General features: G+C 37.1%; 1 protein-coding gene across 1 annotated transcript; it reads right to left on the bottom strand.

Moving 5' to 3' along the window:
* Positions 1-27,411: 27,411 nt before the first annotated feature.
* On the bottom strand, positions 27,412-31,062 carry LOC145066637 (coatomer subunit beta'-2-like; the record flags this gene model as incomplete). The annotated part of the gene is made up of 16 exons (XM_079013922.1): positions 27,412-27,621; positions 27,809-27,886; positions 28,038-28,106; positions 28,204-28,284; positions 28,446-28,586; positions 28,671-28,753; positions 28,798-29,040; positions 29,256-29,318; positions 29,450-29,564; positions 29,716-29,790; positions 29,871-29,936; positions 30,017-30,167; positions 30,265-30,333; positions 30,599-30,747; positions 30,827-30,958; positions 31,045-31,062. Coding segments are annotated over 16 exons (1,743 nt in total), but the record flags the coding sequence as incomplete, so codon positions are not given.
* Positions 31,063-72,089: the final 41,027 nt, after the last annotated feature.

The raw sequence follows: 72,089 nt of genomic DNA, 5'->3' as shown, positions 1-72,089 counted from the left end.
TCTTCCTTTTCATTTTGTTTCACTGAACAGTTGTCCTCCCTTTATTTTGTTTGTATAAGGTTTAATGTGTCTAAGGTGTTATCCTGGTAATGGCTTTCATGGGTGGGTACGGTTTTCATAACTGTTGGCATCACTTTCTGATTTTGAGATTGATTTACTTGAATATAAAATTTTGTCTGTGCGCTAGATTCGCCAATTTACATGTTTTATGCGGCATTGGTGTATCCTTTAGTTTAAATAGGTGGCTTATGTTAATTGTTTTCCCTAATTAACTATTTTGTCCCTTGAATTGCTTGCTACAATTATCTTTTGATTATTGATGTGCAATCGATAATCTTATCCTAAGGGAGGAGGGAATCGTTCCCATTGAACCCACCGAACCCACTGAACCCACTGGCACATCAGCTTTTCTCTTTGATTTTTCTTCATCTTTCCGAATCCACAACATACGAAAATCCTATCTTTTTCAACCCACTCAATTAAAAAAATATACAAAATAATCAAGGTAAAATCTTAATTAGCAATAGAGTTACCGCCGGTACCACTCCCTCTTCGGTGAGTTGTTTAATTGGTTTCACGAACCCACTTCATCCTCTCTCTCTACTTTCTCTCTCTCATTTTCTCTTGTACCATATGTTTTAAGACTGGTACCTTAGTTGTTTAGTATTTTTTTTAATTGAGTGGGTTGAAAAAGATAGGATTTCGGTGTATTGTGGGTTCAGAAAGATGAAGAAAAATCAAAGAGAAAAGCTGATGTGACAGTGGATTCAGTAGCAACAACTCCCTCCTCCCTAATGCACAAATTTTTAACATTACGTTGGTTATCTTTCTTAACTACAAATATCTTATAAGTTGATAATTGGGGCATTGGTTATCTGCATCACAGATCACATTTTAGCTTGTGTTCTTTAATGAAGGTGATTTTTTCTGTTATTACCTTTTCAATATAATTATGTTCGACATACAACATAACCTGCGTAATTGAAATATTGATATATCTTGACATTTTTAAGGGTTTTTACCACATGTAAATTTGAGCAGCATAATCAATAATAGCATGGTTTTTTAAATGTGCATGCTCCACTTGTAGGTTGTAATGTCACAAACATATGATATTCTAAACAATAAAGAGGTCAATGCTATAAATAATATAATTATAACTAAAAAAGTATGTTGCATTGTGTTGAATTTATATGTTGCATTTACATGTATATTTTAATTAGAAATCAAAAGTTAACTAAAAATTATACTGTATTAGGCTATTTAACCCAAACTAAAAGTATATTTTTATTTTTAACCAAAAAGTACAACATATTTTTATTTTTATTTTTAAAACGGCAACAATTATTTATTTTTTAACCAAAATAATATGTTGATTCAAAGTAGGTTGTTGTTTTGAACAAAAAAAAAATACATGGTCAAGTTAGTTAGCTTTTTTTTAATAAAGAAAAGGCCTAAAACAACCGTTTACAAATTATTGTACGTTCAAAAGTTGTTGAATATTTTTTATGAGTTTTTTCTTGTTTTAATGTAATTTATTGCATCTTAGATTCATTTTAATCTTAGATTCATTTTAATGTCATTTTATTTTTTTTGTACTTTCAATTTTATGGTGGAGGAGGTGTGGGATGACCAGTTTGGTGGCAAGAAAGATGATCTTTGGCTAGAAACAATTTGACAAAATAAATTATTTTATTGATAAAAACTAATCATCAAACAAAAACTATTTACATCATCCCCTTTATTTATATAACTAGTTTATAACATGTGTAAACTACAGTTACAAAATTAATTAAACTTTTATAATAAAAATTTATAATTATTAATCAATTATTTTAAATAAATTATTAATTAAGAGATATATATCAAATTTTTAAAGTTATTATAACTTCAAATTTAACATATAATTTGAAAATGTAAATTTAAATTTTGAAATGAATTGCCTAATATATCTACATGACAAATGACATAATATTAATGAGGAGTTGTATTAGAATAACACTTGGCAAAAAAAGATTAAAACTGTTCATTTATTAGAAAAAAGATGTGCCAATAAACAAGTAATAGTAAAGTCTGACCAACAATTTAACGACAGTAAAGTGCACACCTCAAATGTTGTGTATAAAGAAGTGTTACACGGTTAATAATCCACAATTAATCAATCATATGTTTATGTATATTTGTAAAGAATCTCAATTTTTCGTTTTTAGTCTTATTGGTTTCGTTTCTGCTAACATGACTATTATGGATAATTGTTTATGTAACATCCATAAAATTTCATAAAAATTTAAACTTTTTCGTCATCACTACACTCTCGGGTCGAAGGCACCAATGTCGGCCCTTTGGATTGATATCCTGGTTTATTGTATGCTTGCTATGTGGTTGTGATCTGTTATATCGGTATCTTGGTAGATAGGATGTGATATGGTATAGTGATCCGCTAGACTTGTATGACTTCATGTATATGCTAGCTATGTTTCATTACGCTATATGTGATTATGTGATGGTTGGTTGTGTTGAGACGGTCATGCTGTGTGCAGAAGGCCAACAGACCAAGGGCGACCCGAATAGACTAGATGCCTATAAGGTGAACCAATTAGGCCGAAGGCCCGGAGAATGGTCCAGACAGGCTAAAGGCCCGGTGGGGCGATCTAGACATGCTGAAGGTTATGTATGCATGTTGTTGCTATAATATTTATGATTATTTGTTTTGGTGGTATTTTGGGGGAACCGCACTAAGCGTTGGGCTTACAGTTTTGGGTTATGTTTCAGGTACCTCGGATGATCGTGGGAAGGCAAATGCTTGATCGTGCACCTCCTCATATTATGTTTTATGATTTTGGGAAAAACTCTGATGTTAAACATGTTTGAAAACAATAATGTAAACAATTATGATTATGGTTGGTCTAAAAAAGTTTAAATTTTTATGAAATTTTATGGATGTTATAGTTTAAATGTAATAAATTATTTGCATAAAAGAGTGTGTGTGTATATATATATATATATATATATATATATATATATATATATATATATATATATATATGCACACACATACACACAAGAACAACAACAAACCGGAGCATCGCCGAAAAAATCATGAAAGTCGGAGTCTTGCTGGAGAAGATGATCGGAGCATCGCCGGAGTTGTCTAATACACCAGAAACCGAGTAAATCTACGATTGAAGGTTATAAGGATATTTTTTAAACGGTTTAAACAAGTTTAAGAGGAAAATATGGACAAATTAAAAAATAGATCAGCCTTAAAAATTTTAAGTTATTATCCATTGTTCGATATATCCAGTAATATGGGATTGGGAGGAGAAATTTTCATCTTTAGGCTTCAATTTATGGATTTGTTGTTAATATGAATGAAGATGGTAATTTATGATGTTTAACATAGAAGAGTTAATCTTGACAATCATGCTAAATGGGCCTATAGTAATAGAGACTTAGACACATCATAATTCGCATCGACAATATTTTGAATGGGTTGCTAAATGTTATGGACTAATGAAAGACACCGATGTCTTCTGATGGGCTGGTTCTTTTATTTTTATACATTTTCTTTATAGTGAGCTCATCTAACAAGATTCTTTTAATGTGGGCTTCAAAATTTTATCTAAAGATGAGAGTTTGTGAATTGTGATATTTTATTAAGATTTAAATTCGTCGATTGATGCGGTTGCAAATAAGGAACTTTGGTTTAGAGGTGTGTTATGGCTTTGGGCCTTTATTTATTTCTGCTCTGCTTGGTATTTGGTATACCGATTGTTTTCTAAATTTATTACTTAAATTATTATTCACAAACAAAAAAAAAAAATACATAAATCGATAAAATATTAATTATCATTAACTTTTAATAAAATGACAATCATACCTTTTTGTTGCATTTAACTTCATCTTTTTGTTGCATTTAATTCAATGATAGGTTAACTAATAATGAGAGGTATTTTGGTATAATAATATTTATTTTTAGAAATATGTTATTATATTGAGACAAACCAAAAATGAAACATGAACTACTAATATGGGACGGATGGAATATAATTTAATATTTGATGAAAAGATAAAAATAATTTATTGTAATTTATAAATTATCTTATAAGTTAGTGTTTTGATAAGTTATATCTGAAATAGGTTATTGATAAACTAATGAGCTAAAAATTAGTTTTTAAACTAATGCACAACGCCCCACACAAAATCTTAGCTATTTTTTTAAATTTACTGTTAGTAAACAGTCTTAGTTGCTTTTTTGAATTTCTTGTTATTTTGGTATTTATCATATATTTAGGTTTTTTATTTGTTTTAGTTTATCCAATAATATAATGTATTTAAGTACTCTTTAGTTTTGTTTTCTAATATATGGCTAAGATGTAGGCATCTTTTCTAAATAATAATAAAAAAAATATTTATATAGTTTAAATCCCTTTTTGGCTTGTTAACAGTACATGTTTCAAGTCAGCTTGGGTTTGGAGCTGGGATTTTGATTTTGAAGTTGCACAGATTTTCCCATATCTTGTCCTCACTACCATGGTCTTCAATCAAATCGTCTCCTCCACCTGTTCAACTTATCACCATCTTCCTCTTATTTCCATCTGTTCCCAATTCCATCCAAACCTTTACAAAAATAGCGACATTGGCGCTAGGGAGAAAAAGACGTTGAACCACCAGTACCATATCCAAACTCTGATAACTCCCAATACCGCAGACACCTGCTCACCACCACCACCACCATCGATTATCACTCTTGTAACCAGTGAGGCGTAAAAATCAATGAAAATGTCGGTCTAATCACCACCACTATCAGACAATTCATTTTTCACCGCCATCTCCACGGGCATGTCTACCTTCTGTTCACACCACTTACTTCATCGATCCTTCTCTTTCTACTATCTGATATCTTATCTTTCATTCTTCTTGCAATACCTCTTCTTTTTTTTTCTACTAACTTTGCTTTCTAGTTTATCCACACACATCAAGGATGGGGGTAAAGAAAAATATCAAATATGATAGGACTAAACAACATATGTCATTGGGATGGAGTATAATTTATTCCTCTTCAAAATCTGCAGATATATTAGTAGTCTGTACCTGGTGTGTATCTTTCTATTCCTCTTTTTTTCACAATTTGTATCTTGCAAATTTTCAATCAATGTGGTAATAGATGTTTCCTTCACATTTGATTAATTTATGTTTCACTCATAACTTATTGGCTTTTAAAAGTTTCAATGTTGAAAAGAATTCTCAATGTTTCTACTTCCAATCTAAGGTACTCCCGTCATCGTCTTCACCGATTATTTGTAACCCTTTGGAGAAAAGAGAAGAAGACCTAAAACGGTAATATTTTACCAATTTTTTTTTGTTTTCTAGTTTCCCGCTCAATATTTTTGTGACACCTGATTTCTAGTTCAGGAGATTCCAGGGCGGGGTGGTTGTGTGTTGTCTGTGGAACGGCCACGTTGATTTAATGAAGATTGTTGATGTTAGGCGTCCATGCGTGGTTGGTGTTTCTCTAAGGCACAGTGGCCTCCCCAGCCCAAAACCCTAGATCTCGGACCTTGGTGTTTCTTCTATCCTTTAACCTCCATTTTCCAAAACCAAAACTTGGCCTCCCTAAGCCTCTTATCTCCTTATTCCTTGTGTGTTTGATGTTTTGGAGCTTTGGAAGAAAGATGCATCCCCTTCAGAGTTTGTGGTGTGATTGTGGTGGTGATTCAGTTTCTTTAGCATCTTTTGGACCTTTGTAAGTGTTCAAGACTCAACTTTTATGCTTCTTACATTATGGATCTAGGGATTTAAGCTTGTTTTGGTTATTTCATGGATTATGGATGGAGTTCTGAGTAAACTTCAAATAAAAGTTTCACCTTTATTGTCCCTTAAGACTCTAAGAGTGTTTTGTGTTACGGATTTGGTATTTAATCTCCATTTAGTGCCATGCTTGGAGTTACAACCTTATTTTCACCATTTTTGACCTAGAATGGTGTGAGTCATGCATTGGGCATGCATATCCATAGAGTTGTGATTTTTTTTTAGTTATAAGAGAGTATAAATGCCTTCTGGGAAGTGTGAGACTTGGACTTAATAGGTTAAGAGCTTAATGAAGGTTTTGTTCAGACGAACCAGGATGCGATCAAGGACTAACCATAGCACGGTAGTCGAGGAAGTACCACTACTGTTTTGTCATAACTAGACCACTGTGTGCCCAATGGTTTGCCACAGCATGGTAGACCATTGACTGTTGAATTTTGATCAAGTTTAGATTTTAATCACTTGTGTTGGGTTTGTCCTTGAGGGGTAAAATGTTCTTTTGTCTATGCAATAAGTTCTATTTAGATCTAGATTTGATGAGGAAGTGTAGATAAAAGCTTTACCTTAAATTTTAAATTGGGGTTATGTTTTGTGTAGTGATTTGAGGAAGACTCGATGCCACTAGCTTGGGTTGTGGATTTCATCTTATCGATTGTTCATGTGAGTTCTCATGAACTTACTTATTATATAGACTATGTGTTATTTGTATGATAACTATAGATATACCTCCTGGAGAGAATCTAGTTATATTAAAAGGATGTATATAGACTATGTGTTATATGTATGCTAACAATAGATATACCTCTTGGAGAGAATCTAGTTATATTAGAAGGATGTTGGGCCATGACATACCTCTCAAAGGGAAGTGGTCAAGACCATGACATACCTCTCGGAGGGAAGTGGTTATTACTAGGTCAACTAGAGACAAAACTATCGGATGGAATCTTGTTAACTACGGTTATGTGTGCTAGCATATGTTATGTGTATAGTTTATGGGGTTACTATGTGATGTATATGTGTATGATGTGGAATGCATATGATCTATATAATGGATAAGTGTTATGATTACTCACTAAGTATTTGGCTTATAGTTGTTACTTTATGTTTTTAGTTGCAGGTTTAGGTTCGAAGAGCAAGGAGCTGGCTTTACTGGGATATCTGGACATTCTTGGAGGGCGTGACATCTACTTTATTAATTCTATGTTACGCTATGATTTTCAAAAACATGACTTAGCTTCTGCATTTTTACTATGATTATGTTGACATGAAATGAAATGATGATTTTATGATTTACTAACAATTATGAATAAAACCTACACTTTGATTTCGAAAAATTATGGTTGGATTTTTGGGATATTAAAAGTTGGTATCAGAGTAATGGTTTGAGAGAATTTAGCATACTCCCTAGTATGTTTAGACTCAAACCACTATGGATTTTCGAAAATAATTTTTTTTATAAACTAAACCAAGTAATGGGATAAATTTTGAAAATATAAGTTGGAAGTATCTCATATGCCTCGAAGAAAAAAATGCAGATTGTCCAGTCATCCGTACTCCATAATTAATCAGTACAAATATATGATATGGTATATGATGATTTATGTGATGTAACAAATTTATATGTTTTAATTGATGATTATATGCAAATGAGTACATGTTTATACGTTAACTATCTAATTAATTCCACTTAGAAAGTTTGTAGTATGTCTGCTAAAATTATGCATGCTAGTGGATAGATTAAGGATCTTTTCAAGGATTGTGTATTAGAATTGCATAACAGAATAGTTGTTGATTACTTGGTGCTGCTTGAAATTTATATTAATATTAATTAACCCTTAAGTGAATGTGTTATGATTGCATGCACCCAGAGTTACATAGTCTCATATTTCTTGGTTCAGCCCTACTGCACAACTCTTATTTGGATCCAACTATTTTAGTGCATGATCTCTCAGTCGAAGGACTGCTTAATTCCGATTGCATGTACTTAGTATTCTTGAAAAAATTAATTGATATTGATAGGGGCTTCTTCTCCTAGAGGGATAGCAGGATGGATCAGGATTCCTAGTGCTCTAGGAAAAGCGTTAGAGTATGCTAATATGTTTTGTACGTGTAGGCAGAAACCTAGAAGTACAACCGTTGTAGTGCAGGATCTCTCTATCAAAGGACTACTAAATTCTAGTTGCATGTAGTTAGTATTCTAGAAATAGTGAATTAATATAGATAGGGGTTTCTTCTCCCAGTAGGATAGCAGGATGGAGTGGGATTCCTAATGATCTAGGTGTGAGAACAAGGAATCTGATTACATAGAGACAAGGCTCGAAAACTCAAACCCTGAGTTAATGCTTAAGATCAATGTCTAATTCTGATTAATAGTTCCAGTCAAGTCTGGCAAGACCAGTCAAGACTGAATATGAGAATCAACAAAGTACTTCAAGTATTAAATATGAGACTATGAATATGATCAAAGTAAAGACAATAAATGAATACAAGGAATGTTTGAAAGAATGATTTGAGAGAAAGGTGTAACCGAAGTAAATGTGAAAACATCTATCTTTGGTGGAACAATATGTCTAATGGTTTTGTCATTGAGTGCTCCTTAAATAGGAGAACAAGTTACATCGTACTAACCAAAAACATACATAGGACCGGATAATATAGTTACTCATGACACTCTAATTATCTAAGTTGACAAAAGAGATTAAGCCCTATGATACGTTACATTAAACTAAATGACAAAAGTAATTAATACTGACGGATAAACTGATTCGGACATAATCTTCATTCCGGAATGCCTTCACCTCGTTCAGAACACCTTCTCTTGAACATAATCACTAATCCAGACACAAGCTTTACATCTAACCACATACTGATTCCATAATATTTTCTCTTCAAAACTGAAACTGACTTCGAAATTTTATTAGGTGATTTCTAGAGGTTCACTTTCAGGTTCTAACAATCTCCCCCTAAGTGACCATAGCAATCAAGTCAGCTCAGTTTGCTTCTTCCTTGATGAAAATATAAGCTCTGAATAACCAATCTCTAACTTCAATATACCACTGCAACTGACTCACAAACTTCGCCTTGACATTTTCCGGTGCTACTAACTTGGATTCACGACTTATGAATTTCTAAAGAGCTTTAGTTGGAACTAGGTGTTTGTCAAGGACTCAGAAGAAGTACTTCTTGTTTGTCTTTCTTTGCTTGTAGATAAAACCTAGCACTGGCTCATCGATGGGCCCTTCAGCTAACAACTCAACTTCCGACAGAACGTAATCAATCTTGGCAAGGTAGTTTTTGGTTCCAAATAGATGTGCCAATTCATAGTCGCATCAGCAAAATTCAGCTACATAATCCTTGAGGAAGCATAAGGCAGCGTGGTAAGCACCCATGTTGATATTGTCAGTTTGATAACTCTAAAAATGTGACGCAATGGTCAAGATGTCGTTTGGATTGATTGCAGGGAAGTCAACATCATTGATGGTGTATTCAGTTGGTTTATTCTGGAAGATTTAGTACTAGAATAACACATAGTTGACTTCATACTTGGTTAGAATCTTCCTTCCACACCCTGAGATTTTCGTTATCCTCTTTCTAGACCACACTTCTTTTTTAGGAAGTGCATGTTTGGAATAGAAGGTCTTGAGTCTTTCACGCTCAGTCCGGATGATTAATTTTGGATCATCTTTAGGGTGGAGAGGGGCAAACTTGGTGTAGTACTTGCTGTAAGGAGAGAGAGGAAGATCAAGTTGGTCTGAATCCTTGTTGGGAATGTCATAGTACATGTAAGGTACTATATCCAAATCATGGACGATTCCTTCACGGCAGAGAGGTAAGAGCCCAAGCATCGGATTAGGATTGTCTTTGAGGGCTTGAATCCGGATGCTTTCCTCGAGTGCTTGATTGATTTCTTCTTGGGACCATCCTGATTTTAGCTTTGGAGGAGGTCCGGAATGATGAGCTTGATGAACTTCTAAATGGACTTTTTACCCTTGTCTTTGTTGAGAACAGAGATGATATGTTGAATCTTTTCATCAATAGTGAATTCTGGAGGAGAGGATTGAAGAGGCTCTTCCGGAATGTCATCCGGTTTCTGGAGTGGAGAACTTTCATCAATAGGAGAAATTCTGGTTGCAGGAATTTGAGGTAACATAGAGGTGGTGGCTCGGAAGGCATTAATCGTTAATTTGGTTTTAGCCTTAGCTTCTTCTATGCTTTTTTGAAGAACATCATATATGGTAGATGGCCAAGAGACTGTTGACCAAATTCTTTTCTCTTCCACGATAGAACTTTAGTTGGGAACTTCCTTTGAGCTTGAAGTCCAACCACTCCATTTGTAACATGCAAATATTCATCACTATCATCATCATCATCTGCAGCAGCAGCATAAGGAGAGCCAGTAAGAACCTGCAGATCATCTCGGAGTGAGAACTCTGAGGCAGGTTTCCAAGATTGGACTCTTGAGTTGGGTCCTTCTCCCCCTCTTGGGAAGTCCCGACAACCGATGCAGGCATAAAAGACTCCTTTAGATCAAAAATTTGTCAAACACCTTTTGAATCTGGTGTTGAGTTGAAGTGTCAGGGCATCATAAGCTTCAACTGTGGGAGCCTGAGCTTTGAGATGATCAAATAATTTTCCAAGAACAGAGAGCATTTCATTGAACTTGTCATTCGGAACATCAACAATGTTCCAACATGCTCTGAGGAGTTTTAGGAGGACCTGTTACATGATGAGATTTATCTCATCCTTCTTCTGGATCTATTTCTCCAGCCTTCGAATTTTTTCTCATGTCGAACATGAGTGTGCTTGATGATTTCATTAGTGGCAGCGACCAAATTGTCATGAACCTTGAGCATGTGTGTAACGGTATCGAGATAGTGATCAACGGAAGCATCATACTTCTATTCAAATTCTTCTATAGAATGATTAAGGAGGAGAGAAACAAGTTGATCCAATTGTGCTTCTCTTTCAGCAAGGGGGGGTCCAGACTTGTTGGATTTGGGCATAGATTAAAGAATGGCGTCGAGCTTTGAATCGAGTCCGAAAACTTTTTCATCAATCTTAGAGTTGAGTCCGGCCACAGAAGTCTATATTGTATCAACCTTCTTCATTGTATCGAAAACATTTGTTTGGATTTCAAGGAGGGCAAACAGATCAATGTAGTTTCCGGCAGATGATCCGATGTCCGTCGTAGAATCTTGAGGCTTTGCTTTATTGGGTTTCGGATTCACTGGTGGTTAGGATGAGTCAGGCTTGGTTGTTGCAGCTGAAGGGTTTTGAGCATTCTAACACTCCTAAGGTGTACATGCAACCCTAAATACCTTGGATCTATGTTTTCTCTATTATACATACAAGGTATTATACATGAAAACGTTGATACTTGGGTAATAGAACAAGACAGATAACATACCTTTTCTTGTAGCTTGTTGCTTGGAGCTTTAAGAGCCTAGCACCAATAGTGTGAATGCCTCAAGTGGAATCACAAATAACCATACTTGGAAACTTGGAAGATGACTATTCAGCTCTCAAAAATTGTCCACACTCTTGTAAAGACTCCAGGTGCCGATTTCTTGAATCAAAGGGCTTCTTATATAGTGTGGTTACATTAGGGTTACACCATGTAAACGCTAATGTGCAGGACTTTCCACATTCCTCATGATCCATGGGTTTTAACCTCCATGGAGTATCCATGGGTCACCACATGGGTTAAGCCCAACATAAGGAATCAAAAATCATTAGCCCACATTATAAGAATGAATGATTTACACAATCAATCCTTATATACTTAATTAGTCTCTTTTCATCACAAAATTAATTCCAAATTAATTCTTGATCAATACTAATTAAATAATATGATTTCATATTAATATATTATAACTTATAATATATTAATAAATCATAATTATCCTCTTCTCAAAAGTCCAAATTGTTCCGGTGAAGTGCAACCCAAATGGACCGTGATAAACCAGGTCAAGTACATATCAAATATAGTTATTGACTTAGACACTAATCCAACAGTCTCCCACTTGGATAAGTCTAATAACTATCATTGCTAGCATGACTCTAACTCGACTAGAAATCGTAGGTTTTAAAAGCCGTTATTGAACTCTGATCTAGTCAATGACGCGTCCATTAGATAAGGGATCATATATTTTTCCAATCTAGATATCATATGGACTGAGACATGTATTATAATCATTCTCTCTGTGCATCTGTTGTTTCCTGATTTCCGATTTATGACGACCGACTAATTGAACAAATCAAATCAGTCTAGGCCTGGTGTCATCACTAAATCATCGAGGGGCAGACAAATATCGCTTTTATCCACATGGGGTAAAAGGAATGGATAAACTTCGACCCGAATGCTTGCTTGTACTTACTCATCAAATTACACACAATGATATGTTTTATAACATCCAAGTTACTGGTGTGTTTACATATGTCAGTGTGCAACCGACTTGCAACTACAACTCACATATCTTCGTTTCAAGAATATAAGATATTATCGTCTCACAATTGCTCGTGATAAAATCCATGAAGTGATTCAGATGAGCGTGGGTTGAATCCAATACTCGAATCTCATTCCAGGATTACTCATGAACACTGCAGCCACCTTTTCCTAGACATGTAAAATGAAACACAATAATAATACTAATCCTATATGGCCCCAAAACTTTTGAGCCATATTTATTACTCATCATTCATTGTATAATGTTTCGAATAATCAACTTAATACTTGAATTAAAACAATAGTTATGCCATGCTCCAAGCATGCACATTATGTTTGTCTAATAAATAGTTATGGCATACACCAAGAATGCACACTATGTTTTTCTATGGTCCTTACTTTGTGAAATAGACCAATTGAAAAACATTTTAATGATGCTCATTTCAAAACTCCAAATCCTTATTGCAAGTGTAAGAATTCCAAATTCTTGTCACCGCTAGAAAGTGTTAGATTCTAAACTATCATGAAATGATTCTTTTGTAATGTCTACGTGTCAAAAGTCACAGGGACTTGACCAATGATATTATAAAATATTCCTTTGGAGACTGTTACAAGACAATTCCATGGAAATGAAGTCTCAAATTCAAAGTACATTCCTTTGAACATCCTTCTTGCATAAAAGTTTCTAACTTTCTTATCTATTCTTCAACTCCTAATATGGAAACATTCCATATTTTCCATATGACAACTCATTATTCCTGTCTATTCATAATAATGTCAATATGGTCCTCCCATTACTATACTTCCAACTGTCCTTAAGCGACCAATCCTTGACGAAACTTAGATTGTCCTTATTAGTTGTTTAACCACTTCAGTCATAACTGGTTTTATTCATTTTTCCCTCTAAATGCCCTAGGCATTTGGAAAATTTAGAACACGAGAATATTATAGCATATGCAATCGATCCTATACCCGAAGCATATGGGACACGATTCATAATGTCTAACATAAAGACATGATACTTGATCAATCTTTTGCTACAATATTTTTTTATTTGCCATGTTCTCATAATTCGAATTATGAAAAGGGATTTCGTAATCATAATCAAATTTTGAGAACGCAATTAACATTTCCATATATAGAATTTCCTTATGTTGAACCATTCCAACATAACATTCATATATATTTGACTAAATTTGATTAAAATCTCAATATAAGCTTTTAGATTTTAAAACGAAGTATAATTTCCTATCCCTTAATTATAGCAAAACAACTTTTCAAACCCTACGACTTTGTGGCTTGAAACTTTTTTTCTATAATTAACATTGCCAACTTGCAACACATTCCATAATAATTATGCTCCTACTAGCATAATAATTATTATATTTATTAGCATAACACTTATGCTCCCACTGGCTTTAACATGTATTTAGAAATCAGTTGGACTTCTAGAAATCGATCCTTATTGACTCTCATTACCAAAGTTCAGATTTCTGATATGAGAATCTTTGATAAGACTTTATCTAGGCTTCCCAAACTCATACACCTTTCCTTAGACAGCTCACATGTGTCTAAATAGTTTTAAGATCTTATAACAATATGTCTCAAATGTTTAGACTTGTTGCCATTCCTCACAATTTGAATTATGAAAAGGGATGTCGTAATCATAATCAAATTTGAGAATGCAAATATCACAACTGCTATCTCCTTAAAATCTACTTAGTGAAAGCGTTTCCTCACCATCATTTTCATGAATCGGAGAGAAACCTTATGACACTTAGATTTTATGGTGTATTTGTTCCTATCCATGTGAATTTGTCATAACCATAATCACAAGGTTAGTAACAAATCCAAACTCATATGGACCGAACTTGTTCAATCTTAATTTCTTGCCACTTGGCAGCACAAAAGCCTACCACCATTGCTTCCAATTTGTTATGCAAACACCTGAGAACTCATAGAACTCAGATGCATAGTCAACTTTAACTGGAATGGGCACAGAAATAAGAATATGTCAACATGATAGGGTATAAACCTCAAGTCGTGTGCTAGTGATAAACAATAGGTTTCTTGATTAGTTCTTGAAACTTTCAAGATCTTTAAGACTCCCACTGCCCTCTTGACATATAAGATTCTCTTGTCATGAATCATTCCTTTACAAATCAAATACTCAAGAGTTGGTACGGATCCTTATAAAGACAAACACTTCACACAATTAGCCTTAGTTGGTCTTTGTTTTATCCAAAATCATCACAACTTACCAATTTCAAATGTAAAAGAGTAGAAAACTTTTACTCTACATTTGATAAGTGTTTTAAACATTTCCTAAGATTATGTCACTCAAGGTTACAGTCTTGGAGTATAACTCTAAGACTTGTTTTGGGAACGAAGTATGACTCATCTTCTTGATTTAAACTATTTCAACAATTCACGATTCCTCTTTTTAGCCATACAAATGCTCTAAGATGTCTTTATAGGATCAATTGTGATATGGTTTTTCCATAAACATTAAGATGGTCATAAAACACGATACTAAAGTACTCTCCCATCTTTTCAGATTGGAGAAAATATTATCTTTCTGCCTAATTTGATTCTTCTCATTCTTTCTGTCATACATTGAACCTTTTCCAATATTTCAGAGTTATATTTAAACTTGTAAGCATAACCATGTTTACCAAACTTTAGTAAATCATGACGAATAGTCTTATCAATCTTTGTGGTGGATCTTGACCAACGCACACCCAATGTACCCGATCCCCTAGTCCTTCACTTGACTCACATATACATGTGAACAAGGAATTAGTCTTAATTTACCAAAGATGAAAATTCTCATTCATCATGCAATACAACTTGCATGATTCCAAGTTTCTGTCCAATTGAAACTTGGGTGATGAGAATCCTTCCTTATTTGGCAAATACTCGACACTACCACAAACGAAAGAATCAAATTCATATTGCTAACATAGAAACATACAAACATCAATTTTCACAAATGCCATTGCAAGGAGATATAATAGAAATAAAACAAAATTTTATTTATTTATAAAAATGCAGAAAAAGTTTTCCTTACAATGCAATTACAAATGAAAACTATGTTACTACATATTTCTAAGCAATCTATCATAACTCTTAAGCAACAAGTCTAAAATACAATCATCAAACCATGTGATTGAAATCCATCTCTTCACGATCAGATTTAGCATGCTCTTACTCTTAAGTTTCCTCTCTTTTCTTCGATTCTACAAAACATCAAGATGCGACCTAGTCACATCATGTATTAAGAATCTCCACATAGGAACTTAATAGTGTTAGACAATAGACTTGCCTGAAGTAGAGTCAAGCTTTGCATTTACCATCCTTGTGGTCTATTAGGCAACTTCGCAACCAATGTCCCTTTTCTTGGCAATGGACTCTTTGGGAATGGTCCATGGGACAATCTCAGACTTAGCCCTTCTCTTTACCATTTGTTCAACCGGGTTAACTATGGCCGATCCCTTTCCATTGGGAAGAGAAAGCTTTTCTTGACTTCCAATATTGCCATTGTCAATGTCCATGGAAGTTTTGGGAGTAGATCTTCCAATCCAATTTGCTTTTACCAGTGCGCCAAATCATTGCTGATTCAACAGCAACAAGCAAATGGGTAAGATCAATAAGGGTCATGTTGTTGTCTCCCATATAGTAGTGCTTAAAGAACCCGCTATATGACTTAGGAAGTGACTGAAGAACCCAGTCAATAGCCAACTTCCTTGAGACTTCGACACCCAACTCTCCCAGCTTGTCAGTATGTAACTTCATCTCCAAGACGTGAGCACATACAGACTTTCCTTCCTGCCAATAAGGCTTTGAGTGACCTAGAACTTGTGGGTTAGGTAGAATTATTAAAGGAGGTGGTGGAAGTGAAGTTCCACTACAGCACAAGGAAGGTATTAATCTTTCGCCTTGGTTGTCTTGTGGAATATCATTCTCATGAGGAAAGCTTGTTCTAAAAGATTTGGGAAGACCATAGTTCTCTAAACTAGACATTTACAAATGGGAGAAGTTCAAGTTTAGTTGATTTTAGTCCTTAATATAACACCCAACATGAAATATTAAGGCTATGACCCAACACAATATTTTACAATTTGGAAGAGGGATGTTGTAATCCAAACTACAAAATATTTGAAGGTAGGTAAATGACGATTTACCAATTTCCATCACAAAAAACGAAAAAGAATTTGAGGTTTTAAGTGAATTGAAATTTCTAGATCCTTTGAGATTCATTGAATAACTCAACGACATGTTTAAGTCTCGATTGTGCCCTTCAAGTTTGTGACTGGGATGTCGAGGATCACAAACAAGGTGTGAATAACCATGCAAATTAGCTTGGTACACCAAATGTTACGACCACCTAGTCAATGTGTCGGTTAACCACACACGCTCCATTGATCTATGATTAACATCAAGCTACCCTTTTCCATGCACTGTCAGTCCAGATTAGTGTGCCCGTTAACTACACACGCTCCACTAACGACTTAACAAGGTGAAAAATGCAATCTCATGGGTTAGCACCATATTCATGTTTTCCTAAGTAACTAAGATTTGGGAATTTATAAGTATTTAGTTACTTTATATTTATCATTATACTTTTAATGAAAGGAAATTAGAGTCCTATCCTACCCGTTCGGCTAACGACCCTCCACCAGTCAAGAAAGCGGTGGATGAGAGTGGACACCCATTCGACTTCGTGAATAAGACCTAGTAACGGTAAGACAGACTTTGTTCTTATATATATATATATATATATATATATATATATATATATATATATATATATATTAAACCTATAATATTATAATAGTAAAAGGGTAGAAATTTAAACTTTAAAATTCTAGGGTTTGGAATTAAATGTTTTAAAAGTTAGACTTTTACATTTACAAATTCCAAAACTTGAGGGCAAGTTTTGAACTATTCCAAAACTTTTGGAATCCATAACTTATGAGTTTAATATAGGTTTAAATGAAAAGACTGTTGAAAATCCATAACTTGAGGACAAGTTATGAAGTTCATAAAACCATTTATGGGAAAAAGACTCTTCAAGTTCACAACCTATGATTTTAATAATCTCTTTAAAAGAAAAACTTTTCATTTTCCATAACTTGAGGACAAGTTATGGAATTCATCAAAGACGTTTAGATCAACTATTGTAACTTACAAACTCAAATAATTTGTCTATGATCTAAATTAAACTGATAAGAACAAGACAATTTAATATCAAACATATTTCATGTAATTAGCCTAACCATATAAACTAATACAAAACATGAAACTTTGACAATTATCTTTTAAATTGGATAAGCATGGTCATTACCACATCAAAAACATGTTTATAAGTTCAAAAACAACTTAGGGTAATGATCCTAGTCCAACTCAAGACAAAAACATCGAAAATCTGCAATCTAGAGCACTAACTCGTCAAGTGCATGAACTAACTCGGCGAGTTGGTCAGTTTATAAGGATGACTCGGCGAGTCTGTCAGTGAACTCCGCGAGTGCACTATCCAGACACGAGAAATTTGATTTTTTAAGCTTTTAGCACAAGTAGCATCAAGTATAATTGAAAACAAGCCTAGGCTCTGATACCACTGAAGGGTTTTCAGCATTCTAACACTCCTAAGGTGGACATGCAACCCTAAATACCTTGGATCTATGTTTTCTCTAATATACATGCATACTTTCAACTTCCAAGGTATTACCCTAACTAGCATACAAAACTTTGATACTTGGGTAAAAAAACAAGATAGATAACATACCTTTTCTTGTAGTTTGTTGCTTGGAGCTTTAAGAGCCTAGCACCAGTAGTGTGAATGCATCAAGTGGAATCACAAATCCCCACTAACACTTGGAAACTTGGAAGAGGACTATTTAGCTCACAAAAACCGGCCACACTCTTGTAATGAATCTAGGTGCCAATTTCTTGAACCAAAGGGCTTCTTATATAGTGTGGTTACATTAGGGTTACACCATGTAAACCCTAATGTGCATGACTTTCCACATTCCTCATGATCCATGGGTTTTAACCTCCATGGAGTATCCATGGGTCACCACATGGGTTAAGACCAACATAAGGAATCAAAAATCATTAGCCCACATTATAAGAATGAATGATTTACACAACTAATCCCTATGTATTTAATTAGTCTCTTTTGATCAAAAAGTTAATTCCAAATTAATTCTTGATCAATACTAATTAAATAATATGATGTCATATTAATATATTATAACTTATAATATATTAATAAATCATAATTATCCACCTCTCAAAAGTCCAAATTGTTTCGGTGAAGTGCAACCCAAATGGACCATGCTAAACCGGGTCAAGTACATACCAAATATAGTTATTGACTTAGACACTAATCCAACGGCAGCAACATCTTTGTTTAGGAGTTGATTCTGTTTTAGCATTAGGATTAATTTCTGATTTATCATCTACATTTATTTCTTCATCTAGAGGCTCTAAGGAGGAAGAAGAGGATCCAAAATTGAAAATTGGTTTGGATGAGCCCTGTCAACATAAGCTACCCATAATAGGTCATTAGCACCTGGTCGTCCTGTACCCTTACCAGGTATCAGACTAGTTATGGCATCTAAGGATGGACGGACAACAACCTCAGAATGCTTGGGGTCCGAAACAGGGGTTTCAGACCGTGCTTGTGAAGAGTAAATAGGGATTTCAAAAGTGACACGCAGGTTTGTTCTAGGGAGGGGCAAGGAACTTGGTTCAATACCAGCGTCACCTTTTTGGGAAGGTGAGGTGGATTATGTGCAGAATCCCCGCATGTGTGGGCTTGTGCTTTTGAAACTTCGAGGGGTACCTCGGAAGAGGGGGTAGGTGGGGTATGTGGATGGCCAGAGTCAGTCGGAATGTCTTTGACTCCTTCCTGTTAGGAGGATGAGCCGAATTTGGTTCTCTTTCTAGCTTTTGGCTTAGATAGGGAAGTTTTGCGATTGGTAGATTTCTTTTTCTTTCCACCTGAGGAAACAGGTTTGCCCACTTCCGGAGTACGCTCAATGGGGACATGGGTAGATTGTGTTGGGTTGTACACAATCGAAGTCTCCAAGTGATGTTTTTAGAGAATGGATCCGGAAGGAAAGAGGGCCAACATGTGTTCTGGTAATCGTCTAATTGGTCCAAAAGAACTTTGGTATGGAATACGATAGTGTATAACAATTTTGAAAGAAACATATACCTCTTTCCATATGACCTTAGGAGGATCGAAGGTGTTGCTCTTGCTGGAGAAGATGTTGTAGACGACGTAAAACCAGTCTTTGCTGAGAGTGTTCGTACCTCCGTGCTTCCTGTCACACCCGAAAACCGAGAACAGCAGAATACGTTCTGTGGTGGAGGACGTCATGTACAGTATCATAACAATGCATAATAGTAAAAACAAGCAACACCATCCACTTCATTAATATAGTAATTGTAATACATGCGTGTTCTGTACAGTTTATAGACACCAAAAAGTATAATCAAAATAAAGAGGAGTCTGGCATGCGCTCTGTCTTCTCAAAAACTACTTCTGCACCTGTCTATTGCCGACCTGAGAATACAAGTTATTTTGAAAACGAGTAGCAGCATAAAGCTGGTGAGTTCATAAGAATTTAGTGGCATTGCTTGTATGAAAATGTTTACAATCGTATAACATGGAATTTATTATTATTTTTGAAAATAGTGTGAATCTCTAGAAAATCCTATATTTTCTAAAAAAAGTAGTCTTCTGCCAAGACTTAGTTACTGGTAAGTTTGATCCTTTGAGCGTGTAAAAGTTTTCCCAATTAGACTCATAATTATATAAATATAATTTAGACTTCATTTGAACAAAGTAAATGGGAAAATAATGTATTATTCTAGCAGTGTTACTGCCGACTGGATGGTAGTTAACCGCAGACTCTAGGTAGCGATATGTATTTAATACACCTCGGGGAGTCTACTTTACCTTAAATTCGTAATTTGTTAGATTAGGGTTCCGAATGTGAATATGTATGTAACCATGCGGATAGGCGATTGAATGTATCATGACCCTCCAGGTCATATGTAGTGTGGTAGCATGTTATCATCCCTGGGCCTAGTTGGCTCGGACTGTAGCTAGCATTCAGGATGTATGAGTATCCGCCTGGTATAGATCTATACACGTAGAGCCCGCTCTCCCTCCAGAACACTAAGGTTACACGGTGAAGGCGCAGTAAAGTGTCGTATGGAGAAACAGTGTATCACATTCTGTATTAGTATGTTCTATGGTATTAGTGTATAGTGTGCTTCAAGCTACAATGCATTTAATGTTCTTTTGTATAGTTTATAGTATTCTTCTTGTGTAGTACTTAACATGTAGAGACTCATAATAGTACTAACCGTGGTAAGTATCATAGTAATGGTAGTGAGGAGTGGTAAGCCTTAGCTGTACCTATTATTGTTAACGACTATGTTGCAGTCATTCTTGGATACTCATAAGTATTGAACTGGGTGAAGGCATTCATACCCAACACAAATACATACAATATATAACTAAGAATTCAATAACAGTCAGACAGATAACAATATACCCTAAGACCCCAATCAAACAAAAACAGGAAATAAGGCGAGCTATCAGTCCTAAGTCCTTCAAGTCTTACTTATATAAATGTATTGGTGTGGATATATTTTAGAAACATAAGAAGTTTAAAAAGTGTTTGAAAATAATTTTTATACCAAATTAACTTGAAAATGAGTATGATAAACATTGAAAACAGTTTTGATGGCAAAACGGTTAAAAGTATAGAAATCCTTTATGATTGTAAGCTACAAATCACATGTGATTCATACTATAAATTTTTGGATTCAACTTGTATCCCCCCCCTATAAAAGGATTTAAAAGCATTTGAAAGGTTAATTAAGGGGTATGAACTCACCTGCAGCGGGTGGAGTGGATGGAATGTCGGGTAGGATGCTAGGTGTCAAGTGAGGATTTGAACACGCCCACGGATCCTATGTAACATATAGTGGCACATGATGGGTCTAATTAGTCATTTTATCACTAATTTAGTAAGTAAAGGCCTTTTAGTGCATGAAAACACTTTGTTACAAGTACAAGGAATTCTAGGGGTTGCTTCTAAAGTGTGTATGGCCTCACTGTGGAGTTTACTCCTCAAATACCTACCTTAGGTGAGTTTATGGTTGAGGGACCAATTCCCCCATGAGTTGACGGCCGTAAACTCATGGGAGGGGTGTATTTGTGTGCTTTAAGGTCTCTTGTGTCATTAGAAAGGGTTCTAAGATCAAATCCAAGGCTTTGTGAAGTGATTAGGGTTCAAAAGGGGTACTCCCTTAGAGTTTGCGGTCCTTGGACCACTCCTTGGGAGTTTACGGTCGTAAACACTAGGGTTTACGGCCGTAAACCCTTGGGCACAACATTTCCTTTGTATTTTGTTGTCCTAGGCTCATTCATACAATTTTCTAGTCCTTTAAACATGCTAAGGAAGGAGTTAGGGACACCAAAACACCCTTTTTGGTGTTTACGGTTTTGGTGTTTACGGTTCATGAATGTTCATGGACCATAAACTCATGTTTACTCCCTTAAAGGCACGATTTTGGGTTTCTAATTTCATGCATGCAAGTTTCTAAGTCATAGATAAGCATTAGAAAGGTTTTGGATGGATTTTGGGGCTTCAAAATCCCCTTATAGGAGTTTACGGTTTTCAGAGGTGTTCCCCAACCTTAAACTCTAGTTTTTAAGGTATTTTGGGTGGTTAAATCCCGAATTTGCATGAACACAAAGCAAAACAACAAGCTAGGAATGATTACTTACGGATTTGGAGCTTCAATGAGGTGTTTCTTGGCCAAAACCCACTTGTAGAGAGAGAGAGACAGAGAGAGTAGAGAGAGAGAAAGCTTCTAGGATTGTAAAATGGTTCAAGTGAAATCCACTCAACCCTTATATAGGGCTTGAGTTGGCGGCCAGGTGGGGATCGACCCCATACCGACGTTAAACGGAATTTTAAATTTTACCCGATTAAATGGTCGTGACCTGGCTTAGTCGTAAACTAAAATTTTTCTCAAATGCTTTTGAGGGTATTACTTTTGTTTTTATTTATTTCATTTCGACACTAAAATAAAATAAAACATTAAATGGTCTGTCTAACCCAAATGTTAACGGAAGTCTTAATAACAATAATAATAATAATAATATTCTATTAACGGAAATGGGTTACAACGACGGAATAAATTTCGGGTTGTCACATCATCCCCCTGTTAGAGGAAATTTTGTCCCGAAATTTAGAATTCAAGCAGCTAAGTTATTACAACACAACTAAGCGAAGAGATGAGGATATTTAAGTCTCATTTGATCCTCGCGCTCCGAAGTGAACTCCGGTCCTCGCTTGGCGTTCCAGCGAACCTTCACAATTGGGATGCGAATTTGTTTCGTTCGTTTGACCTCTCGGTCCATAATCTCCACACGTTCTTCCACGAAGTTAAGGCTCTCATCGATCTCGATCTCATCTAGTGGAATTACGAGAGTGTCATCGAATAGGCACTTTTTCAAGTTCGAGACGTGGAAGGTAAAGTGTATGTTACTAAGTTCGCGGGGTAGATTGAGTTTGTAGGCTATGGGGCCGATTCTGGCGAGAATCTCGAAAGGCCCTATGTACCTTGGATTCAGCTTTCCATGCTTTCCAAAGCGTATCGTGCCTTTCCAGGGTGAGACTTTCAAAAGGACTCGGTCTCCCACCTGGAATTCCAAAGGTTTTCTTCGTTTGTCTGCGTAGCTTTTCTGTCGATCTCTTGCAGCTTTTAATCGTTCGTAAATCTGTACAATCTTCTCGGTCGTTTCTTGAATGATTTCCGGACCCGTGAGAGCGCTGTCAGGAACTCGTCCTTTAGCTAACTGAGTGTCACCCACCTCAGCCCAGCACAGAGGGGATCTGTACTTTCGGCCGTAGAGGGCTTCAAACAGAGTTGCCTTGATGCTCGTGTGATAACTGTTATTGTAAGAAAACTCAACAAGGGGTAAGTGGGTATCCCATGCCTTACCAAAGTCGATCACACAGGCTCGCAGCATATCCTCCAGGGTTTGGATAGTCCTCTCACTTTGTCCGTCGGTCTGCGGATGGTAGGCTGTACTCATGTCCAGCCTCGTCCCTAAGGCTCTTTGTAGTGATTGCCAAAATCTCGAAGTGAACCTACTATCTCTATCGGAGTTTATAGATATAGGGACACCATGTAGTCGTACAATTTCCTTAATGTATGTTCTTGTGAGTTTCTCCATCTTATCTGTCTCTTTGATGGGTAGGAAGTGTGCGGACTTGGTCAATCTGTCGACGATGACCCATATGGTATCAAGTCCACCTGTTGTCTTGGGTAGCTTGGTTATGAAATCCATAGTGATCCGCTCCCACTTCCATTCAGGTATCTCCGGTTGCTGTAATAACCCTGATGGCTTCTGGTATTCGACCTTTACCTTGGCGCAAGTAAGGCATTTACTCACGAAGGTAGCAATCTCTGCTTTCATGTTAGGCCGCCAATAAGAATTTTTAAGGTCCAGATACATCTTATCTGAACCTGGGTGCACGGAAGACCGAGTGTTGTGGGCTTCCTTCATGACCAAGTCTCTGACGCCACCGTATCGCGGCGTCCAGATTCGCTCCATGAGATATAAGGCTCCATCACCCTTGACCTCCAAGTTCTTATCCATTCCACGTAGGGATTCTCCCGCCACATTCTCAGGCTTCAGAGCTTCGAGCTGAGCCTCCTTAATCTGTGCGGATAGATGCGAATGGATAGTCATTGTTAATGACTTGACTCTTCGACCAGAATATTCCTTTCGACTTAGGGCGTCTGCTACTACATTGGCTTTTCCCGGGTGATAACGAATCTCGCAGTCGTAATCATGGAGTAGCTCGACCCACCGTCGTTGTCTCATATTGAGCTCCTTCTGGTTCAGTATGTGTTGGAGGCTTTTGTGGTCAGTGTATATCGTGCTCTTCATACCATACAGATAATGTCTCCAGATCTTTAGAGCAAATACAACCGCTCCTAATTTGAGGTCGTGCGTGGTGTAGTTAACCTCATGTGTCTTCAGCTGTCTCGAGGCAAAGGCGATGACCTTAACTTGTTGCATTAGGACACAACCAAGAACCTGATTAGACGCATCGCAGTATACTACAAAATCTTCTGTCCCCTCGGGGAGGGACAGTATTGCTACGGTGCATAAGGCTCGTTTCAAGGTCTGGAATGCTTTCTCCTGTTTCTCTCCCTAGTCAAAGGTCATGCCCTTCTGGGTCAATGTGGTAAGGGATTTCACGATCCTAGAGAAGTTCTTAATGAATCTGTGGTAGTAGCCAGCGAGGCCTAGAAATTGACGAATTTCTGTAGGCGTCTTCGGTGTTGACCAGTTCTCAATAGCTTTAATCTTGGATGGGTCCATGTGGATTCCTTCTTCGCTAACCACGTGTCCCAGGAATTCGACTCTTTGGATCCATAATTCGCACTTAGAGAACTTCGCATATAACTTCTCCGATCGTAGGGTTTCTAGGACTCGTTGTAGATGATCGCTATGCTCCTCCTTACTCCGAGAGTAGACAAGTATGTCATCAATGAAGACAATGAAAAACTGATCCAAGTAGGGACGGAACACCCTATTCATTAAATCCATGAATACTGCGGGTGCGTTGGTCAGTCCGAAGGGCATCACTACGAACTCGTAGTGTCCGTATTGAGTTTGGAAAGCTGTTTTCGGGACATCCTCCTCAAGCACTCGCAACTAATGATACCCGGACCTTAGATCAATCTTGGAAAAATAACTCGCCCCTTGCAGTTGGTCAACTAAATCGTCTATATGGGGAAGAGGGTAACGATTCTTGACCGTGAGTTTGTTGAGCTCCTTATAATCGATGCACATACGGAACGATCCGTCCTTCTTCTTTAAGAACAAGACCGGTGCTCCCTAAGGTGAGAAGCTTGGTCTTATAAAGCCCTTGCTGAGCTGCTCGTTAAGTTGACTGGACAGTTCTTGCATCTCATCAGGCGCTAGAAGATAGGGCGATTTCGCTACTGGGGTAGCTCCTGGAATTAGATCGATTATGAACTCAACCTGACATTTAGGAGGTAAACCTGGTAGCTCCTTTGGAAAGACGTCGGGGAAGTCACATACAACGGGGAAGTCTTTTAGATCTTTCGTTTACTTGCTCGTGTCGACAACGTGTGCAAGGAATGCGCGATATTCCTTGCGCAAGTACTTCTGGGCTTGAATACTCGAGAAGATGCGAAGGATCGTCCTGGGTTTGTCTCCGTAGATTAATAGGGTTTCGTTATTCGGTAGGTTTAGACGGATTGCCTTGTCAAAGCACAGGATATCAGCACAATGGAGACTCAACCAGTCCATGCCCACAATGGCATCGAAACTCTTGATCGATACTAGTATGAGGTCGATTGGGAATGAATGATCATCTAGCGTGAGAATACAGCCTATGTAGATCTCGCTAGAACTCTCTGTCTTTCTGTTAGCCATTTCTACGACGAATGTTTCTTTTAGTTGTTGTGGCGATTGCTTAAGTAAGTGTTTAAAGTTTTGGTTTATGAAGCTTCTTTGTGCTCCACTATCGAATAAGATACAAGCATAAGAGTTGTTGATAAGGAACGTACACGTGACTACTATGGGATCTGCTACTGCTTCACTGTGGCCAATAGCAAGTAGTTTCCTCGTTCCTCCCGCATTTCCAGCTTTTGGGCAGTTTTTCTTGAAATGCCCTACTTCGCCACAGCCGTAACAGGCCTGGCTAACTCCCGAACCGGGGACCTGAGAAATGGGTTTGGGTTGAGATCTGCAAAACCGGGCGGTATGGCCCTTCCGGTCGCAATTAGTGCAATGCATTTCACGGCAGGGTCCGTTATGATGAAAAGGGCACTTTGGGAACTTGGGCAGGTTTCCAACATAGGTTTTTTCTGGTACAGGGGTAGCAAGAGTGGTGGCAGCATGGACAACCACCATCTGTTGGTTTTTGGAAGAGGATTGAGTTTTCTTTTCCTTTTTCTTGTCCCACCGCTTCCTCTTCACTACTAGAAAAATAGCCTTTTACGACGCTCATTGCGTGTCGTAAAAGGCTCATACGACGCGCAAATGCGCGTCAAGGAAGGCCCTGTCATAAAGAGAGACGACGCACATTTACGACGCTATTTACGACGCGCAATTACGACGCGTGTTTACGACACGCAATGCGTATCAAGGAAGGCCCTGTCATAAAGGAAGACAACACGCATTCGTGTGTCGTAACCTTACGACGCGCGTGTTAATGACACGCAATGCGTATCAAAAAAGCCCCTGTCAAGAAAGGCCATGTCATAAATGAAGATAACACACATTTTTGCATATCATAATTTTAAATGTTTAAAAAAAATATTATTTATAGATTTACTAATTTTCAAATTAAATAATACATTAAAAATCTCATAATACAAAATAAAATACCATAAATAACAAAGATAATTCATTTCACTAATATGTCAAATACAAATAATTATTCCAATAGTGAGTAAATGTTATAAAAAATGAACTCATTTATATACAATTGCATCATCTAGCTTACTATGTGCCAACAACTCTCTATGTGTTTACTTTTTCTTGAGTCTCATTTCCTCCAAAGCTTCTAGCCATGCCGAAATATGATATCTTGAGTCTCGTTTCAAGAACCAACATCACCTTCAATCACCCAATTAAACTTTAATGTTGGTAGACTTAGAGTTCCATAATCAAGTTTACATCTATCACCTTCAATCACCCAATTAAACTCTAGATCTTCTGTTGTTTGAAAGAAATTGGTGTTTGTAATCTATGAAAAAAACGCAAAGACCAAGGTTAACATTTGCTATATAGAAAGCACAACTGGACATATGAATATATAATACGCAACATAAACATTTTCATGAAAATGATATAGACAAATAAGTAAGAGTGATGATATTGATACCTTAATTACGCCATTGGTGAACGGAATTTTAATTGGTTGATAGAAATACTTGACTTCTGAAAACAAATAAACAAAGGATCGCATCATAATTAGCTCAATGAAGTAATTCTTATACATTGTCTCTAACAAAAGATTCATCACGGAAACATTTTTGTTGGAAGTAACTAAACAAAAACCTAAATACTAAGCAAAAAAATTATAGTAATCACCATTTAGAGCAGGATGAGGAGTGCGATTAGGCCATATGAGACCATTTAAGCAGAAATTTAAGTCATTTGGTGTATCTCCAAAGTCACCTCCATATGCCCAGTATTTGCTACCATTTGCATTTTCCTTGAGTAACCCCTGAAACCATATGCAAATATTTAAACCAGTTCCATCAGTAAGTTTCCCCTGCAAAACGAGAGCTGAAAAGAATGTTCAAAGATATACATACAAATACAATCATTCACTAAGTGATACAGAAAACTGAGATAATAACTCAGAGAAGAGGGGGGATGGGATGGGATGGAGAAAGAAAGGAAATAGCCATGTAGATGTATCTACTAACTCACCCGGTAATGAACTTTCACCCTATCACCTTTGTGTGCATGGATTTCACAAGATGCTGGTTTGAACTTGGGAGGTTATTAATAATACCCTCAAGTCTGGGTAGACTCTGGAAAAGGAAAATATAATTTAAATTAAAAATTAAAAATAGCAATGTGGTTTCAATTTGCATAATTTAAAAAGAGAGAGATTATGAACCTTGATAACCAAAAAATAATTTAAATTAAAAATTAAAAATAGCAATGTGGTTTCAATACTACCCTTTTGCAAGTCCCTAGCATTTCTGGTGCCATTTTATCAAGATTCATGCCAATTTCATCAGTTATGACCTACAACAAATTTATGGAAATAGAAACAAATTTCAAATCAAAATGTATACACAACAAAGAAGTTGAAAATATGCAAAAAAAAAAAAATGAGACCCACCTCTCCTCCAGTCAGAGTTGCAAGATCCTGCAAGTTTGACTTTTGGTTCTCTCCAAAACCAGCGGCTTTAATGGCACAGAGCTACACAACAATATACATTGTAAGAATTATAAGAAACAAGTAAACAAACATTTGATGAAACAATTGTATAAACAATTATAAAAAAAATGATACCTTGATACCAGCAAGGAGTTTGTTAAGATTGAGAGTGGCTAATGCCTCACTGTGTAACTAGTGTTTACTTTGACATTGACATCAATTCGTTGAATCAATCTACACTCAACCCAATTATAGAAACATATAAAATCATTTGAACACATTGCAAGTAAAGATCCTCCGAATATTTTCTCAGCTGAAAAAGTTGGTCGGATGCTTTTCTTTTCCTGGTTATATTAAACACCCGAAACATAAATCTTTGAGTAGATTAGTAAATGACAGATGTACCCTTTGGAATGTTATGGGAGAACCTGAAAAGATTTGTTGAAGATCTTGATCTTAGATGTACTTTCCCTAACAGCATATTCACCATCAGATGACCAAACAATCTCTACTTCATTCCATCATCGGTTACTCCATATCCAACTGCTGTAACACCATGGTCAAGATCAGTTCCACAATCCCCAGTAAACACGCCACCTGAATAGAACTGGAAACCCATGCCACTGGCATCAATGGCAACTGATACGGGTTGATTAGCGACTGCCTGTAACAATGCGGATTCATTGTTGGCTGGCACTTTTTCATACCTAGGAATGGTGGCAGCATGGACAGCTTCTTCCTTGGTGTTGCAGGTTCCATCTGCTGCCTGATATGGGTAAGCCACCTTGGTGTTGATGCCTTTGTTTTTAACGATAAACTCAAAGCCATCTTCCATCTCGCCATCATCACATCCTCCGTTTTGTTTTTTTTTTTCTTTTGGGGGGGGGGGGGTTGATTGGTGTTTGTTCCTTTAGGGTTCCGTTTTCAGAATGGTTTCCTGTAATCAAAGATTTCGATATTAGTATGGAATTGAGTTCCAAATATTCCAATTGCACTAAAAGAAATGATCTTACTGTTACCGTTTTCTGTAGAGCGACCATTTAAAGGAGGGGAAGAAGTAAACCCAGTGTAATCACCTGAATTCAAATAACAAAAAATGAGATAAAAAATTATTATTTTTATTTTTAAGATAGCAGCAGAGAATTAGTTTACCGTTTGTTTGTGCTGGAGAATATGCGTTTTTTTAATTTTTCAGCAGATGATTTGCCAGGCCATTGTTCAAGAGGGCGAATAACCAGAGCTCTTGGATTCTCCCTTGGAATAAAAAGAGCATCTGCTTTTGGTGTGCTGGTAGTCTCTTCATCATCACTAAAAAACGAAACCTGTAATTGTAAAAAAAAAAAAAAATTAGATCCATAAAAAACAATAAGGGCAAAATAGTCAATATAACAACAGATATTACCTTTTGCCCATCGTTTTTCGGGTGATACTTTCTAGCACCCCACGAATTTTTTACCAACCAGTACTTCATGCCAAAGCTGTGTATATGATGTATTCACCATCACCACAGACAACAACAAACCTCCCATTTGGGTTGTGCTTCAAGCTCTGTGGAAAAATAGTAAAGTCAAAGTCCATATGGTTGACTATTTTCAATTTAAAGGAAGGTAGGAACAAGCATAACTCACTTGTGGATAAAGATCACATGTTCCCAGTTCTTTAACTGCTAAAGGCAGCCTCTCTCCATCAGAAACCTGAATAAAAAATAGATTTTTATTTTTCCCATTTCATTGTTGACATAACATAAAATGTATATGGGCTTTAAAGTCCAAACCTCATGATCAGCTCCCACACTCTTGATGTTAACAGTTTGAATTTCATTATGTTTAGCCCATATAAATTTTCCACTATTGTCCATGCTGGCTACAGGCTCTTCACGTCCAATTTTCACCATTATGGCTCCTTCATCATAGCCAATAACAATCCTGTAAAAACAGTAATTAAAATAAATCTAGATGAATGAAGAAGCATCAAGATTCAAGACCCACAAAACAAAAAACAAAAAGTGCTATACAAACTTACCGACGTGAACCTTTCATGTATCCAACAACCCAAACCCTTTCAAGTCCATAGTTCAAGGTGTTCTCAAGTCTGAATAAAAAAAAGAGTGGCATAAAGTCAAAAAGTTTACATTTTTAACATATGTATAACGAGGGTATTTTGGTCTTTTGATAGGAAATGAAGAAAGAAATTGAATTCCTTCCATCCATCAAACATGGAATTTGAAGGAATCCAACAAAAATTGAATTCCATCCATTTGGAAACCAAACACACCATGGAATGGAATCTAGCATTCCGATTCTTTCAGAATCTACAAAACAAACACACCCTTAAAGTTAAAAAAACAAGAGCTCACCTGTAAGTGGTTGAATGCCATATACAGACAGTACCATCTTCTGAACCTGTCATTATTATTGGAAGCTCGGGATGGAAACATACATCAGAAACATTGTGTGTGTGACCTTCTAGAGTTTGGACACAGGTTTTAATTTGATAATCCCATACCTATTTCAAATTATTTATAACATAAAATGCAAATTGTAGACACATTTATACACATAGCCAAAAAAAAGGGGGGACAAACCTTAGCAGTGTGATCATCTGATCCAGTAATAAGATAAGGTTTATCACCACTAATAAAGTAATCCACACAGTTCACTCCCTTGAGATGCGCATCCAATGTGAAGCTAGGATAAGGTGAACCAAGATTCCAAATCTAAAATTAAAAACATAGTTTTAGACTGTTGGTTATCACTGTATCAGTTACTGGTAGACAATTAAGCATGTTCTAATTGAGATTACCTTTATAGTGCGATCAGAGGGTCATCTAATTCCTGTACAAACAGAGATATTGTCAGATATTAGATATATGACAACTCATTGGTAACAGAAGAGGCAATTTGTAAATACTAATTAGGGGGACAAGTTCCAGAAGCCATATCTTCAACTGTTTTTTTTTTTTAATATTGCACCTGTAATGTAAACAATCACACATTATATATTTTTTTTCAATCAAGATGTAATCTCTTACCTTTTCTTCACTGAGGGGGACAAGTTCTCCATCAATGTTCATGACCTTCAGAATCAGGCTGTTGAGAAAAGAAAAAAACAGAATCAAAAATATATTTTTTTATGTGAATTGAACCATTTGAAATCTTTTATAAATATTCCCAAAAAATTACCCGTTTTCACACTCCCATTCCCCCATTCCCATTCCACTGTTTTCCTTTTCTTCAATATCAAAAATAACACCACAACCAGAACCAGATGATTTGAACGATTGGGTAAACAGTCAAATGTCACTCCCAATACTTCAGAAGCATCATTTTGCTAAGCTGCATTTCTGAGAAAGTGAGATGAAGTAGGAAAGAAAAAGATTTTAATCATTTTTTAATGTAAAAAACAAAATCTTTTTATAAATGTAACTAACCTCGACAGACAGTTGTTCCTTTTGTTTTTGGATTGCAACTTCTATGCAAGAATCGAACTGATGGCGAAAGTCGTTTACCCTCCAACTGTCTAATTGTGGAGGGTGGCGACATAGAAACACGCCGGCAGCCTAGGCTTCCGACCATGGCGGTAGATGGTGCTTGGCGGGGAAAACAAAAAAGAAGGAGAAGAAAATAATAGGAATCGATAGCTTAGGTTGGAGAAAAGTTTGTCTCGAAGTCCTCTTCCCCCTCTTCCCTCGACGGTGACTCATAAATCCGACAGACCCACACCAAAACCTTGAACAATTCCCTCTCTAGCCGCCAAGACGAACGAACAGAAGATTAGGGTTGTTTTGAGATGCTAATGGTTTGGTTAGAGGGGATGTATGAACTAAATATGAGCAATCGTCCCTAATAGAAGATCTCAATGGGACCCTGATTTCAACAGAAGGCTTTCATCCAAAGGATACCTGATGTCAAAACATGGCCGCCAATTAGGGTTTTTTTTCATGTGGAGGATGTAGTTGGAGGTTTTCATGCAGAGAAAGCCCGAGTTGTGTTGCATGAAGGACTAGGGTTGGAGGCGTTGGAGGTGGGTGAAGATGAAGTCGATCCTTAAGGCTTCTTTCTTGCTAATTCAAATATTAGGGTCGATGGCTGAGAAAGGATCGAACAGGCGGGGGTTTTGATTTTTATGGATTCCATTTCCCCCCTTAGCTAGTAAAACGCGCGTTTCATTAAAATTATAAAGCGACAGCCACAGACGACGCACGTTTAAGATAAAGCACCCTCTATGTTTTCAATTTTTTTCTTTAGACACTAATTCAAGGGCACGCAATAATGCGTGACCTAAATCCTTAAATTTTTTGAAGAGATGGCACTTTTTTAACGTCACTCTCTTTTGCATAACATAAATCTTCGAGTGTCGTTGTTTGCGCGTCGTAAAAGGGTCTTTTTCTTGTAGTGCTTGTTGTCGGGTGTCATGGTTGGTGCAGCTGCAGTTGTTGTCGCTGTTGATGGAGTGGAAGGAATTTCATGATCAATCAACCTGTGGGCCAATTCCTTGGCGCTGTCAAAGGTTGCAGGATGTGAAGATAGAACGTTTCCTCGATACGAGGGCACTAAACCCCAGATGTATCGTTTAATTATCTTGCTTTCAGAGGGGATCATGTTAGGGCACATAGAAAAGGAAAGGCTAGTCCTTAAACAAAAGAGTGAGATGATTTGACATCTTCTACTGGCGATGGGTACCCATTGGGCAAACCCTCAGATCCGCTAGTTGGCGCACAACTTCCTGAAGATGTCGTTCATGAGCCCTCTGACGTTCCCGGAGTTCCCTAACTTCAGCTCGGGATGCCGCTAGCTGTTGCTGCAGAGCCTCATTGGTCCTCCTAGTCCTATCCATAGCTTCTTCTAGTTGGCGGATACGAACAGTGTTTAGGTTAGAGTTGGCATCAACCTCTACAACTCTGCCAATGGCTGCTTGACCTTGCTCGACGTTCCTGGAAATCCTACGGACCATGATGGGCAAGACTCGGTCCGTCGAACCTCCTTCTCTTATGTTGTAGAAGCTTCGGTCTCTGTTGAAAGGTAAAGGCTGACCCTGCTCATCTCCATCGGTTCAAGGTTATTGCCCACATGGGAGTGGGATCCCGAAATTCTGGGTGGGGGTTAGGGATCGGAGCTACTGGGAGCAGGTTGCTGACTTCTAGTTCAGAAGCGGAGTTATCCGGAAAGCCTTCTGCACGGTGATCATCCAAAGGGATCAAGTGATCATCTTCGGAGTCTTCCTCGATCCATCCTCCAATGCCTTGATTTGGATAGTACGGGTCACCGAGATGGTGGAAGCCAACCATGCTATCTACGCAAGAATGGGGAAAGGAAGGTTAATAGACACACTAATCTAGGATACTTATAAGATGATCATTATTAGCCGACCTAATACTTGCATAGTGCATACTAATTACATGTAATCGAAGCAGGATAGACCTTCGAATAAGTGACCCTAACTCTAAATCCACAACCAAACAAGAACAGGAAATGAAGCAAAGGTCACAGATTCTAAGTCTATAGAGCCTTAGTCACATGTAACTGTGGTGTATCCACTTAGCAACTATTGCCCTACTAATAACGACCCTTTTAGTTATCACATATGTAGTTAATAGAATGCAGAATACTCCTATAGTATTCTTGTTCTAACGTTCTTGTGGTAGTGTTGGTAAGTTTTTAGACTTGTTGCAACATCACAATCACTCTTAGGCACATGCTAGTCACTCCTAGGGAAATGTAGTTTATCAGGCTACATCCACCCGGATGTGACTATATGTCTCTAAGCCCAATTGTGCTGTTCAACAATCTTAATACTTTTTTTCTGTTCTAGTATGATACTGATCCTTTGTATTAATGGATGTATAGATACATATACTTAGTTAAATATTTTAGTATTTAAAAGTATATATCCATGGTCAGAGTGTTTTAGTCCCGAAGTGTTTATAGTTTGTATATCTTTTATGGGTTGATATACTTGATTCACTATAAACAATGCTCTGATACCAATCTGTCACACCCCAAAACCGAGAACGGCGGAATACGTTCTCGGGTGGAGGACGTCATGTACAATATCATAACAATGCATAATAGTAAAAACAAGCAACAACATCCACTTCATTAATATAGTAATTGTAATACATGCGTGTTCTGTACAATTTATAGACACCAAAAAGTATAATCAAAATAAAGAGGAGTCTGGCATGCGCTCCGTCTTCTCAAAAACTGCTTCTGCACCTGTCTATTGCCGACCTGAGAATACAAGTTATTTTGAAAACGAGTATCAGCATAAAGCTGGTGAGTTCATAAGAATTTAGTGTCATTGCTTGTATGAAAATGTTTACAATCGTATAACATGAAAGTTATTATTTTTTTTCAAAATAGTGTGAATCTCAAGAAAATCCTATATTTTCTAATAAAAGTAGTCTTCTGCCAAGACTTGGTTACTGGTAAGCTTGATCCTTTGAGCGTGTAAATTTTTTCCCAATTAGACTCATAATTATAAAAATATAATTTGGACTTCATTTGAACAAAGTAAATGGGAAAATAATGTATTATTCTAGCAGTGTTACTGCTAACTGGATGCTAGTTAACCGCAGACTCTAGGTAGCGATATGTATTTAATACACCTCAAGGAGTCTACTTTACCTTAAATTCGTAATTTGTTAGATTAGGGTTCCGAATGTGAATATGTATGTAACCATGCGGATAGGCGATTGAATGTATCATGACCCTCCAGGTCATATGTAGTGTGGTAGCATGTTATCATCCCTGGGCCTAGTTGGCTCGGACTGTAGCTAGCATTCAGGATGTATGAGTATCCGCCTGGTATAGATCTATACACGTAGAGCCCGCTCTCCCTCCAGAACACTAAGGTTACACGGTGAAGGCGCAGTAAAGTGTCGTATGGAGAAACAGTGTATCACATTCTGTATTAGTATGTTCTATGGTATTAGTGTATAGTGTGCTTCAAGCTACAATGCATTTAATGTTCTTTTGTATAGTTTATAGTATTCTTCTTGTGTAGTACTTAACATGTAGAGACTCATAATAGTACTAACCGTGGTAAGTATCATAGTAATGGTAGTGAGGAGTGGTAAGCCTTAGCTATACCTATTATTGTTAACGACTATGTTGCAGTCATTCTTGGATACTCATAAGTATTGAACTGGGTGAAGGCATTCATACCCAACACAAATACATACAATATATAACTAAGAATTCAATAACAGTCAGACAGATAACAATATACCCTAAGACCCCAATCAAACAAAAACAGGAAATAAGGCGAGCTATCAGTCCTAAGTCCTTCAAGTCTTACTTATATAAATGTATTGGTGTGGATATATTTTAGAAACATAAGAAGTTTAAAAAGAGTTTGAAAATAGTTTTTATACCAAATTAACTTGAAAATGAGTTTGATAAACATTGAAAACAGTTTTGATGGCAAAACGGTTAAAAGTATAGAAATCCTTTATGATTGTAAGCTTCAAATCACATGTGATTGATACTATAAATTTTTGGATTCAACTTGTATCCCCCCCCCCCCCAATAAAAGGATTTAAAAGCATTTGAAAGGTTAATTAAGGGGTATGAACTCACCTGCAGCGGGTGGAGTGGATGGAATGTCGGGTAGGATGCTAGGTGTCAAGTGAGGATTTGAACACGCCCACGGATCCTATGTAACATATAGTGGCACATGATGGGTCTAATTAGTCATTTTATCACTAATTTAGTAAGTAAAGGCCTTTTAGTGCATGAAAACACTTTGTTACAAGTACAAGGAATTCTAGGGGTTGCTTCTAAAGTGTGTATGGCCTCACTGTGGAGTTTACTCCTCAAATACCTACCTTAGGTGAGTTTATGGTTGAGGGACCAATTCCCCCATGAGTTGATGGCCGTAAACTCATGGGAGGGGTGTATTTGTGTGCTTTAAGGTCTCTTGTATCATTAGAAAGGGTTCTAAGATCAAATCCAAGGCTTTGTGAAGTGATTAGGGTTCAAAAGGGGTACTCCCTTAGAGTTTGCGGTCCTTGGACCACTCCTTGGGAGTTTACGGTCGTAAACACTAGGGTTTACGGCCGTAAACCCTTGGGCACAACATTTCCTTTGTATTTTGTTGTCCTAGGCTCATTCATACAAGTTTCTAGTCCTTTAAACATGCTAAGGAAGGAGTTAGGGACACCAAAACACCCTTTTTGGTGTTTACGGTTTTGGTGTTTACGGTTCATGAATGTTCATGGACCATAAACTCATGTTTACTCCCTTAAAGGCACGATTTTGGGTTTCTAATTTCATGCATGCAAGTTTCTAAGTCATAGATAAGCATTAGAAAGGTTTTGGATGGATTTTGGGGCTTCAAAACCCCCTTATAGGAGTTTACGGTTTTCAGAGGTGTTCCCCAACCGTAAACTCTAGTTTTTAAGGTATTTTGGGTGGTTAAATCCCGAATTTTCATGAACACAAAGCAAAACAACAAGCTAGGAATGATTACTTACGGATTTGGAGCTTCAATGAGGTGTTTCTTGGCCAAAACCCACTTGTAGATAGAGAGAGAGAGAGAGTAGAGAGAGAAAGCTTCTAGGAGTGTAAAAAGGTTGAAGTGAAATCCACTCAACCCTTATATAGGGCTTGAGTTGGTGGCCAGGTGGGGATCCACCCCATACCGACATTAAACGGAATTTAAAATTTTACCCGATTAAATGGTTGTGACCCGGCTTAGTCGTAAACTAAATTTTTTCTCAAATGCTTTTGAGGGTATTTCTCGTGTTTTTATTTATTTCATTTCGACACTAACATAAAATAAAACATTAATTGGTTTGTCTAACCCAAATGTTAACGGAAATCTTAATAACAATAATAATAATAATAAAAATATTCTATTTAAGGAAATGGGTTACAGCGACAGAATAAATTTCGGGTTGTCACACTTTGTGGATATGCCTCTGATGATGAAGTGCATCAAAACAGTCAAGATACCTGAGACAATTGACTTCTTGAATTGATAGGTTTTGGTCATAAGAACATCCTATGTGCTCATACAAACCCTAATGCTTGGATCTAGGTTTCTCTATTGTACATGCAAGTTATCCAAGACTATAAACCCTAGATCTAGCATATGATAATCAATATAACATATAATTAGGGTTTAGATCATACTTTGATTGTTATGTAGCAATAACAATCTCAAATCCTTCTTGTATTGACTTTAGAAAGCTTAGAGTCACAAATGTCACTCCTCTAATGGTTCACAAACACCAAGAGCAAGAGGATGAAGAAGAGAAGAGAATGAGGCTGCCCAAAACATGTGGAAACCCTAGAAGGAAGCTTGTCCACGGTTTTGGGGCATAAGGGGTCTTTAAATAGTGAGGCTATTAGGGTTATCTAACAAGGAAACCCTAATTCGGATGCTTAAGCCCTAAGCAACCCATGGACTCCTTTCCTTAAAGGCCTTGGACGATTTCTAATGGGTTTCCCCATAGAATTCGTCCACTCACTCACCAAATCACACACGACAATATGTTTTATAACACCAAGTTAATGGTGCGTTTACATATTGTCAATGTGCAACCGACTCGCAAGATACAACTCACACATCTCGGTTTCAAGAATATAAGATGTTATCGTCTCACCAATCACTCGTGATAAAATCCATGAAGTGATCCAAGTGAGCATGGGTTTAATCCAATGCTCAAATCATATTCATAAGCACTCATGAACGTTGCAGCAAAGATTTGCTTATGTCTAATACTCTTTAGACAATCCACACACCAATTCACGACAGTCTTCATTCATACCTACTTCCAACATATGAACGACTGTGGCCCGTTCGAATAATTTGACTGTTCTTAACCAATTAAATTATTCAGGAAGTCAAAACATGCAAAGTGAAACACAAGAATAATACTAATCCCACATGGCCTCAAACCTTTGAGCATAAATAAAACACCTTTTATTTATCACCATATCGATTACTCATTATTTGTTGTTTCGGGTAATCAACTTCTTACTTGAATTATTACAACACTTGTCCCATGCTCTTAGCATGCACACAATGTTTACCTATGGTTCTTACTTTGTGAAATAGATCAAAATTTCCAATACTAACTCCAAATCCTTTTTCATAAGTGAAAGAATATCAAATTTTTGCCACTATGCTAGATTCTAACATTTTATGCAATGATCCTTTCGTAATGTTATAGCACGAAAGTCACAATGACTATTGCCAATGAAATTACAAAGTCCTCTATCGGAGATTGTTACAATACAATTCCTTAGATATGATGTCTCTCACTCAAAGTACATTCCTTTGAACATCCTATTGCATAAAAGTTTCTAATCTAGACATTGATTCTTAATATCCAACTCCCAATATGGAAACGTTTCCATATTTTTCCATATGACAACTCATTCTTAATAGAATCTTTTCTATTCATAATAACATCGATATGGTCCATCCAATACTATACTTCCAACTACTCACAAGTGACCAATTCCTCGACAAACTTTGGATTGTCCTTTGATAGTTGTCTAACTATCTTAGTCAAAACCGATTCTTGTCCTTTTTCCCTCTAAATGCGCTAGACATTTGGAAAATTTTAGAAAGGTCAAATATTATAGCATTTGCAATCGATCCTATACCCGAAGCGTATGGGACACGATGCATAATGTCTTACATAAAGATTTGATACTTTATCAATCTTCTGCCATAATATTTTATGTGCTACGTTCTCAAAATTCGAACTATGAAGAGGAATGCCGTAATCATAATCGAAATTCGAGAACACACCATTGATCCTTGACTAAATTTATTAACATTCCACAACCTAAGCCTTTAGATTTGAAATGAAGCATAATATTCTCTCCCTTAATTATAGCAAAACAACTATTCAACCTTTACAACTTTGCAAAGTATGACTCTTGTTTTCTATAATTAATATTGCTAACTTGCAATACTTTCCTTAATAATCATACAATCATAACATTTATGCTCCCACTATCATGATGATTATTATAAACATAACACTTATGCTCCCACTAGCTTTGACATGTATTCAGAAACAGCTTAACTTTCAGAAAAGCAATACCTATTGAATTTCTTAAGTTCATGTTTCTAATACCTAATGCTTTGATAATCCTTTATCTAAGCTTACACACCTTTCCCTTAGATAGCTCATAAGTGTGTCTAAACAATTCAGACTAATTGCCAAACCTCACAATTCAAATTATGGAAAGGGATACCGTAACCATAATCGAATTCGAGAATACAATTTTTCACAATCACTATCTTTTTAAAATCTTTCTTAGTGAAAGAATTTCCTCACAGTCATTTTCATGAAGGAGGGAATCTTATGACACTTAGATTTTAATGGTGTATGTGTTCCTATCCATGTGAATTTGTCAAAACCAAGGTTGACTTCTCGATTTAACCATTTCTTCAACTCTTGATTCCTCTTCTTATACATACAATTGTACTAAGACTCACTTAGAGGATCAATTGAGATATGGTTCTTAATCATTAAGACCTATCATAAAGCATAAAAGGTACTCTCCCTTCTTATTAGAATGGAGAAACTTTTATCTTTCTTCCTACCTGATTCTTCTTATTCGTTTGGCTATTGATTTAAACTTTTTCAATCAATTCAGAATTACGCTAAATCTTATAAGTATAATCATATTTACTAAACCTTTAGTAAATCATGACGAATATCTTGTTACTCTTATGGTGGACTTGATCAACACACAACTTTGTGTACTCGATCTCCTAGTTCTTCACTTGACACTTTGTCAATGAATTAGTCTAATTTCCAAATATGAAATTTCTCATTCATCGTGCAATCAAGTTGCATGATTCCAAGTTTCTATCCAATTCAAACTTGGGTGATGAGAAACTCTCCCTATTTGGTGAATTCTTGACATTTCCACAAATAATATAATTAAGAATCAAATCCATTATTGCTAATAATAGAAACATTCAAACATCAATTTTTCATATACGCCATTGCAAGGATAAATAAATAATATAAAAATCAAAATTTATTTTATTGCGGAAAAATTTGTCCTTACAACGCATTTCATTGAAAAATTATGCTAATACATCTTTCTTAGCAATCTAATTCTAACTCTAAGTAGTAGCTCAAGAATCTAATCTTCAAGTAATGCGATCGAAATCCATTTCTTCACGGTTAGATTCTGCTCACTTCTTCCTTTAAGCTTCCTCTCTTTTCTTCGATCCTACAAAACATCAATTGTAATCTTATCACATTGTGTATTAAGAATCTAGAATAGGAGCTTAAAAGAGTTAGTCAATGGATTTTACCTAAAGCAGAGCCATACGTTTTGACTCTCCCATCTCTTAGATCTCTTAGGTAAATAGGGCAGCTTCGTCTCCAATGCCCCTTCTCTTGGCAATAAAAGCAAATTGACTCTTTTGGAACAGGACATGGAACTACTTCAGACATTTCCTTTCTCTTATGATCAAACTTTTTGATCATAACATGTATTTCGTTGCCATTGTCTATATCCATAGAGGTCTTGAAGGCAGATTCACCAATCAACTTTGCTTTTCTTTTGCGCCAAACCATTGCTGATTCAGCAGCAATAAGCATATAGGAAGTGACTGAAGAACCCAGTCAACAGCCATCTCCTCACAGACAATGGATCCCAACATTCTTAACCTATCAATGAGTGACTTCATCCCTAGGACGTGTGCACACACTGACTTTCCTTCTTTATGTTTACTTGCCAAAAGGGCTTGAGTGAGCTTGAACTTTTCAAGCCTTCGAACTTGTGGGTTAGGGAGAATAATTGGAGGAGGTGGAGGAAGAGAAGCATGATCTCTTGTTCCTCGATCGAATTGTGGAATATCATTTTCATGCGGAATGCTTGTTCCACGGGATTTGGGAAGACCATAGATGTCGAACTTTGACATCTACAAAACGGGAGAAAAAGAATTCAAGTTAGTTGATTGATTGAGTCCTTAGTAAATCACCAAAATGAGATACTAAGGCTAGGACCCAACACAATACGCTACAACCTAGAAAAGGGATGTCGTAATCTAGTTGCAGAATATTTGAAGGTAAGTGAATGACGATTCACTAATTTCCACCACGAAAAACGAAAAATAAATTTAAGTTTTAAATCTATGAAAACTCCTAGATCCTTTGAGATTCATTGAACATTTCAATGGCATGTTTAAATCTCGATATGCCCCTCTAGTTTGTGACTGGGATGCTGAGGATCACAAAGCGGGTGTGAATAACCATGCAAACTTACATGGTGCCCTCACATGTTACAGTCACCTATTCGATGTGTCGGTAACCCACACACGCTCCACCGAACTATGACAAACATTGAGTCACCCTTTGCTACCTTTGCTTAGAACCATTTAGTGTGCCGGTAAACCACACACGCTCCACTAACGTCTTGGCAAGGGCACAAAGTGTAATTTCATGGAATTGCATCAATTCGCTTTGCCTAAGTAACTAAGATTGGGAATTTGTAAAACATTTAGTTACTTTTGTACTTCATTATACTTATAATGGAAGGTTTTGTCCTATCCTACCCGTTCGGCTAACGACCCTCCATTAGTCAAGAGTGCGGTGGGTAAGAGTGGATACCCATTCAATCGCCATTTTATAGGCAATTTCCTTAAACACCCCTTATAGACCAGCTTCGTGAATGAGGCCTACTAACAGTAAGACTGACTTTTACTCATACATATATATAATGTTAGACTTTTAATGTTATATATAGTATAGGGTGTATTTTACACTTTTAAAATACTAGGTGGTCAAATTTAACAATTATACTTTCAATTCAATTAATTTTTAAACCAAAACTGTATGGATTTATTAAACATCTTTTAATTATACACCTTAATTAATTAATAAAACCATAAGGGTGTGATTTGAACTTTTCAAAACAATACTAGGGTTTTAGAATTTAACATTCCTAAATTAAACCTTTTTAATCAACTTTTAAATTCCAAAACTTGAGGGCAAGTTTTGAAACATTTCATAACATTAGGTTTAGAATTTAAATATACATCAAAATTAAACTTTTAATCAAAATTTAAATTCCAAAACTTGAGGACAAGTTTTGAAACCTTTTCAAAACATTAGGGTTTCAACTATTTAAATTTCAAAACTAAACTTTTTGAGTTTAAATTTAAACTATAAAACCTAAAAGGGAAAAATTGAAACTTTTCATAACACAAGGATCAAATAAAAAATAATATAAATTAAACAATTAATTTTGTCATTATCTATATTTGACCTAATTTCAATTTCTTGCAAAATAAGTTACCCAATTAATACAAATAATTAACTTTAATCATATAAGGAAGTAAATATTTTATTAATTGATAAATATCTTTAATTAGATCAAGAATATACTCATATATATCATAAAATCGGATTTATATTGATCTAATATGATAAAGGCAAGTATCTCAAAGATAAACAGCAAAAATCCCGATATTTGCTCTTTCTGACGCTTGGACTCGCCGAGTACACCAAATGACTCGCCGAGTCGAGCCTACTCGTCGAGTCCACTATGGGACTCGCCGAGTTCATCAGGCAGTTTCACAAAAAACAAAATTTTCAACTTGAACAAACATACAAGGAATCAATACAATAGAAACCAATCAAGTCTCTGATACCACTGATAGGTTTTGGTCATAAGAACATCCTATGTGCTCATACAAACCCTGATGCTTGGATCTAGGTATCTCTATTGTACATGCAAGTTATCCAAGACTATAAACCCTAGATCTAGCATATGATAATCAATATAACATATAATTAGGGTTTAGATCATACCTTGATTGTTATGTAGCAATAACAATCTCAAATCCTTCTTGTATTTACTTTAGAAAGCTTAGAGTCACAAATGTCACTCCTCTAATGGTTCACAAACACCAAGAGCAAGAGGATGAAGAAGAGAAGAGAAGGAGGCTGCCCAAAACATGTGGAAACCCTAGAAGGAAGCTTGTCCACGTTTTTGGGGCATAAGGGGTCTTTAAATAGTGAGGCTATTAGGGTTATCTAACAAGGAAACCCTAATTTGGATGCTTAAGCCCTAAGCAACCCATGGACTCCTTTCCTTAAAGGCCTTGGACGATTTCTAATGGGTTTCCCCATAGAATTCGTCCACTCCTTAATATAAGGCAATCCATAGCCCAAATTGCAATTATCTTATAATTACAATTCCAGTCCCTTAAGTTTAATTAATCTCTTTTAGTCACAAACTTAATTCTTATTAATTCTTGACTAATATTAATTAAACAATATGATTTCTCCTTTAATATATTATTCTCATAATATATTAATAAATCATATTTAATTCTTTCTCTCCATAAATCATCCTATCAAGTTGCTTTGGTGAAGGCAACCCAAAAGGACCATGCACCATCGGGTCAAGTATATAGGGCTTGAGTTGGCGGCCAGGTGGGGATCCACCCTATATCGACGTTAAATGGAATTTAAAATTTTACCCGATTAAATGGTCGTGACCCGGCTTAGTCGTAAACTAAATTTTTTCTCAAATGCTTTTGAGGGTATTACTCGTGGTTTTATTTATTTCATTTCGACACTAAAAAAAAATAAAACATTAATTGGTTTGTCTAACCCAAATCTTAACGGAAATCTTAATAACAATAATAATAATAATAAAAATATTCTATTAACGGAAATGGGTTACAGCGACGGAATAAATTTCGGGTTGTCACACTTCCTGGATATGCCTCTGATGATGAAGTGCATCAAAACAGTCAAGAGACCTGAGACAACTGACTTCTTGAATTCCTTAGCTTTATACTCCTTATCGTAACCAATGTGGTTGAGAAAATGTTGAAATTATTCGGAAGTGGGTTCTTGAACCTTGAAGTCGGAGGGGTTTTCTTTTACTCTGATCGCCTTGAGAAATGTGGATTTGTGGACTAGAGCAATGTAATCACCGGTAATTGTGGTCTCAAAAACGTTATTGTCGATCTTGATCCTTTCAAAAGCTGTATGAAGAAGGTTAAGTGGGAGTGGTGGGTCTGGAAATTTGGTGAGAGGAATGGAGATGGGATGATGAGCAATGAACTACATCATCACTCAAATGGGTTCGTCAAAGTCCATGGGATCAAGTGAAAACAGTTGTGTCGTGTCTCTGAGAAAGGGTTCAGGGGACTGAGACGATAACAATCCTTTAGAAGAAATCGTGTTAGCAATAGTTTTGGGGGCTTTGTGATCGGTTTGAGCGATTTTGGACGGAGATGAAGACGCCGTTGTTGCAGGAAGATGATAGCTCGAAGAACACAAGAACACAGGAAGAAGAAGAAGAGAAATTTGGGGTTTTTTGTGCGCGTAAAGAGAGAAAAGGAGATTTGAAGTGATATATATATATATATATATATATATATATATATATATATATATATATAGGTGATGTAAACGGGTCGGTTTGAAGGGAAATGATGAGATCCGGATATGGAAATGGGTCGCATTAATTGTGTTGCCATTTTTGAGATGAGTTGACCTGTGGTGACGAAAGGTTTCAATGGATTCGAGTGCAAAATACAAACCGTCACACAGTGATGGGATGTTTACTTTATGGAGACGTGCAAAGGTGGAGCGAATTTCGAGGGTAAAAAGATCAGCATCTCCAACAAGTAATTGTTAAAAAAACGTTTCACCTTAAAACCTTTTGGACTTCATCATGTCATTTGATTTCGGAACCTTAGGGTTCCGGAAAGTTTTGAAAACTGTTTCTTAATCTGAGAAGTCTAGGATTAAATTTTGTGATTTATTCCAGAATGAAACATATGAGCTTAAAATGGTCCGGAGTGATTTTTGAAAATTTTAGAGTCGAGAGTCCGGAGAGAAATGTTAATGAAGTTCCAGAGCAAAAATTTTATCGAATTCCAGAATGAGTTTTGAAATCCGGGATGAAATTTGGAAAAGTTCCGAAGTGAAATTTGAAAAACTTCCAGAGTGAACTTTGAAAAAAAAAAACTTCCGGGGTGAAATTTGAAAAACTTACGGAGTGAGATTTGAAAAACTTCCGGAGTGAACTTTGAAAAAAAACTTCCGGAGTGAAATTTGAAAAACTTACGGAGTGAAATTTGAAAAACTTTCGGAGTGAACTTTGTGTTGACATGTCCAAGACGACAATGCCACAAGCATGCTTTGTCCAAACCATTGGACGAATCAATATTCAACACATTATTTCCTAAGTTATCTACAACCATCACAGTTTAATATATACCATTACAAGGCAATGCTTTAAAATAAAATACACCATTATAGAAAGCATTAATAGAACCAATTTCATTATCAAATGAAAATCTAAAAATGTGTTTATAAAAACAATGAAAGGAAATAATATTTCTCGCCATATCAGATGAGTAGCAACAATTATTCAATTCTAAATTTAACCCAATACTAAGCAATAAAGAATAAGCTCCAATATTGGTGACAGGCGACACTTTCCTATTCCCCATGATTAAGTTTATCTTCCCGTGCTCCACATCCCTACTTCCTTTTAGTCCCTTCAAATCAGAACAAATGTGATAACCACAACCTGTATCAAGGACCCAAGAATTAGCATGTGATGAGTTATTAGATAGAATACGGTAAATACCTACGAAGGTGGTCTTTATCTTCCCATCCTTAATATCTTACAAGTACTTGGGGCAACTTCGTTTCTAGTGCCCTTTTTCATGACAATGGAAGCACTCTGCTTCCTTTGGATTGGTAGAGGGTTTAGCAGGACCACATTTGGTTCCACTAGAAGAGGATCCATCATGGGACTTTCCCTTGTGGCTCTTAGAAGGAGCCTTCCTCTTTTTTCCCTTCCCATGTCCAATTGCCAAGAAAGGGCCAGCAACAGTAGGAGCAGGTACAACAACCTTGCCTTTCAAATTACTTTATGCAGTTCTTAGTAGGCCTTGAAGCTTTCTCAGAGTGACTTCCTCCTTATTCATATGCTAAGTCATACGAAACTGATCATAACATGGAGGCAAAGAATGTAGGATAATATCAATAGCCAACTCTTCATCGAAGTTCACATTCAACTTCAGCAAGCGGTCCACAAACCTTTACATCTTTTGCAAGTGGGCCAGGATGGAATCTCCATCCATCATTTTGGTTGTAATCATGGAGGCAATGATCTCATACCTTTCCTGCTGAGCACTTGGATGGTACTTTTGTAACACCCGTAGATCCGGGCTAGTCAATTTAGAGACGATAAGCGTCAAAAATGACTTTTTTATGGAAGATTATTTATAAGGATTAATCTTAACTAAGTTATAGTATATGTTACAAGGATTCCGTATATATAAAGAACGTCGAAATCCGAGTTATAACGAAGAAGTTATGACCTATCGAAGTTTTGCGACAGAACCGGCATGACGCCGAATGACGTAAAATATGAATTTAAGATAGAATGATATCTAGCATTAGTAATCTAAACGAAAGTTGAAGAGTTCGTTAAACCGAGCGTGTGCATAAAAAGAACGCCCAAATCTGACTTCGTATGAGGAAGTTATGATTTTCTAAAGTTTCGACTTAGCAGTATGCAGCCTGAATACTCGATTTGAGATCGAGCGGTTTTTAGCCGAAACAATCTAAATGAGAATCCAAGATCTCGTTAATAGTAGTGAAACGATAAAAAGATAGGCGAAAACGGACGTCGGATGAAGAAGTTATGAACTTATAACGGAGTTTTCCTGTCCCAGCCTACTAAAAATAATATATAAGTAATATATTTATAATATATTAAAAATACAATAAAAATTAGCCAATGGAGTCTAAACGAGAGTTTTAGACCATAATCTCACCTACGCGTCGATATAAAGAACGTCGAAAACGGAGTTCGTATGCGAAAGTTATGAATTTCTGAAGTTCAGGGCGAGAAACCCCAAAACTGTCAGATACCACGACATGGCAAGCAGTGCCACGACGTGGCAAGTCATCTGACACCTTCGGGAGTCCCCCAGATGCAACTTGCAATGACGCATGCAGTGACGACCAAGCCCACGACATGGAAAAAGGTGCCACGATGTGGCAAGGGCATATTTTGCCCTATAAATAGATTTGAAGGGCCAGCCGAGTTTGGTTGCTCATTCTCTCATCTCTCACCTGTATTGCATTGATTTACATGCAAATAAATACCCCCGAAGCCCCAATAACATCCCGAGACCCGAAGCGAGTCTCGAAGCCCGAGGATCCCGAGAAGTGAAATTCCCGAGCCAAATATCTGCCGGCGAGGAGCCCGGTTTTTGTGAAGATCTTCCAGATCTACCAAAGAATACTAATTTTACAAGCCGTAGTGCTGTCCGATCATCTTCTGATCAAGTGAGTGTATAGTCCCTTTCATAAACACGAGTATAAAACAAGTATTGTTTGAATGTATTAAGTATATATGTTTGGGTGAGTGTATAGTTACTTTCTTCTAACACATAAATATAAAGTATTAGCTATGAAATATGTGCTACATGTTATATATTATTTGTCTATTTGAGTTGGGCTTGGAATTGATGTTTTTATAAGGGTGTTAAATGATTTAAACTGTGTTGGTATTTATATCTACAAAATGTTGGGTAGAACATGGGTAGATGGAATAGTTGGCGACTATGCGACTTAGTGCCTATCGAGTAAACCTTGGTGATGATGTGACTTCGTGCCTATTAAGTAAACCCTGGCGACTATGCGAATTAGTACCTATCAAGTAAACCTTGGTGACGATGTGACTTCGTGCCTATTGAGTAAACCCTGGAAACTATGCAACTTAGTGCCTATCGAGTAAACCTTGGTGACGATGTGACTTTGTGCCTATTGAGTAAGCCTTGTTGACGATGAGACTTTGTGCCTATTTGATATATAGTTGGTGATGATGTGACTTCGTGCCCGTTGTGTAAACCCTGGTGACTATGCGACGTAGTGTCTATTGTGTAACCTTTGGTGACTATGAGACGTAGTGCCTATTGTATGAACCCTGGTGACTATATGACGTAGTGCCTGTTGTATAAACCGTGGTAGCAAATGGACTTTGTGCCAGTTCCTTAGGTAAATCCTTAAGAATGAATGAATGAAGGATACTTGGTTCTTAAAGTAAACCCTTAAGAAAATAAAGGAGATATGGGGATGGGTATTTGGGTTGATTGTTTAATAATTGAATATAATAAATGTATTATTGTGGGTTGATATGGGGATGGGTACTTGGTTCTTAAAGTAAACCCTATATGCTCACCAGGCTCCCAAGCCTGACCCACTCAGTTTTCTTTGCATTACAGGTAATGGCACAAGGGTATAAGTTGGTGGACTTGACGAGAGATTTTGGATTATAGATCAGTAGTTATAAATAACTGTTGTAAGGTCTATTTTACATTGTTTATGCTTTTGGTCTGTATCGGAATATGACATCCCGAGGTTTTATTATTTAATGAAAATACATTCTCTTTGAGAAATGTTTTGATTAATGGTTATCATATTTTTTTAACAACAAATTCCGCAACCGTTTTCTTTAAAAGATTACTTTGATTTTAAAAACAAAGCATAAACAAATCGGTCTTTTCTGGCCGTGAAATTGGGGATGTCACAGTTGGTATCAGAGCATTAGTTTAATCGAACTAGGAATTTGTAGGATTTCTAGACTTAAACTTAGAATTCTAAGCGATGATTGTGAGATGAGTGTCTACCATATTTTAAGACACGAGCACTAGTATATTTTAGGAAAGCTGCCTAAAATGCTTTTGTATGCTAAATGCTATATGTTTTCCATTTATGATATTATTTGTTCGGATCTATGGTCTGTTGCCGACCGGATCTGGAAACCTTATGTGTTTAGGATTCTAAACATATGTCTACGGTATTAGAACTAGCATGTAAACGTTTCGGAGTGATAAGGATGATTTGAATATCTATCATGAATAAGGATCTAATTTCACCTTATTCGGTGTATAGATCAAAAATGGTGAGAAGAAGGAGTGGAGTTGGAAATATGGATGAAAACAGGAATCAAATACCTATAATAGAGCAAGTAGCTATTGCAGGAGCAGCACCTGAGCCAATAACAATGGCCGGAGTGCAATTGATGATTCAGACGATGTTGGATCATCAGATGGAGGAAACTAGACGTCTGCTTAGGCAGAATCGCGAAGAACTGTCAATTCACGTCGAAGAGCCCGAAGTAAATGGAGGGCAGTCTGAAGGAGGAAACTTTAGTGGGATCATTGGTCAAGACGACCCACCGATTGTTAGGCAGAATAACCAGGATAGAGGAAATGATGTGCGTGGGTGCAAGTATAAAGATTTCATGGCATCCAAACCACCATGTCTTTCTAGGAGCCCGACACCGGTGTAAGTCATGGACTGGATCTCTGAGATGGAGACAATGTTTGAAAGTTGCGAGTGTAGCAACAGGAAGAAGACCGCTCTTGCAATTCCTCTGTTAAAATCTGGAGTACTGAGTTGGTGGAAGTTACTGGCTGGTTCGATGCCCAAAGGGGAAGCTAGCAAGATGTCTTGGGAGGAATTCGTGGTGCAACTGGAAATGCAATACTGCTCTGAGCAGGATCTTTTGGAAATCAACAATGAGTTCCAGAATTTGAAAAAGGGAAAATTGAGCATCACTGAATACACTACAAGCTTTACGGAGAAGATGAAGCTTATTCCATACCTAATTCCAACGGAACTTTCCAAGGTCAAAAATTTTGCCAATGGATTACCAGCGGACTTTGGTCCGATAGTCAAGCAAGCAACCACTCTGAAAGCCGCCATCTGGGCAGCCAAAAACGTTGAGACCTAAATAAAAGAAAAGGGTCTAGAGAGAGCTGAAGTTGGAGAGAAAAGGAAACATGAAGGATCTTCAATGATCAACAAAGAAACAAAATTTTCGAAATCTGGAGGAAGAGATGAAGCTAAGTGGTGTGAGAAGTGTAAAAGGAAACACTTCGGGAAGTGTAACGAGGAGACGACCTGCTACAAATGTGGGAAGACAGGGCATTTCGCCAACAAATGCTCAGCTAACAAAAAGGTGTGCTACGGATGTAACGAAGAAGGGCATATTTCTAGAGACTGCCCAAAGAAAGACACACCGCCACAGCCGAGAGCATTCCACATGCTCCTCGACGAATCAGAAAACGATGGGAGGATTAAAAGATGAAGACTTCATATTAATATATAAAGTCTGTATCAGGAAGCATATCCTATTAGAGGCATAGTATAGGGTGAACTTGAACTTGTGTGTAATATTTTCAAGAAATGATATAAACCCTGTTTTTGTTATCTGATGTCTTGAATGATTATATGATTTATGTATGGTGACTTGGTTGACTACGAGACAATACTTGGGACGAGTATGAGTAGGTGTGAATGGTAGTAGAGATCTATACTACCGGAAGCACAGGACTCGCACTTGGATCAGGGAAAGTCGCAAGGTTACCAAGAAGCTAGTAATTGATTCCGTTTTTTTCAAGTATGTCATTACCATTGTTTCGGTAATGACTAGTAAGATGGTTGTTATTCCGACCCTAGTGGTCATATCAATTGAGTCCGACTACGATGAGAGGTCATTAGGACACGACCCATCGGTCTGTTACAATAGATAAAGGAAAGTATATATCCTAAGAAGAAGAAGGAGTCCAAAATGAGGACTTATTTTGTAACTTGAGGTTACGATTGAGAGTACAACATAGTACGAAAAGCAGATGCAAGATTGGGCATTGTCTGCAGTCAAGAAAGCCATAGAGTTAAATACTCTTCGAGGAAACATAGAAGTTACGGTTATTACCTAGGATGAAGAAATAACGTGTGGAATCATTATGCAAGTCCTATTTCGTTGATGATTCTGGGACGTAATCATCCAAAGGGGGAGATAATTGTAACACCCGTAGATCCAGGCTAGTCAATTTAGAGACGATAAGCATCAAAAATGACATTTTGATGGAAGATTATTTAGAAGGATTAATCTTAACTAAGTTATAGTATATGTTACAAGGATTATGTACATATAAAGAACGCCGAAATCCGAGTTATAACGAAGAAGTTATGACCTATCGAAGTTTCGCGACAGAACCGGCACGACGCCGAATGACGTAAAATATGAATTTAAGATAGAACGATATCTATCATTAGTAATCTAAAAAAAAATTGAAGAGTTCATTAAACCGAGAGCGTGCATAAAAAGAACGCCCAAATCTGACTTCGTATGAGGAAGTTATGATTTTCTGAAGTTTCGACTTAGCAGTATGTAGCCCGGATACTCAATTTGAGATCGAACAGTTTTTAGCCGAAACAATCTAAACGAGAATCAAAGATCTTGTTAATAGTAGTGAAACGATAAAAGGATAGGCGAAAACGGACGTCGGATGAAGAAGTTATGAATTTATAACAGAGTTTTCCTGTCCCGACCTACTAAAAATAATATATAAGTAATATATTTATAATATATTAAAAATAAAGTCAAAATTAGCCAATGGAGTCTAAACGAGAGTTGTAGAGCATAATCTCACCCACGTATCGATATAAAGAACGTCAAAAACGGAGTTCGTATGCGAAAGTTATGAATTTTTGAAGTTCGGGGCGCGAAACCCCAAAACTGTCAGATACCACGATGTGGCAAGCAGTGCCACGACGTGGCAAGTCTTCTGACACTTCTGGGAGTCCCCCAGATGCAACTTGCAATGACGCATGCAGTGACGACCAAGCCCAAGACGTGGAAAAAGGTGCCACGATGTGGCAAGGGCAGATTTTGCCCTATAAATAGATTTCAAGGGCCAGCCGAGTTTGGTTGCTCATTCTCTCATCTCTCACCTGTATTGCATCGATTTACGTGCAAATAAATACCCCCGAAGTCCCGATAACATCCCGAGACCCGAAGCGAGTCCCGAAGCCCGAGGATCCCGAGAAGTGAAATTCTGGAGTCGAAGCTCTGCCCGCGAGGAGCCCGGTTTTTGTGAAGATCTTCCAGATCTACCGAAGAATACTACTTTTACAAGCCGTAGTTGTTGGAATAGTGTCTAAGGCTGCAACTATATTAGGCAAGTATTTGACCCGGTTGTGCATAGTCCTTTTGGGTTGCCTTCACCATAGCAACTTGATAGGATGATTTATTAAGAGAGAATAAATATTATTAATATATTATGAGAATAATATAAAGAATAATAATATTGTTATTTGATTAATATAAGTCAAAGAATTAATTAGAATTAATTTGGTGACTTAAAGAGATTAATTAAATAAGAGGGTATAAACTGTCAATTGTTTGATAGTTAAACTTTAGACTGTAAATCCATATTGGATAGGGGTGGACGGATTCTAGAAGCTAGAGATAGCTTAAAATCGTCCAAGGCTATCTAAGGAATGGATTTGGATTGCTTTAAGAGAAGATTATCCAATTAGGGTTTAAGCTGTAACCCTTAAGGAGTCTACAAGTATAAATAGACCCTATGGCAAAGGGAAATCGACACTTGATCTAAAGTAGAGAATCCTTGGCCGAATTCCTCCCCTCTCATCTCTCTCAAATCATCCTCGTTGCTATTCGGTGTTTGTAAGCCATTAGAGGAGTGACAATTGTGACTCTAGAGCTCCAAGACAACAAGATCAAACAAGAGATTCAAAGGTATGATTCTAGATCTGATTTAGTGTTGTTCTTATTCCTAATTAGTCATTAGAAGTCTTGGATTCAAAGCATGTTTAATTAGAAAGCCTAGATCCAAGCATTAGGGTTTTGCATGCGCACATAGGAAAGTTCTTATGGCTAAAACCCATCAATGGTATCAGAGCCTAGCTTGGTTTTCATAAAATTGTTGCTTATTTGTTTGAAACTAAACTGCAAAATTCGATTTTTGTGTTTCTGAGTCATGGACTCGGCGAGTTCCATAGTGGACTCGGCGAGTTGGCCTGACTCGGCGAGTCACTTGGTGCACTCGGTGAGTCCAAGCGTCAGGAATAGCCAGATTCGGGATTTCTTCATGATTATCTTAAGGAAACTTACCTTAATCATATTAGATCAACCCTAATCTGATTTTTTGATATATATGACTATAATCTTGATCTAATTAAAGATATTTATCAACTAATAAAATATTTAATTTCCTTATATGATAATTGATTAATTATTTTGATTAAATTGATAATTATCTTGCAAGAAATCTTGAATAAATCAAATATAGATAATTAGGAAATTAATTGTTAATTAGAATTATTTGTTATTTGATCCTCCATGTTTTAAATGTTTAAAACTTGTCCTCAAGTTTTGAAATTTATATTTTGTGATTAAAAGTTTTAATTTAGACAATTTAAATTTCAAACCCTAAGTTTTTAAAAAGTTTAAAATACAACCCTATACTAATATACTATTACAAGATTAATATATATATATATATATATATATATATATATATATATATATATATATATATGTATAACTAAAATGCTAGTCTTACCGGATCTATAAGGTGGGTATAAGGTTGCGCCTATAAAATGGCGCTTAATGGGTGTACACTCGCACCCACCACTTGCTTGATCGGTGAAGGGTCGTTAGCCGAACGGGTAGGATAGGGCAACCTCATCCTCTCATTAAAAGTATAATAGGAAATACAAAGTAACTACACATATTTTTAAATTTCCCAATCTTAGTTACTTTAGGAAAAGTGAATTGATGCAATCCCATGAAATTACACTTTGCACCCTTGCTAAGAAGTTAGTGGAGCGTGTGTGGTTTACCGGCACACTAATTGGTTCTAAGAAAAGGTGGCAAAGGGTGATTCATTGTTTATCATAATTCGATGGAGCGTGTGTGGTTTACCGGCACATCGAATAGGTGATCGTTACAATGAAGGCACCATGTGAATTTGCATGGTAATTCACACCCGCTTTGTGATCCTCGGTATCCCAGTCACAAACAAGAGGGGCATATCGAGATTTAAACATGCCATTGAATAGTTTCAATGAATCTTATCCGAACCTAGGAATTCTCAATACATTTAGGACTTAAAGTTATGTTTATATGGTGGAGAATTAGTGAATCGTCATTCACTTACCTTCATATTATTTGCATGTTAGATTACGGCATCCCTTTTCTAATATGTAAATATTGTTGTTGGATCCTAGCCCTAATTTTCTTATTGGGTGATAATTAGGGATTCATAATCTAATCTATCTTTGTCCTTTCTATTTGTAGATGTCGAACGCAAACAACGTTGCTGCTAGTTCTTTCACATTGATGAGCCTTTGTCAAAAGGTCACTTTCGATGGAACGAACTTTAGCGAATGGATAAGATACATTCGCACCATTGCTCGCTATGAGGATAAGGAGTATGTCCTCGATGAGAAGCTCGAGAAAATCAACCCTGAAATCGCTACTCCGGCTGAAATTACCGCTTTTGAAACTCATGAGCGCGATGCAACGAAGGTACATTGCATCATGATAGCCACCATGAACTCCGAATTCCAAAAGTCCTATGAGGACATGTACCCGTACGAGATGCATCAAGACTTATTCGAGAGATACCACTAAAACGCGAGACAAGAGCGTTATGAGATTTTCACTAACATGATTTCCGCTAAGATGGGTCATGGAGAGTCTCTTACCGTGCACCTGCAAAAGATGCAAAGGTATGTCGACCGCCTTCGCAAGTTAAATGTTGACTTTCGGGAAGACTTGGCGATCGACATGGTGCTTCACTCTTTGCCTCCGATGTACAATCAATTTAGGATGACCTACCACATGAACAAAGAGGAGGTCACCCTAAGCAAACTCCAAGGTCTCTTGAGGGTCGCTGAGAGCAACTTCAAAGACAAGTCTGTTGCACCAACTCCCAATCCACCCGCTGCTCCTGTCTTGGCTATTGGTCAAGGAAAGGGAAAGAAGAGGAAGGCTTCGTCTAAGAACTATCGCAAGGTTAAAGCCCGAGATGGTGCCTCTTCTAGTGGGACCAAAGTTGATCCCGCTAAGCCCTGCCCTAACCCTAAGGAGGCAGAGTGCCACCACTGCCACAAGATAGGACATTGGAAGAGAAGCTGCCCAGAGTACCTGCAAGCCATCAAGGAAGGAAAGATCAAGCCATCTTTCGCAGGTATATATACAATTAAATCTAACGATTGTAATCATACTATTTCTTGGGTTCTTGATACCGGTTGTGGTTACCACATTTGTTCTAATGTGCAGGGACTAAGAAGAAGTAGGGATGTGAAGCAAGGAAGGATCAATCTAATCATGGGGAACAGAAGATCGTCACATGTGACCAAGATTGGAGTGTATTCTTTAGTGCTTAGGAATAATTTATGTTTAGACTTGAACAATTGTTGCTATTCGCCAGAAATGGCTAGAAACATCATTTCATTTCATGGTTTGTTTAGACAAGGTTTTAGATTTTCTTTTAATAATGAGAATGGTTCTATTTTGGCTTATCTAAATGGTGTCTTTTACTTTGAAGCTATACCATGTAATGGAATTTATGAAACTGTTATGATTGTTGATAACTTAGGAAATGATGTTTTGAACATAGATTCTTCCACTAGTATGGATAAAGCATCCTTGTGGCATTGTCGTCTTGGACATGTTAACAAGAAACGCATAGCCCAACTCCAAAAGGATCGAGTGTTGGAGTCATTCGACCTTAGGGAAGATCAAATGTGCGAGTCTTGTTTGCTTGGAAAGATAACTAGATCACCCTTCACAAGCACGTGTGAAAGGGGTGAGGGTCTATTGGACCTAATACATACCAATGTATGTGGACCGTTTAGATCAACCACGAAGGATGGGAACCGCTTCTACGTGACTTTTACTGATGATTATAGTAGATATGGGTATATCTATTTAATCAAGCAAAAGTCAGAAACCTTTGAAAAGTTCAAAGAATTCAAGAATGAAGTGGAGAATCAATTGGGCAGGAAATCAAGATGCTTTGATCCGATCGAGGAGGAGAGTACCTAAGTCTTGAATTCCACGATTATCTCAAGGAGTGTGGAATAGTTTCACAATTGACGCCTCCTAGGACACCGCAGTTGAATGGTGTGGCAGAAAGGCGTAATCGAACCTTATTAGATATGGTTCGCTCTATGATGAGTCGTGCTTCACTACCTATCTCTTTTTTGGGGTATGCCTTAGAGACTGCCGCCCATATCCTTAACCGAGTCCCTACTAAGAAGGTTGCCAAAACACCTCACGAGATGTGGACAGGGAAAGCTCCCTCGTTGGCACATATCAAGGTTTGCGGTTGCGAGGTTTTCGTAAGACGAGATACTCACGACAAGCTCGAACCTCGAAGTGAGCGATGTATTTTCATCGGCTACCCGCAGAAATCCTTTGGATATCACTTCTATAGACCGAAGGACAATGTTGTCTTTGTTGCGAGGAGAGGAGTTTTCCGAGAGCGAGAACTCATAAGCCAAGGAGACAGTGGGAGGCAAATCGAGCTTGAAGAAATTCAAGAGTCGATAGATGAAGGAACCTCTACCGTTGGCGCTCAACCCGAGGAGGAAACTCCGGTTGAACCGATTGACGAGTCCTTACCTCTTAGACGTTCCGATAGAGTTAGAGTTCTACCCCAGTTTTATGGTTTTCATATTACTACCGAAGGGGACACGTATATTAGTGATGGTACACTAATAAACCTTGATGAACCTAATAGCTATAAGGAAGCCATGGCAGGCCCGGAGTCTGCAAAATGGAAAGAGGCAATGGATAGCGAGATCCAATCCATGTATGATAACCAAGTTTGGAATTTGGTTGATAATGTGCCCGGACGTAAGACCGTTGGGTGCAAATGGATCCTCAAGAAGAAGACCGACGTGGATGGAAACGTACACACGTATAAGGCGCGATTGGTTGCAAAGGGCTTTACTCAAACTCCCGGAGTTAACTATGATGAGACCTTCTCACCAGTTGCGAAGATAAAATCTATTAGAGTGATGCTAGCAATTGCCGCATTTCATGATTATGAGATTTGGAAAATGGATGTCAAGACCGCTTTTCTTAACGGAAAGTTGGCTGAGGATGTTTACATGGCTCAGCCAAAGGGGTTTGTGGATTCGAAGCATCCAAATAGAGTGTGTAAGCTTGAGAAGTCCATTTATGGACTTAAGCAAGCGTCTCGCAGATGGAATCTTTGCTTCGATGAGAAAGTCAAAGAGTTTGGATTTGTACGAAGCGAAGATGAATCATGTGTATATGTCAAAGCCAATGGGAATATAGTTAGCTTCCTCGTTCTATATGTCGATGACATATTACTCATAGGAAACGACATCCTGACTCTGCGGGAGGTTAAGTCCTGGCTCGGGAAGTGCTTCGCTATGAAGGAAATCGGAGAGGCTTCTTACATTTTGGGAATAAGGATAGTAAGAGAAAGAAGTAAGAGACTAATTGGACTTAGTCAGAACACTTACTTAGAGAAGGTACTAAAACGTTTTAGTATGGAAAACTCAAGGAAGGGAGAATTACCGATACAAAGTAATGCCAAGTTGAGTAAGAATCAAAGTCCGAGTACCGAAGCTGAGATAGCAGAAATGAGCCGAGTACCATACGCTTCCGCAGTTGGATCAATCATGTACGCTATGACTTGTACTCGCCCTGATGTAGCCTTTGCTTTGAGCATGGTTAGTAGATATCAAGGGAACCCTGGCAGAGCTCATTGGATTGCGGTGAAGAATATCCTTAAGTACCTTCGGAGGACGAAGGAACGGTTCTTAGTCCTCGGAGGGAGTGATGACTTGAAGGTGCGAGGGTATAGTGACGCCAGTTTTCAGACCGATAGGGACAACTACCATTCGCAGTCGGGCTGGGTCTTTACCCTGAATGGAGGAGCAGTGACTTGGAAAAGTTCCAAGCAAGAAACCGTAGCTGATTCAACCTGCGAATCAGAGTACATTGTAGCGAGCGAAGCGTCGAAGGAGGCAATATGGCTGAAGAACTTCATCGGTGATCTTGGAGTTGTCCCTGCCATAAAGGAGCCCATGGAGATTTTCTGTGATAATGAAGGAGCGGTTGCCTTGACCAAGGAACCAAGAGATCATGGTAGATCTAGACATATCGACAGAAAATATCACTTTATTAGACATCGTGTAGAAGAAGGACAACTCGTAGTGAAGAGGATATCATCAGAAGATAACCCAGCAGATCCGCTTACGAAGGGACTGAGTAGGGTTAAGCACTTGCAGCATGCTAGGAGTATTGGGCTGAAGGATGATAATAGCATAGATTAGATAGTATAAGAAACGTGTAATAGATAAATGTAATTAACATTTGATGATTAAATAAAGGAGTTTTATTTATGAGTAATGTTACTGTCTTATGTTAATTGATTAACTATTGTTTCACTTTGCATGTTTTGACTTCCAGAATAATTGAATTTGTTAAGAATAATCGAATTATTCAAATTATCCACAATCGTTCATATGTTGGGAGTAGATATGAATGAAGATTGTCATGAATTGGTGTGTAGATTGTCTAAATGGTATTAGACCTGGAAAAAGATTGCTGCGACGTTCATGAGTGCTTATGAACTGGTTTTGAGCATTGGAACAAACCCATGCTTGCTGGAATCACCTTATGGAATATGATATAAAAGGGTGATCGCAGGATGATAATATCATATAGTCTTAAAACCTAGATATATGGTTTGTTATTTGTTAATTGATTGTACATTGATAATGCGAAAACACATCAGTAACTCGGTATTATAAAACGCATTGTTGTGTATAGAAGTTTGATGAATAAGTAAATGCATATAAGTCGAAGTTTATCTGTAACTTTTATCTAAGAAGGTAAAAGCGATATCTCGGCCGCTCGATGATTTGATTTGACTTATGTGCCGGGCCCGGTCAGAACTGAATTCATGTGTTCGATTAATTTCTATGTCAAATAAATCAGAGATCAAGAAACCTAAATGCTTGACTAATCATTCCATAGAATTGTCAGCATGATATCTAACAGAGGACTGTACGATCCCTTATCTAAAGGACAAAATTGATTGGATCAGAGTTTGACAGCGTCTTTCAGAGCTACGATTGCAAATCAAATTGTACTTGTGCATATAGTTACTAGACTTATCCAAGTGGGAGACTGTTGGAATAGTGTCTAAGGCTGCAACTATATTAGGCAAGTATTTGAACCGGTTGTGCATAGTCCTTTTGGGTTGCCTTCACCATAGCAACTTGATAGGATGATTTATTAAGAGAGAATAAATATTATTAATATATTATGAGAATAATATAAAGAATAATAATATTGTTATTTGATTAATATAAGTCAAAGAATTAATTAGAATTAATTTGGTGACTTAAAGAGATTAATTAAATAAGAGGGTATAAACTGTCAATTGTTTGATAGTTACACTTTAGACTGTAAATCCATATTGGATAGGGGTGGACGGATTCTAGAAGCTAGAGATAGCTTAAAATCGTCCAAGGCTATCTAAGGAATGGATTTGGATTGCTTTAAGAGAAGATTATCCAATTAGGGTTTAATCTGTAACCCTTAAGGAGTCTACAAGTATAAATAGACCCTATGGAAAAGGGAAATCGGCACTTGATCTAAAGTAGAGAATCCCTGGCCAAATTCCTCCCCTCTCCTCTCTCTCAAATCATCCTCCTTTCTATTTGGTGTTTGTAAGCCATTAGAGGAGTGACAATTGTGACTCTAGAGCTCCAAGACAACAAGATCAAACAAGAGATTCAAAGGTATGATTCTAGATCTGATTTAGTGTTGTTCTTATTCCTAATTAGTCATTAGAAGTCTTGGATTCAAAGCATGTTTAATTAGAAAGCCTAGATCCAAGCATTAGGGTTTTGCATGCGCACATAGGAAAGTTCTTATGGCTAAAACCCATCAGTAGTGCCGTCCGATCATCTTCTGATCAAGTGAGTGTATAGTCCCTTTCATAAACACGAGTATGATACAAGTATTGTTTGAATGTATTAAGTATATATGTTTGGGTGAGTGTATAGTTACTTTCTTCTAACACATAAATATAAAGTATTAGCTATGAAATATGTGTTATGTGTTATATATTATTTGTCTATTTGAGCTGGGCTTGGAATTGATGTTTTTATACAGGTTTTAAATGATTTAAACTATGTTGGTATTTATATCTACAAAATGTTGGGTAGAACATGGGTAGATGGAATAGTTGGCGACTATGCGACTTAGTGCCTATCGAGTAAACCTTGGTGATGATGTGACTTCGTGCATATTAAGTAAACCCTGGCGACTATGCAAATTAGTTCCTATCGAGTAAACCTTGGTGACGATGTGACTTTGTGCCTATTGAGTAAACCCTGGCGACTATGCGACTTAGTGCCTATCGAGTAAACCTTGGTGACGATGTGACTTTGTGCCTATTGAGTAAGCCTTGGTGACGATGCGACTTTGTGCCTATTTGATAAATAGTTGGTGACGATGTGACTTCATGCCCGTTGTGTAAACCCTGGTGACTATGCGACGTAGTGCCTATTGTGTAATCCTTGGTGACTATGAGACGTAGTGCCTATGGTATGAACCCTGGTGACTATGTGACGTAGTGCCTATTGTATAAACCGTGGTAGCAAATGGACTTTGTGCTAGTTCCTTAGGTAAATCCTTAAGAATGAACAAATGAAGGATAGTTGGTTCTTAGGGTAAACCCTTGAGAAAATAAAGAAGATATGGGGATGGGTATTTGGGTTGATTGTTTGATAATTGAATATAATAAATGTATTATTGTGGGTTGAAAACCCTATATGCTCACCCGGCTCCCAAGCTTGACCCACTTAGTTTTCTTTGCATTACAGCTAATGGCACAAGGGTATAAGTTGGTGGACTTGACGAGAGATTTTGGATTATAGATCAGTAGTTATAAATAACAGTTGTAAGGTCTATTTTATATTGTTTATGCTTTTGGTCTGTATCGGAACATGACATCCCGAGGTTTTATTATTTAATGAAAATACATTCTCTTTGAGAAATGTTTTGATAAATGGTTATCATATTTTGTTTTGGGAACAAATTCTACAAACGTTTTCTTTAAAAGATTACTCTGATTTTAAAAACAAAGCATAAACAAATCGGTCTTTTCTGACCGTGAAATTGGGGATGTCATAATTTTTCCATCAAATATTGGTGCATCTTGGAGGGCCAGAAGTCCTCATAGGACTTTTGAAGCTCAACAGTCAAGGTAGCAATCATAATGCACGACACCTTTGTCGCATCCCTCTCATAAACCCTATATTCCTCAATTTGCTCGGGAGTAGCAGTTTGTTCATCAATCTTCTTTAGATCTTTATCGAAGGCATATTCTTTGTCCTCATAGCGAAGGTCCATATGAATATTTCGAATCCAATCGTTAAAGTTTGACCCATCTAAGATAGTTCTCCCAACCAAGTTCATGAGGGAGAATGAGCTAAAAGGGTTGGATCCTAAAGCACTGTTTCGGATAGACATCTGAAAAGGAAAAAGAACAGGTTTAGATTAGACAAGAATCCTTAATATAACACCCAAATGAATATTAAGGCTAGGACCCAACTCAATATTCTACAATTTGGAAGAGGGATGTCGTAATCCAATTGATAAATATTTGAAGGTAGGTAAATGACAATATACCAATTTCCACCATGAAAAACGAAATTGATTATTAAGTTTTAATTGAATTGAAATTCCTAGATTCTTTGAGATTCATTGAACTTTTCAATGGCATGTTTAAATCTCGATTATGCCCTTCAAGTTTGTGACTGGGATACCGACGATCACAAATAAGGTGTGAATAACCATGCAAATTGCTTAGTACTCTTGATTTCACTTATCACCTAATCAATCTACTGATTAACCACACACGCTCCATTGATCTATGAAAAACATCAAGCTACCCTTTTCCACCCTTGTTACTCCCAAATTAGTGTGTCGGTTAACCACACATGCTCCACTAACGACTTGGAAAGGTGCAAAGTGCAATTTCATGGAATAGCACCATTTTCACATTTTTCCTAAAGTAACTAAGATTGGGAATTTATAAAAGTATAGCTACTTTATAATTTCATACTACTTATTAATGAGGATTTATGTCCTATCCTACCCGTTCGTCTAACGACCCTCCACCAGTCAAGGAAGCGGTGGGTGAGAGTGGACACCCATTAAACCACCATTTTATAGGCAGTATCCTTATACCCCCCTTATAGACCGGCTTCGTGAATAAGGCCTACTAACGGTAAAACTGACTTGTCTTATACATACATATATATATATATATATATATATATATATATATATATATATATATAAGTATTAACTTCTAATATTATACTAGTATAAGGGTTGAATTTTAAACTTTCAAAATTCTAAAGTTTGGAATTAAATGTTTCATAAGTGAGACTTCAAAAATTCCAAAACTTGAGGAAAAGCTTTGTAACACTTCAAAACTTTTGGTTTCTACAACTTATGAGTTTTAATGTTTATGAATGAGACTTTTCATATTTCATAAATTGAGGACAAATTATGAAACTCTCTTCAAGAACAATTTAGATCAGTTATAACTTATTCAATTATCATATAATTTGTTATTCATCAAGTTGATCTAATCTAACTTATATAGCAAGGCAATTCACATCAAATAATACAAATAATCAACTTATTATCTTAAAATTTGATAATTGTGATATAATTGGATAAGGATAATCACTACCATATAAGAAAAAACATTTTATTGATACAAAACAGTTTGTGGTAATTATCCTAATCCAATTCTAGCTAAAAACTCAAGAAAACTGGCATCTAATTATCCAACTTGTCGAGTCTGGCAATGGACTCGTCGAGTTCATCATCTAATTATCCAACTCATCGAGTCCAATCATAGGTCTCGTCGAGTCCAGCAGTCAGATTCCAGAATTACAATTTTCCAGCTTTGAAAATAACACAATAGCATCAATATAATAGAAAACAATCCTAGGCTTTGATACCAATGTTGGGCTTTGAGCACTATAACACTCTTATGGTGCACATACAACCCTAGATGTTTTGGATCTAAGTTTTCTCTAATTATACATGCAATTTCAAATTTCTAAAGCATACATCCTGAATAGCATGTAATTGAAGATATACAACATAAAACCAAGTTAGATGAATACCTATTGATGTAGCTTGTAGTTCTTGGACTTTAAAAGCTTAAGCACCTCAAATGTGATGCCTCTAATGTGTCACAAACACCAAATGCAAGAGGAGGCTTATGAGGAGTGGCTAGATAGCACCAAAATCGGTTATGGATCTTCACAAGAATGCATGGGCCGATTTTAGGGGTTAATGGGATGCTTTTATAGTGTGGGAAAGACTAGGGTTACATCCATGCAAACCCTAATTCACCATGACCCTTCATATGTCTTAGGCCCTTTGGGTTTAAACCTTCATGGACTATCATATAGGTTTAGCCCATCCTAATCAACCATGGATCATTAGCCCATACTATAAGTATTACTGATTTACTTAACCAGTCCTCATAAATTCAATCAGTCTCTTTTGATCATTAATTAATTCCAAATCAATTCTTGATCAATACTAATTAAATAATATGATTTCTTAATTAATATATTATACCTATAATATAGTAATAAATCACAAATAACCTCTTCCTCAAAAGTCCATCCTATCAAATTGCTTTGGTGAAGGCAACCCAAAAGGACCATGCTACTATCGGGTCAAGTACATACCAATTATAGTTATGGGCTTAGACATCTAATCCAATAGTTGCTTGGCCGGATTTCACGAGAAAAGCCACCACCACCACCTACCGCCACAAGGGTGGCTGAGTGTGTGTGTGTGTGTGTGTGTTCATTTGGATATTGTTGTATAATTGTAATTAGTGGTCGGAATAATCAAGAAAATTCATAACCACCACCGTGAGGTGGTGGCCGACGCTGCGAGTCGCCGCTGGCCACCACTACCCGAGGTAGTAGTAGGTGGTGCCCAACTTAATTAATAATTAATTAACCTAACAACTTAACTAATGGACTAATTAGATCGTGATTGGGTTGGAAACCCTAATTAGGGTTTAGAAAACCCTAATTAGGGTTTAGAAAACCCTAATTTTGAATATGTTTATTTGAAATTGTCGGGACCTGCATTTTGGACCTTTGGATTGAAGTTATGAATTAAGCCCGATCACATTGTATGTTTGACCTAGTAGAGTGATGGACTTAATGGATTAAGTCCTTAAGGGGTTAAGTAAGAAACACTTAAACCTAATCATCATTTTATGTGAAAACCCTAATTTTGCTTGGGCCTTAGGTTGGACCTTTCTTTTGGGCTTTGGAGATTGGGCTATTAACGGGCCATCCAAAACAAGTATATGGACTAGAATATTTAGATGGGCTATAGGATATGGCCCATTGGAAAGGCTTAGGCCCAATTTGAAAAATTAGGCCATAGATGGTCCATAATTGGGCCTTGAGGATTATGAGAGGTTGGACCATAGGAATGCCAAATGTTTGGACTGAAATAAATGGTTTGGCCTTAGGGTAAGACCATGTAGAGGTTTAGGCCCAATTTGGAAAATTGGGCCACATGTTGGGCTTTGGTTCATTGTTTGACTTTTGGGCCTTTGGATTGGGCCTTGGGATTGAATCAAGCTAAGTTGGGGGTAAAGTAGTCTTTTACCCCAAGCATGGACTTGTGGTTATGAATTGGAAACCAATTATTAATTGTGTGTTATTTTGATGTTGACAGTTTGGGAATCTGTCATCCAGCAGCTTGAGTTTTGTCTGCGGGACTTCAGCAGTGTGAGGTGACTTACCTTCCAATAGAAGTGGGTCGAAGGTACCAATACCGGCCCACTAGTAAGTGTTATAGTAGAGATGATTGTCATTGTGATAATTATCTGTTATGCCACTATCTGTTATGCTTTATGTCACTACTAAAAAAATACTCATTAATGACGCGCAAACCATGACACGTGCTGTTTTACGATGCCCAAAAGTGTGCGCCCAAAAAATAATGTCAGATCGCCCAAAATGTGAAGGATTTAGGACACGCATTTTTGCGTGCCTAAAAATAGTGTTAAAAAAACATGGAGGGCACCTTTCATAAAAAGAACGTCGTGAAATCATGTCGTTTTATATTTTTTTTAATGAAACGCGCACATCTTCATCTTTAGTAGCGGGAAAAGGAATTCCTTAAAAATTAGAAAAGTTGAAAGCCCGCTATGGCGATTTAGGTCTGGTTCGTCTCCATCTCCACTTTCTCTTCCATCTACAATATCTCTTCCATCACCCACCTCGCTGGCGATGAAGGTTTCTCATTATTATGCCCTAATTGTTAATCCATACAAGTGAGTCCAACTTAAGGCAGGATGCGCCAATCCATCCATCACCAGTTTCTTCACGCGTATAATTATAAAGATATGCGAACGACAGAGAGAGAGTGGACGAAAGTGGTGGCGTGGTTCAAAAAGGTCTCCGGATGGAGGAGGTGAGCCGTGACCGGTCCCGCGAACGGCACAGAAGATAGGTCGAGCGTACACAGGTGAGCAGCAAGGGGGAGATGAGAGAGAGAGAGAGAGAGAGAGAGAGAGAGAGAGCAGGGAAGTTGTCGGTGGTTCGGTGGATCATGAAGTGAACAAAAGCCCTAAATCATCATATTTTGTTTCCCTTCCACCAAAACACCGCACCATTTCCACCTCCATCATCATATTTCGTTTCCATTCCCCATCTCTTTAAGATAAACCCTAAATACTACTGGGCACGTTTCCTCACCGGCTACCAGTACCACCATTTCTTCTCTTCTTTTCATAGTGAACTTTCCTTCTTCATAGATCACTCTCCTGTTCTATTTGCAAACTAACACCTGAACTGAATATTTCCAATACTTCTCATATGGATATCGTTTATTCTGAGATCCAACGGCCCAAGAACTTACCACTTACCACCGTCGTCATGAACTTCGCCACATTCAAGCACCATATTTTTGACCCTTTTTTCTAAGCTTTCTTTACATAAGCACAAAAGCTTTAATTTCATTTAACAAGTATAAGACGCTGGTACATGAAGAATCATAAATCAAACTCAAAATTATAATGTGAATTTGTGGGAAAGAGGATCTACGTTGATCAAGTTCAGGTACCATTTATTTTGATTCATAGATTTCACGATTTATGCTGAAAAGATTTGTGGCTTTTTTGTTGTTGTTTTTTCTGTTATTTGAGGCTAAAAGGATCAATTAGTAAGTTGGTATTGAGTCTATGAGGCAGTTTGGCAACCCTTTTTATCTTGTTTATAATAAATCTACGAATATCTGCAGCAATTGAGGGGTAGATTATTCTGGTTACTGGGGTACATGAAGAAGCCCAATAGGACGACTTACAAAACACATTTGGGGAGTTTGGTGAGATTAAGAACTTGCATCTAAATCTTGATCGCAGGACTGGTGTAACGCCTATAGATCCGGGCTCGTCAATTTAGAGGCAATAGGGGTCGAAAACGACTTTTGACAAAATATTATTTATGATAAATATTCTTAACCAAGTTGTAGAATATTTCACAAGGTTTCCGTACATATAAAGAACGCCAAAATCCGAGTTATTACGAAGAAGTTATGATCCGTCGAAGTTTCACGACGGAACCGGCACGGCACCGGGAAGCGTAAACAGTGAATTTACGATAGAGCGAGATTTAGCCTTAGCGATCTAAATTAAAGTCATAGAATACGTTAAACCGAGAGCATCTATAAAAATAACGCCCATATCTGACTTCGTATGAGGAAGTTATGATTTTTCGAAGTTTCGACTTAGCAGTGTACAACCCGAAATTCGAATAATAGACCGAGTGGGTTTAGCCGACACGACCAAAACGAGAATCGAAGATCTCGTTAAGAGTAGCGTAACGAGAAAAAGATGGACGAAAACGGATGTCGGATGAAGAAGTTATGAGAATTTAACGGACCAATCCTATCCCGACCTGCTAATAATATAAATTTTAAAATAAATTCAAAATTAGCCAACGGAGTCTAAACGAAAGTTGTAGAGTACGTTCCCACCTTCGCGTGGATATAAAGAATGTCAAAAATGGAGCTCGTATGCGAAAGTTATGATTTTTAGAAGTCGGAAAGTAAATTTGCGAGACCTGTTGCGAGGTTGATGGCGTGGCTGCATCTGGGTCGCTGCTTGTTGACCAAGGCTTCGCTTCGGATTGTGACACGTCGCCCTCGCAGTACGCCCCACGTCCGAAGTCGGTACGCCCAACGTACCTTCGCTCCTTGTCATCCGATGCACGTGCGACACAGCTGGACCGAGGCTGGCAGTCTTATCCGGAGTTACGCCCAGCGTAACCGAAGGCTACGCCCAGCGTAGTCCGAAGCCAGCAGCCTATAAATAGCTGCGAATTCTCTCATATTTTCACACCAAATCTCCTTCTCTCTCTAAATTACTTTCTCTCTCTAGCCTATTTTAACCCCCTAAACCCTAGGAAAAATCCTTTAGCTCCCGAGGGAAGCCCCGAGGCTCCCGGAGTCCCGAGAAAAAGGGTCTTTCGGTTTCGAAACGCTGCTCCGAGCAAAGCCCAGTTTTTTTAAAATTCGCTGTAAGTGAGCTACGCTTACGCAACTTTTAATATAGCTTTCAAATAATTATTGTAATGTTATTAGGTCCTTAAAATAATTATTTGGGCTATTATTATGAGTTATATTGAGTGTTATTTAACGCTTATATAATAGTAATAATAGTCAGGCTATTAATTTGTCGCGGTTATCGTTAGACTAAACCCTAGTGGCATTGATACTACGTTTTATCGAAGGAAATTGTTTTGAGAGTATCGGAGCGCTGTCCGAGTGTTGAGTCACCACCTTTCAGGTGAGTGCATAGTTACTTGCAGCTTACACATAGATATGAAGTATTTTATATAAATTACGTGTTATGTGTGCATATTATCTGAATACTTGCTATCTATGCTGGATGAACGATTTTATACACGTTTTAAATGATTTAAGCTGTATATGTATTTTATATCTACGAAAATGTTGGGGTAAGACATGGGTAGATGTAATAGAAGAAATATGAGTTGGATGATAAGTTGAGAGGTGAAATAGACCGTGAGGTGAGGGTGAGAGGTGGACGATGTGAGAAGCCTTTTTCCCAAATGATGGCCCCGTCATTCAGCAGAGTATGGATGACAACCACGGACTATTCTAGACAGTCCAGTGGAACACTAGCAAGCTCGCAACCTGTAGGTGTTGTGAACGACGTGTTCACCGGTGTACTCTAAAAACCCATTGATATGTATTGCGAGTAGACTTTCGAAAATGATACTGTCAATCAAACCCGGCAGATGCGCCTAAAGGACTCTACCGGCAGAAGCGCCTAATAGAGAACCTCATAACCCCGAAAGATGTGCCTAAAGGACTATTCCGGTAGATGCGCCCCATAGAGAATGTCATAAGTTTGGCAATTGCGCCCTAGTGACAGAACTAGCAGTTGTGCTTGACAGATGTGTCATTTACAATGATGGAATTCGTACCTATTCCTTAGGATACTCCTTAGGAATAAACGAACGAGAAATAGTTGATTCTTAGGGTAGATCCTTAAGGATAAAGAAGATAACGGGGATGGGTAATTGGGTTGATTATTTGATTGTTTAAACATAATAATTATATTATTGTGGGTTGAAAACCCTATGTACTCACCAGGTTTCCCAACCTGACCCACTCAGTTTATTTATATCACAGGTGTTGAGATGAAGTCACATTACACTCAGAGATTAAAGAGATGTAGATCAGTAGTGTAAATAAATGTAAGTTCCGTTTATGCTTATGTTCCTGTATTGACAATGACATCCCAAATGTTTTAAAATGAATAAAATATGTTTCTTCCAAAATGTTTTGATAACGTATTTATCGTATTTTTCTGGGCACAAATTCCGCAACATTTTTATGAAAAGAAGTACTCTGATTTTTATAAAGCATAAACAAAATCGGTCTTTTCTGGCCGTGAAAATGGGGATGTTATAGTTGGTATCAGAGCATTAGTTTAAGCGAACTAGGAATATGGATTTATTTCTAGACTTAAACTTAGAATGCTAAGCGATGATTGTGAGGTGTGAGCACTAGATTATTTTAGGGATTGTGCCTAAAATGCTTTTATGTGCTAAATGCTTGTGTCTGATATGCTGTTATTTGTTCGGATCTATGGTCTATTGCCGACTGGATCTAGAAACCTTATGTGTTTAGGATTCTAAGCGTTTAACTACGATATTAGAACTAGCATATAAACGTTTCGGGGTGATAAGGATGATTTAAACGTCAATCCTAAATAAAGATCTAGATTCACCTTATTCGATGTATAGATCAAGTTGGCAAGGAACCGTAGCGGAAACGTGAATGCAAATGGGAACCGAGATCAGCCCCCAGTGATTGAGCAAATACCAGTTGTGGTGGCCGCTGCTGAGCCAATAACGATGGTTGGAGTGCAAGCGATTATCCAGAATAAGTTTCATTTTTTGTAGCTAATGTGCTTTGTGATAATCTGCCAGATCACCTCATAGGAATTGGTCAAGAAGTCCAAGGAGGAGATTTTGATTTGGTGGGGTCCTGTTCATGAAGCAATTATTATAAAGCCCCTGGCTTTGACATGCCTTACAACTGAAGGATGTTCTCAAAAGTGGTTGGATCACGTTACCACCTTACCAATTTTTTTTCTCAAAAGCAATTATTACAAAAGTGGTAACTGTAATCTTTTTGAATTTCTTACCTGGTAATGTTCTCAAAAGTGGTAACTGTAATCTTTCTGGTAATCCAGTTGAAAAACCCTACAAGATTTTTTTTAAGTAAAAAAAACAAGTGTGAATAAATAAATAAATAAATCCCATTTCAGAAATTGATTATTCTCTAGAGACCTGAACATAGAGATCAGGTACACTTCGACCTTCTGGTTCAAGAAATATTTGATGGGAGTCCTTATCTTGGAATCTTACAATCTGAGAATAAAAACAGATAATTTAAACAAGGCTAAATGCATGAAATATTTTTTTTTTAAAAAACATTATAACCTTATCCTCAATTGAGGGACAATATCAAGGTCCTTTAGCTTCCACCCATCCTCCATAAGTTGGAGTCTCATGTAAATTATCTCTTATAAGCTGACGTGTCACTTCTGTTGTACGTGTAAGATAACAACACATTTGTTCCCTTTCAATGTGGTAATCAGTATCAAAACTAAACCAATTCACTTGTTCATAACCCGATCATATTAAGTCATTAACAACTGAATGATAAAAAAGAAAAACAATTTTATTATCAGTTTTGCATAGTTCATGTTTTCATCAAATTCATATAAAGTAATACGAAAAGTGACAAAAATGCAAGAACCTCTTCATCACCATCTTGAGGCTCCAACACAGAAAAGTCAATTGTACGTGAGTCAACTCTTGCAGGTGTCTCGGTTTTTAATCGATCAGTTTCAAATCCAAGTGACTCAGTGACTGTAAGTGTTCAGTGAGACAATTCCAAGGTCTTTGACTTTGGCCCACCTTACCACCTTGATCTAGGAGTTGGATCACATTATGGTTAGTTTCATGACTTCATTTTCCATGGTGTTACACTATATAAAAATAAATCATATTTCAAGAATGGTTAATAATGTTTTATCATATGAATTACAGAGATGTTGCACCTTTAGGTATCAGAAGCGACTACTTTCGTTTGTAAGTGCTTGTTTAATTTATTAAAAAAATGTTTTTTTTGTGTGTTTTCATGACTATTACCTTTTCATACTTATTTAACATATGTAGGTGTTGGGGTGTTAATGGAAAATACACTACAGAGGAACTGAAGCCACCTTCTCTTGGTAAGTGGAAAAGTTTTTTTTTATACAACTTTTGAAAGAAGGATAATAACAATTAACACAATAGTAAAATTTTGTGTTTAGTAATGGCTTCTTCACGTGGATCTGGAAAGCATCCACATTTAATGCCATCTACACCAAGGTAAACTGGTTAATAATCGTTTGTAAACCAACCTAATTCATATATATGAATTTGGTGTAGAATTATAGAATATTGTTATATTTTTATTTTTCAGTGGATTAATCCTGTTGAAGATGTTATCAGAGTACATTGATATGAATGTTGTTTTGCCAGCACTTTCATCTGAAGTTATTCATCGTGTTCTTGAAATGTTGAAAGTTTTCAACACAAGGGCTTGTCAGCTTGATCTTGGTGCTGGTGCCATGCATGTAACCTTTTTTTTTATTTAAAAAATTATTAAATCATGTTTAATTGGCATTTTCTAGGTGTCTGGTTTAAAGTCAATTACATCAAAACTTCTGGCATTGGCAAGTCAGGTTGCGAGTTTTGTGCATGCTATTATACCTTGTAGCTACTGGTGCAGGTGTAATTTTAAGTGTATGTGATGAGATGTTTTGGCGTTGAAGCAGACTGCAATGTTCTTGTGTTGGATTTATTGGGATCGAGCCTTGAAGATTTATTTAACTTCTGTAGTAGGAAGATGTCTTTGAAAATTTTTCTTATGCTTGTTGATCAAATGGTATGCCTTTCTTTCCTAATTGACCTATTTTCACACAAATAGATAGAAAATGTCCTTGCATTTTTATGTATTCACTTTTTTTATGTGATTACATATGTTGCAGATCAACCGAGTTGAATTTATTCACTATAAATCATTTCTGCATTGGGATATAAAGCCATATAACTTCCTTATGGGCTTAGGGAGGTGTGCTAATCAAGTTTCATTCCATAATTTGTTCCATATTTCCATTGTACATTTTGTTTTTCACAGGTCTATGCTATTGATTTCGGGCTAGCCAAGAAATATGGAGACTCTTCAACTCATCAGCACATTCCATATAGGTGAGTGAATCTTTTTTTAAAACTTTCATCAGCAATCTTTTATTCATAAAAAAGTGACCCCTAATCAATC

This window comes from Lactuca serriola, chromosome 8 (assembly GCF_051521515.1).
Source record: "Lactuca serriola cultivar US96UC23 chromosome 8, Lser_US96UC23_V15, whole genome shotgun sequence".
Taxonomy (NCBI): domain Eukaryota; kingdom Viridiplantae; phylum Streptophyta; class Magnoliopsida; order Asterales; family Asteraceae; genus Lactuca; species Lactuca serriola.
Note: the sequence above shows the minus strand (reverse complement) of the source record. Positions and strands in the feature narration are given on the sequence as shown.